The following is a 69,235-nucleotide window of genomic DNA, read 5'->3' on the forward strand; positions in this document are numbered from 1 at the left end:
CATGGCTCTCCCTTGGTGGCCACCTTTATTATGGCTGGCTGTGGTCAGAGGTCTTCAAATGGCCCCAGTATGCAGGGGTTCAAATGCCCAAGTCCTGACATCTACACCAAGGTCTGTTCTCAGCCATAGCCACGTGGATCTTGATTCTCTTATTCCTGATTTTGGTGCCTTCAAGAATCTTACCTGCTTCTGACTCATGTTTCTCCTATGAAACTTAATGTCCCTTCAGAGAAACCTCAGTGTTTTGTTTTTTGCTTTTTGTTTGTTTGCTACTAGGGATTGAACCCAAGGACACTGACCCTCATCCCCAGCCCTTTAATTTTTTTACTTTTTTATTTTGAGACAATGTCTCCCTAAGTTGCTCAGGACCTCACTAAGTTGCCGAAGCTGGCCTTGAACTTGCCTCCTAAATCGCGTGTACCACCGTGCCACTTTTAAACATGTCATGTGACATTTGTGATGCTAAAAAAGCAGGGAACTGAGAGAGTATTAAACTAAGGGTATTTAAGGGTATCAAAAGATAAATGTGAGTGCACTGAATTTTTAAAGACTATTTGAGCAGACAACAATTCATGAATCAGATAGCTTCAACTCCCAGGTGGTTAGGGCCCCCCTGAAGGGGCATGAAGGGAAAACTTTTATTAAGTGTCCCAGAAGCAAGACAAAGAAAATATTTGATTGTTTAGAGTGGACAGTCCCTTGTTAGCAGTTAGTTGGTGGTTTCTGATTGGTCAAATCTCCTGTTAGTAGTTAGGTGATGATTTCTGATTGGTTGAGTTTCCAGTTAGAGGTTAGTTGGTAGTTTCTAGTTGGTCAAGTCTAATTTTAACTGTATACACTGAACTGGGTTTGGTTTTGTGAATATAAGAATATAAGAATCCTAAGAACTGGAACTGTTTGAGCCTAATGTCTTCCCAGTTAATTGTGTTTATCAAGGCATACTGACTCCTCTGCCCTGACCTTGTGGATCCAAATGATCTGAGGGAGAAAAATATCTTTTATGCTAAGTGTAGAAGCGTGAAAAACAAAATATTCATTGTGACCATAATGTTGCCTTGAAAAAGCCAAGTGCATATTTAAGTCTTACATAGTGAGATCTGTGCAGTTTCACCATTACTGCAGAAGTGTCCAATGTCAGGCCTGTTGAGAGCTTAGATGTCAGTTTGTTGAGGAAAAAAAGTAATAGCATTATTATCTGTTTTAAAGTTAAAAATGGTTAAATCTAGGCTGTGATAGTGGTTCAGTGGTAGAACACTTGCCTGGCATGCATGAGGCCAGCACAGCCCCCCCCTCCCCCCAAAAAAGGACTGTCAGAATATGGTGACTAAGATGAGAGGGAGGACGCACTTCCCAGCAGTTCCCAGCACCAGACTTAGAAAGCATGAAGCTTGCTCCTCAGTGAAGTGGGTAACTAAGAGAAGCCACTGAAATTTAATACTGGACAGTAAAGAATCCCTATGGACACAGAAATTTGGAAACATTGGATATAATATAAGAAATAGCCCATTAGAGACGTGCCCACTTAGCTGGGTGGGGGGGGGTGTGCAGGCGGAGGGAGGACAGCAGCATAAAAAAAAAAAAAAAAAAGTGGCCTGTGGAATTCAGAGGGAGCTGATCTTAATGGACCAGAGTTGGTGGGGGAAGTTGTTGAGTGGAATGCAACAAAAATCACTCAGCCCACAGGCGTATAGCTCAGTGGGAGCCAGGGTGCGGTTGCTGTGACTGTAGACTGTACAGTGAACAATGTAGTAGACACCTTGTGTTTAATGCCTGATCTGGCTCCTGGTTTTTATTGTTGGTGCTGATGTCAAATGCTGGCCTCGGCATTCCTACAGAGGTGGCCATAAGTTTTATAGGTGTCAAAGTAGACACTGGACAGATCTTAGGCTGCACATGTGTTGCTGTCATGAGTGCTACCCCTGGCTCGCCCTCCCTCTAAGAAGGGCTGGGAGTGATCAGTACACTTCAGGTTCACAGAGTAAAGATTCTGCTGCTGAGCAGTACTCACAGCTCAGCCAAGCAATAGCAAATCTAACACAAGATCTAGCCCCACCTGAACCTCAAAAATACTTCAACACATAGAACTAGGGAGACAAAAACCTCAAACAGGCCCCAAGTAGGAACAAATAGAAGGGGACCTCCGATCCTACTCCTGAACATCTGCCTGTACATCAGAAATAGAGAAGTCCCAAAAGAAAAAAGATAACCACACATAAAAGGACACATGTATAAAAAAGTAAGGGGAGTCCATCTCAATTGATGCGCAAGTTTGAGCTTTCTGAAAACTTGAGGAAACAGGCAAATCTCCCCCCCAAAATTCACAGTACCCCATTAAAGGATCCCACAGATATGGAAGTGGATGAAATTTCAGAGGAACTCTAAAAAACAGATTATTAAAATATTCAATGAAGTTAAAGAAGAACTAAGGAATGAATTGAGAGAGCAAATATAGGAGATAAAAGACCATTTCGATAAAGTATTAGAGATTATGAAAAGAAACCAAGCAGAATGCCTAGAAATGGAGGACGTAATGAATCAAATTTAAAATTCACTTGAAGGCATCATCAACAGATTAGATTGTGTAAAAAATAGAACTGTAGATCTTCAGCAGAACTTCAGGCCTTGAAGACAGGGTATGTGATCTTGAATACACAGTATGCAATAAAGGAAAATAAAAATAAAAAATCATGATCAGAATATTCAAGAGCTCTGAGACAGCACGAAGAGAAGAAACCTGAGAGTCGCTGAGATAGAAGAGAACTCGGAGATACAGGCTAAAGGCATTAAGAACATTTTCAGTGAGATAGTAACAAAAAGCTTTCCATATATTAGAAATGAGCTAGGGTCCACAGATATATATATAGGACCCCCAGATAGATAATATCATAACAGAACCTTTCAAAGACATCATAATCAAAATGCCTAACATAGAAAATAAGGAAAGAATATTGAAAGCTAAAACAAAATCATCAAGTCACATTTGGAGGTAAACCAAAAGTCTCACCTCTGACTTCTCATCTCAGACCCTAAAATCAAGGAGGGCCTGGAATGAAATATTCCAAGCTCTAAAAGAAAACAATTGTCAGCCAATATTGCTATATCCAGCAAAATTGATGTCTTTCAAAATTGATGGAAAAATAAAAATTTTCTATGATAAGGATAAACTAAAAGAATTTGTGATCACTACAAAGAATACTGAAAGATACACAGCACACAGAGGAACCAAACACCAAATAGATGATCTACCAAACAGATGGAGGTCACTAGAAGAGCAACCAAGTAAATGAAAATTAAGACAGAATTAGATATAGTAAACAAACAAAAACGTCAGGAAACAACAAACACACACTCATAGTAACACTGAATGTCAGTGTTCTCGACTACCGAATTTAAAGACATAGATTAGCAGAATGAATTAAGAAATAAGGTCCAACTATATGCTGTTTACAGGAGACTCATTTCATAGGCAGACACCCATAGACTAAGAGTGAAAGAATGGAAAAAAATATTCCATTCAGATGGGGTTAGAAAACAAGCAGGAGTAGCTACTTTTCTCATATCTGACAAAGCCGATTTCAAGCAAAAATTAATCCAAAGAGACAAGGTAACTACATACTAGTAAAGGGAATGATCCAACAAGAAGATTTGACAACAGTGAATATGTATGCCCCTAACATCAGTGAACCTAATTACATTTAAAAAATGCTTCTTGACATTTAATCCCAGATAAACCCCAATACAATAATACAGGGTGATTTCAACATACCCATATTACCAATATATAGGTCATCCAAATGTAAAATCAATAAAGTTATTTCCAACCTAAATACTGTAAATCAAATGGACCTCATAGACAAGTATAGAACATTTTACTCTAGAACAGCTGAATTTACTTTCCTCTTAGCAGCTCATGGAAGCTTTTCCAAAATAGACCACGTTCACAGTGTTTTATATCACAATGTAAGTCTTAGTTGATATGAATTTTAAAAATCCATAGGATCATGTGCAGCCTATCAAATTCTAATGGAATGAAACTAGAGATCAATGAGAAGAAAAATAATAGAAACAACATAAACACTTGGAGATTGAATGATACACTTTTAAATGAAGAATGGATGATAGAAGAAATGAGAGAGAAATCAAGAAATCCTTAGAAACAAATGAGAACAGATATGCAACATATGGAATTCTCTGGGACAGTATAAAAGCAGTTCCAAGAAGAAAAATAGGATTGAGTGCCTTTAGGGAGCAGCAAATGCATCATGGGTCTTGACCTGCCTAGAGAGAGAGAGAGAGGCAGTCCTTCTCTTGGGAATTTCACAGTATAAAGGTGCCAATGGAAGATTGCTTAATTGCTATGGTAATGCCCCCTTCAAAGGGGACTTCTATGTCAGCCACAGAATTTATCACTTCATGACCTAATGTTCAAATACCAGGCACCCTGGGGTATAGAATTATGGGTGTAAGCTGATAACTGTCATTGAACTGTTCATACCTTTGACCTCAGTTCTGTTTGTTTTAAAGTAACTTTCTCACAGTAAATCCCTTTGATTTTAAAACCTATATAAGAAATGTGCCGAGCTTGCTCGTAGTCAGTCTTCCTCCATTGGAGATTGGCTGAACCACTGGGCCCTGCTTTTTCTCTACTTTTGTGTGGGTCGGTTTGTTCTAAGTCCACTCGCCACCCAGTTTGGTAACCTGAATAAACGGCCTTGAAGGATGTGGCAAAGTGCCTACATTTAAAAAAAAAAAAAATCCAAAATAAATAAGTTTATGCTCTACCTCAAGGACTTAGAAAAGGAAGAACAAACTAATTCCAAAATCAGTAGAAGACAGAAAATAATTAAGACTATAACAAAAATCAATGAAATTGAGAATGAAAAAAATACACAGGATCACTGCAACTGAGAATTGGTTCTTTGAAAAGATAAATAAGATTGATAAACCCTTAGCCAAACTAACCAAAAGAAAGAGTGAGAAGACCCAAATGAACAATATTAGAGATGAAAAACAAAGGGAGATATCACCACAGACACTTCTGAAATCCAGAGAATCTTCAGAAACTTGAAAATTTATACTCCAATAAACTGGAGAATCTAGAAGACATTGACAAATTTCTAGACACATATGACATGCCCAGATTGAACTAGAAATTGAACAGAAAACCTAAACAGACCAATATCAAGTAATGGAATTGAAACAGCAATTAAAAGCCCTTCAACAAAGAGAAGCCCAGAACCAGACAGATTCTCAGCTGAGTTTTACCAGACCTTAAAGGACTAACACCAGCCCTTCTCAAACTGAAAGGAACAGAACACTCACAAACGCATCCTGAGTGTGGGGCTGGGGGTGTAGCTCAGGGTAGAGTGCCTGCCTAGTATGTGTGAGGCACTGGTTTGATCCTCAGCACCACATAAAAATAAATAAATAAAACAAAGATATTGTGTTTATAATTAAGAAAAAAATAAAAACATGCATTCTGTAAAAACAGTATAACCCTGATATCATAACCAGACAAAGACATCAAGAAAGAAAACTATAGATGATGAACATAGATGCAGAAATTCTTAGTAAAATATTAGCAAACCACATTCAGAAACACATCAAGAAGATAATGCACTTGATCAAGTGGGTTTCCTCTCAAGGGTGAAAACTTGTCTCAACCTATGCAGATCATTAACTGGAATCCACCTGCTAAATGCAATTAAGGACAAGAGTCATATGGTCATCCCAATACCAGCAGAAAGGACCTTTGAAAATCCAGCACCCATTTGTGTTAAACCACTGGAGAAACTAGGGATAAAGGGAACTTTCCTCAACACTATAGAGGCAATATGTAACAAAGTGAGTGAGGAAAACCCGACAGCATTTCCTCTCAAATCAGGAACAAGACAATGATGTGCACTCTCACCACAATTATTCAATATAGATTTAGAGAAGGAAATTAAATGGATACAAATAGGAAAAGAAGAAGTCAGACATGTACAATTAAACCTATATTGAATGACTCTCACCAAATCTTTATATTGAATTAATGGGCATCAGAGAAGTTAAATCTATTTAGTTGTGCCATGATCCTGTGATTCTGTATCTAGAAGACCAAAAATTCAATACAAAACTCCACCAAAAGACTTCTAGAGTTGATAAATGAATTCAACAAAGTAGCAGGATACACACTCAACACCCATGAATCAATAGCTTCCAACAGTGATTCTTCTGAGAAAGAAATCAGAAAAACCATCTTGCTTGCAATGACCTGAAAAAATAAGATACTTGGAAATTAATCTACCCAAGGAAGTGAAAGCGCTCTACAAAGAACATTATAGAATACTAAAGACAGACACTGAAGATCTTAGAAGATAGAAGGATCTCCCATGTTCTTGAATAGGCAAAATTCATATTGCCAAAATGGCTGTACTAGCAAAAGCAATATACAGATTCAGTGCACTTCCCATCAAAACACCAATGACATTCTTCACAGAACTAGAAAAAAACCAGCCTTAAATTCACTGGGAAGAATAACAGACCCAGAATAGCCAAAGCAATTCTGAGCAAGAAGAGTGAAACTGGAGGCATCACAATACCTGACTCAAATTATTCTACTGAGCTATAGTTACAAAACCAGCATCTTACAGGCATAAAAACAGATATGACCAATGGAACAGAGTAGAAGACACAGAAACCCCCTTCCCGCCTCCCATACAGCCGTCTGATGCTTGACGAAGGTACAAAAAAATCTAGATTGGAGGAAAGACAGCCTTTTTAACACATGGTGCTGGGGAAACTGGATCCATATGTAGAAAAATAAAACTAGACTCCTACCTCTCAGCCTGCACAAAACTCAAATCAAAATGGACTTAGGAATTAGACCAGAAACTTTACAACTGCTAAAAGAAAACACAGGGTCAACTCTTCATTATAGAGATGCAGGCGATTTCCTCAACAAAACCCCTAAAGCTCAAGAAATAAAACCAAGAATCAATAAGTGAGATGCCATCAAATTCCAAGCTTCTGCACAGCAAAAAAAAAAAAAAAAACCAAAAACAAGAGAATGAAGAGAGAGACTATAAAACAGAAGATAATCTTAGCCAGCTACTCCTCTGACAGGAGATTAATATCCAAAATATACAAAGCACTCAAAAAGCTTAACACCAAAAGTAAATAAACAACCCAACCAATAAATGGGCAAAAGAACTAAACAGACATCTCTCAAAAAAGAAACACAAATAGCCAGTGAATATATTCTAAAATATTAAACAGCTCTAGCAGTCAGGGAAATCCAAATCAAAGTAACACTAAAATTTCATGTTATACTAGTCAGAACAGCAGTTATCAAGGATACAATAATATTAAATGCTGGTGAGGATGCGGGGTGAAAGGTACATTCATACATCGTAGGTGGATTGTAAATTAGTATAAGCACTCTGGAAAGCAGTGTGGAAATTTCTCAAAAACCTAGGAGTGGAGCCACTGTATGACCCAGCTAGCCTATTCCTTGGTATTTATCCAGAAGAACTAAACCTCATACTGTAGCAATATAAGCTGCATCAGGGTTTATAGCAGACAATTCATAACGGTAAAGTTATGGAATCATCCCAGGTGCTTGTCAGTAGAAGAATGGTTTAAGAAAGTGTAGTTTATATAACATAATGAAGTTTGACTCCGTCATAAAGAAGAATGAAATTATGTCACTTACGTAAATGGATGGAACTGGAGAGCATCATGCTAAGTGAAATAAGCCAAGCTCAGAAAATAAAGGGACACATGTTTTCTCTCATATGCTGAAGATATAAGAAAATAAGGGGGAAGGCGGGGATGGATATCATTAAAAATATAGGGGAGATCAGTGCAGTAGGACAAGAGGAAGGGGGAGGACAAGGAAGGGAAGGAAATGGGGAATGAATCTAGCAAAATCATGCTCTGTGCATATATAAATATAGCCCAGAAGATTCCACCTTTGTGTGTATGTAAAAAGCATCAATCAAAAATACATGATGAGAGGAAGAGCAGTGGAGTAGAGCAGGGCGAATCAGGGAGGGAGAAGGGGAGAGAAGTGGGGAATGGGGACCGAAGTGGACTGAATCAGATCACACCCATGCACAAGTGACTCTGCCGAGATGAACCCACCACTGTGTTTAACTATAATGCCCAAATAAATAAATAAAAGTGGTTAAATCTACTCTAGCCTAAATTAATGCCCAATCTCTAGATATTTGATATTCCTAAACTGAAGGTTGCAACGTTTCGAGTAGGGTGTGGTGCCACTGACGTTATTTCCAGAGTCCAAGCATTTGGTAAATGAGTACCTTGTTTGTCCCTGTAAGAGATCTGGGACATTACTATTCCAGTTTGTGGGAAAAATACTTCAAGAGATAATTTCTTAGTTCACAATGTGACTTCACAAGGCATGAAGTTTGCCTCCCAGATTAGAAAACCCCAAAAATCTCACTGTAAGTTTTTAAGGAATAGCTGTTCCCTAGGCATGCTTGCATCTCAGCCCTCAGGAGGAAAGCTTTCCCTTGGCCCCTTCCCCTCTGGAGCAGAGGAGCACAGACATTGCTGACCAGTGGTCGGGTCTGGAGGAGGCAGCCACTCTGCCGTGTAGGAGAAGCTCAGAGCTCCCCATCCTGTGGGGACACCTGTGGTCCTCAAGGAGCACATAGCGAACACGTAGGGTACTCTGATGATTTCCTAATCCACTTTTCTTCCTCAGCATTCATAGGGTACTTTTACTTTCCTGAGATTTGGAAACTTCTCTGATGAACTGAGCCTTTGTTTATTGCTTTTGCCTGATTATCTCAGCTTTGTCAATCAACAGTGGCAGCTCTTCATCTCAGGAGATGTAACTTCCCTGTCTCACTGATGGAGTCTCTTCTGAACTCATTAGTTATCTCAGATAGGTGCCAGTATTGTGTGTGAATGAGCTCCAGTTGAGAGCCACACTCACCGTACAAAATTTTTAAAATTCAGAAGAATCCAAGGAAGAAGAAAAAAATCCCTCATAATTCCATGACTTAGAAAAAACAAGGTATATCTTTTCCCCATCTCTTTTATTGTTCTTCATGAGTTTTTATCACCTTTTTTAAGCAGAAATGGTACCCACAGAAACACTCAAATCATGTAACCTACTTTTGACATTTGGTATAAGTGTGTTTCTAACTTAATAGGAATATTTAATAAAAATGACTTCTGGTGACCACTTAATGTGACAGAGCACTGCCCGCTCTGCTCCATCTTGGTACTTGTGACATGGTAGAAGGGACACCTAGAAGGTGGTGTGCCTCCTAGAAGGTGGTGTGCCTCCCAGCCGTGCTGCTGCCCAGCGTGCAGTCTCCATTGGCACGTTACTGGTGTTTTAGTCAGCGGTCTCGCTGCTGCGACCAAAAGATCTGATGAACAATTTTAGGAGGAAAAGTCCATTTTACAGCTCATGGTTTCAGAGGTCTCAGTTCATTGACAGGTAGCTCCATTCCTTAGGCCTCAAGGTGAGGCAGAACATTGTGGCAGAGGAGTGGCAACAGAGAGCAGGTCAGGACATAAGATCAGGAAGCAAGGAACGAGCTCTGCTCAACCAGGACAAAATACAGAGCACAAAGGCAGGCCCCCCCAGGGACCCACCGCCCCCAGCCACACACCACCTGCCTACAGTTACAACCCAGTTAGTCCCTGTCAGAGGATTAATGCTCTGATTAGGTTAATATTCTCGTAACCCAGTTATTTCACCTCTGAACTTTCTTGCCTTTTTTCATACATGAGCTTATGGGGGACACCAGTATTTAAATAATAACATTCCACCCCTGGCCTCACAAAGCTTATTTCCATTTTCAATGGCAAAATACATTTAGTCCATTTCCAAGAATCCCAGTGATCTTACAGTTTTAGCAGTGCCTAAAAGTTGAAGTCCAAAGTCTCCTCTGAGACTCAAGGCATACTCTCAGCATGAGCCCCTATAAAAATCAAATATGTCCAGTATGTAAAGGCACAGAGTAAACATTTCCATTCCACATGGCAGAAATAGGAACACAGAAAGCAGGGATGGGAGGAGAGCAAGACTGACATGGAACTGGGTGAGCAAGTCCTGTAGCTTTGTGTCCAGCATCTAGGGCACGTGGCATCCTGATGTCCTTTCCAAAGGGCTCATGTAGCTCTGCCCCTGTGGCTTTGCTGGTGGTAGCCCACGTGGCCTTATTTCTGCTCAATTCCTGCAGACGGCCTTGGCAGACATTCCCCAACACTGCCGTGTCTTAATCTTGGTGTCTCCAGTGCCTCCTTGGCTTCCTCCTTACATCTCCATGCGTTGCCCTCTGGGGGCAGCCCGCAGGGCCTCCACTGCTGCGGCACTTTGCCTAGCCTCCCAGGCCTTCCTTTGAAATCTCCACGGCAGCCTCCACAACGCCCTAACTCCAGCATCCTGCATTCCTGCAGAGCCAACACCCCATCATCCACCACCAGGATACCAGGTTGATGCCAGGGTCCACCACCCCCTGGAGCAGTAGCCAGCTTCCAGGGACTGTGGCTGCAGCAGTCTCTGAGTGCCTGGGTGACTGGTGAATCAAGTTCCTCGGCTGCCCTTGGCAAGCAGGGTGTCCTGTCAGTCTAGTCTCAAAAGGCTTTGTCGTTTACACCCTTGCGCCTGAAATGGGTGTGTTCTTGCCAGTTTTTGAGATGCCCTCAGACCATCCTTCTTATTGTCTCTGGGCAGTCTGTAGAGTTTCTTTAGTGGCGTTGATGTCATTAACAACCAGGATTCCTTAGCCCCAGTTTTGCTCCGTTTTCTGGCAGAACTCCAAGTTTTTCAGATCTATCTGCTTTGCTTTCCTCTCCTGATTATCACAGTGAACTTGGCTAAAAGCCATCACTCCCTGACTACTATGCTGCCTAGAAATTTCTTCTGCTGGGGTTGTGGCTCAGCGGTAGAGCGCTTTCCTAGCACGTGCTAGGTGCTGGGTTTGATCCTCAGCACCACATAAAAATAAATAAATAAAGGTGTTGTGTCCAACTATAACTAAAAAATAAAATATTAAAAAAAAAAGTCCATTGCCTAAATTCAGCCTCATAGAAAGTCTTGGATACAGGCAAAATGTAGACGATTTCTTAGCCAGAATGTAACATGGATGGTTTCTAGTCCAATTTCTAAAGTCCTCCTTCTCCTGAAACCTTAGGAGCACCATGATCACTGTCCACAGTCCTGTTGGCATTCTGGTCTTCTGATCACCCCCCAGAATTGCCCATTAATCTCTGCTTACAACAATCTAAAGCTTTTTCAGCTTCCATCTCTAAATGTCTCAAAATTCCTCCCACAAAATCAAATAAGCTCCCAAAACTTCTAAGCCACATGGTCAGGTTAGTTACAGTAATGATCCCACTTCTCAGTACCAGTTTCTGTTTTAGTCTGCTTTTTGCTCCTATGACCAAAATACCTGACAAGAACAACTAGAGGAGGAGAAGTTTATGTGGCAGCTCAAGTTTCAGAGATCTTAATCCATAGATGGCCCACTCTGCTCCTCAGGGCCCCGGGTGAGGCAGAACATTATGGGGTAGAAGAAAGCAGCTCAGACAGTGCACCAGGAGGTAGAGAGAGAGAGAGAGAGCTCTGCTCAACAGGAACAAAATATAACCCCAAAGGCACATCCCCAGGGACCCACCTCCTCCAGGCACCTGCTTGCCTTCTGTTCCACCCAGTTAATCCTAGGGGAGCTTAGTGCACTGATGAGGTTAAGACTCTCATAACCCAGTCAGCTGGAGTGGTGCCTCTGAGCCTTGTATCCTGATCTGTGAAACAGTGATGATGGTAACAGTTTTGAAGTGTGAAAAACAGCACTTAGTGTAAGATCAGAAACCATTAGGAAGATGTATCAGGAACTTAGAAGCACTTTTACGTTGTGCCTATGCTGTCAAACTCAGCCTGCAAGAGACAGATAGCAGGGTGTTCTGGCCACTGAAGCATCAAAGAACTCTAGCTTCTTTCTTAAGGCGCTTGGCTCAGCGCTTTACACCCGTCTACAAACCTGTGGATGCAGAGGTTAGCAGATTCCATGGGGTGAAATTTGAGTCTTGATTCTTTATGTGGAAAGGAGAGAAAATAGAAATGTTAACAGAGAAAAGTGTCACAGTTTATCTTATACGTAATCTGATTACTTGGAAAATAGAATTTCTTTGTAGCTCCCTGGGAACTGATTTTTTTTTTTTTATATCTTTGGCTAGTTATCAGAACAGAAAATAGACTTATGACATATTGCCTGGATAAAGTACGTGTTAGTCCAAGTACTTCATAATTTCCCTTAAAGATAGTTTCCATCTTATGGGATTTCCATCTTCTTGGTCAATCCTTCTTTTCTCAAAGAACAGTAATAGCCATTTCCCACAGTTCCGTGGGCAAGGGTGGCTGAGTGTGAAGACATTTTTAGTGATGAGATTTAAAATGCATGTTAGTACCCAACATGCACAAGGCCCTGGGTTCATTGCCCGTAACTGCAATAGAAATGTACACGTGCAGTTTCTATGTGTTGTGTGTACATGTGTATACATGTGTACATGTAATTTACAGTACTAATGAGAAGGACTGTAAGGAAGAGGAGTGTGAAGATAGAGAGAGGCTTGGGTCTCACCTTCACAAGGTGCAGCCAGCATTTGCCACTTGTTCAGATTTCAGCCTGAATTTGGAGCCATACTGGAAGATATTGACCAAAAGTTTGCGGTTTACAATTCCCATGTCCTGGAGGGACAATCCAAGTGTATTCCTTCTGGGCCAATTTTGTTCATCTTTGCCTTTCAGGGATTTTGACAGTTGCATCAGGTTGTCAGAGTTACTGGCAGAAGTTGCTATCTGCTTTTCAGGACTGTAAGATTTATAGTGACGTGCTCTCTTTGGATATATGACACATTGACATTTAAGAGAAAATGCAAACACAAAATGCCGCAGTCTGGCTGGGCACAAATCACGAGCCACTGAAGCAGGAACAAACTTTATTTTTAAACTGCAGGAAAACACTTCACACAGCTCCCGGGGAATCCTCCCTAACGCCACGAGGCTTGTCCAGGAAACCCCCAGCCGGAAATATCTCCCCCCGAAATCCCTCCTCCTGCACTTCCCCAACCAATGGGAACTCTCGGGGAATCCCCGGAAATCCCCACGAGAACTCCAAAATAGTGCGAGAACTCAAAAGTTGCGGCAGAGGCGGATAGTAATGCCTCGCCTGTCAATCAATACTGTTGGCAAAATGCCAGGGGCCATACAGACTCAGCGGTGGCTCTCAGCAACAAAATACATTTTGCGTCCTCTTTTCTTGGTGGGTTTCTAATTCCTGATCCTTTTGTGCCCCTCCTTAACCCCCTAGTAGGGTGTCTATAGGCCAGCGGGCTGTAACAGTGTAATCAGCCAGATTAGCACTTGAACTCAACCTCTCAGTAGCCTGGTGACCTGGAACAGATTACTTCACACTGAGTTTTCCTTTTATCTGCTCAAACATGGTGACAGGTCCTCCTGCCAGGTAGCTGGGAAGCCTTGCAGCGCTCCATGCTTGGTGGAGGGAGCCCTGGTAGCAGGGATGGATGACATGGCAGTGTGGCCCAGATCCTGTTGCCCAGTAGAACTGCCCATGGTTTTAGGATAGTGGAAAACTTAAGAACCTCCTGAGGCCTCCCTGTCTCTAATTCAGTGTGTCTGTTCCACATGCTGCACGCACGACTAGAGTCCTGAGCTCGTGCACTGTGGTGAACACTGCCAAAGCAGGTCAGTTCTCTCAGTGGACTTCTCAGTTACCATGATGTACTCCATGCCTTTGGCACAGAGTGCATCCATGCAAGTGTGACTAAGGATGATGTTAACCAAGAAAAACCAAGACAAGATGAAAATGCCAAGCCATTTAAACAGAATTGCAGAAGGTGTTTTTTATTTCTTTTTAAATTTGTTTTTGTTTCCTTAGCACCTTGATTTTCCCATATCTGATTCGAGGAGGAAAGCCCACACTGCTGTATTCATGGGCGATGGCGTTTGTTTTCTGTACCTATAATGGCTACTTGCAAAGCAGATACTTGAGCCAATATGCAGTGTATGCGGACGACTGGGTCACCCAGCCCCGTTTTCTAACAGGTGAGCATCCAGGAGATCAGCTCTACCTCCCTTTTCACCAGTGAACCCCCAAGGGAGAGGGTAGCAGGGAGTCCAAAGCAGCCAGAGGGCAAGTCAGGCTACCCCAGAGCCACTCGAGGGTAGGAAGGGACGCGTACGCAGGACACCTGTCCCCACAGGCACTGAAGCACAGGTGTTCCACAGAATGAGGACCCATAGGGAGCAGGAAGCTGGTGGTGAGTAACAGACAGACTGGGAGACCTGGGGGCTGGCTGACTGTGTAACCTAACCCAGCCCTCGACTGTTTCTCCTGTCACATGAGATGCAATCAGACTGGGTTACCTTCCAACAGTGCAGGTAGACTTTTATGAGTATTCTAGCTTAAGCCAACTTTTGGGTTGGGAAGTTTTGAATTTTTAAAATGTATACCAACTAATATGAATTAATATGCATTTTAGAATTTTTCAATTTCTAATTTTAGCTTTATAAATTCTGAGCAAAAGTGAAAAAGAAAGCATTAGCAATCAAAAATCTTTGCAAGCGCAGAGGCAATGCTTAGTCTCAGGGTCTTGTATGGAAGGGAGCTTTTCCAGCGCTTATTTAGCATGTCCTGGAGCATTTAGAAGTGGTAACAGGCCAGGTGCCATCACCCCATGGCGGCTGCCACAAGCCTTCACTCAGCCCATCAGATTTTCAAACTTCACCTGATTACATTTTGATTTCTCTCTGTGTATGAATTTATAATAATATAAAAACTAATGCTCACATAATTCCTTGTTGCCGACAAAGCACCTTCACATTTCTCAGTCTTATTTTTTCAAAGAATTAAAATTTATTCCAAGGGCAGTGCCCTCATTGTCCTGAGAATTGCACAAGGAGAAGGCCATGTCCTCCTCCGGAAGGTGAAGTTTGGATGAGAAGCTACAGGATCCTCTACCCCCAGGGATAGGGGCCTCCATGGTAGGCTGGACTTCACCACATGGGTCCTATGGCACTATGAACTTCTGATCTACCTGCTTCGCGATTACCCGATTTTCTCCTGCACCAACAGTCAGAAGAAAAGAACAGGCTTTTGGGATCTGTGGGGAATACACTCGGTGCCTCCCCACCTTCCTCCAAGGCAGACACGGCCAGAGGTTAGCAGCTGGTCCAGGCCTCTGTCTAGTAAATGGCCGAGCAGTGACTTCAACCACCCACCCTGCAGTGGCCTGAGAATGGGCAGGAAAGAATGAAAGGAAGGGGAATTTCTTTTCTTAACAGAAAAACAGGTTTTTAAATACTTAGTTAAGATTCTTGTAGGAATCGTTTTTATGATGAATTGTTTGGGTACTTTTGACCAACAACAAAAGCAAAACAATCCTCCTGACCCGTGAATTTAAGGATCATTTAAAGTAGCTCTGCACACAGATCAGGTCACCTGAAGGCACCTTTGAGGCTGGTCTACAAACTGAGACACTGATCAGTCGTAGACAAACCCTTCGATTTCTCTACCACTAAACAGAAGAATTTGAAAATGAAAACAAAATGTGTCAGTGGGGGACAAACTAGGTTATCTTCTTTTGTATATGTATATTTTCACAAAATTATTTTTTGTAAGGAGCCTCATGAAATTACATGGATAATTAGTTATACTTGATAGTTACAATTAAGGGCTAATAAGTAATAATCAAATTCTAACAAGTTTTCTAGAACAATAGAAGTGGTTAACCTGAAGAATTTGTCACCTAAGTGCAATCATAGATTCTCAGAAGAACAGTGTCATATACTTACAGATGGGATAGCACTGCACTGGGATGTGTGTGCCATTGTAGACCACGTGTACATTCAGGGAGGTTAAGGCAGGGGGAAGACTTCAGGGCAAAATGAGGAGGATTGAGAAGATATTTTGAAACAGTGTCTTTGAGGACAGGGATCAATAACAAGGGTGGCATCAGTCCACACTTAAGCAGATGTTTGGGGCCGGCGACCTTGCTGAAGTACTTTCTGTGTAAGGTGGGTGGCCACGGTGTGAGGCTGTGGTTGAGTCTTGTAGTTCTTGTTATCAGGCACACATGCGTGAGACTCCCTCCTCCACGACCTCCTGACTACTGACTACTTACTTTTGTTAGGATTTGACAAAAGTGACTCCATCCTGACTCTACAACTTTCTCAGATTTCATACAAAGATTTTGCGATCCCTACAAATGGAATTAAATGTTGGATGCACATAAGCAGTAGTCATCTTTCAGTTTAAGCAACAGAGAAATAAAGTAATCGTGGAATTGAGACAACAGGATTCTTCTAGACCCTTGTTATCAGTGTTGGAGAGCAGATCCCTCACAGCACAGCGGGCGGCAGCACTGCGGAGCTCACTGCCAGCACCTCAGTGTCTCATGCTGACAGTGGCCCTCGGAAGGGCTGCTGAGCTCTGCCAAGTCGGCCTGGGGTTCTTAAGTCTTGCAGTTCATTCGTGGTAAGGATCTTGTGGGTTTTCTCTGTAGGTTTTGCCTTGTGGTTATTGGGCATGCTGATCAACATCCACTCAGATCACATCCTGAGGAACCTCAGAAAACCCGGGGAGATTGGATACCGGATTCCCAGGGGTGAGTGCTGAGGGGAGATGGTGTTTGGAAGTCACACTACATGATGCTCGGCCGTTTGGTTTCTCTGCTCTGGTAAATAGGGCACAGCGTGTGTTAGCTGCAAGTGTCCCAGTGCATGTCACTGTTCTGACTGTTTCATTAGAATAGTGGAAGAGGTGTCTCTGGCCAAGGGTATGGTTACTAAGTACAAAGAAACATCTGTGTTTGGAGACAGGGTGAGGAAGAACTTAGAGCTCACAGGACCATCTGATGCTTCTGTGTCCAGCAATATGAAGAAATAGATTCCTTGTCAGACACTCTCCCTGAAAAAGACTTAGAATTTTGTGTGTCCTTTTTTTAAAAAAATCTTTTAAAATGCATCAATGTAATATTAGAAAAAAAGAAAGTAATCAAGAGAGGACAAAGCCTAAGTGGATGCCAGAATCTACATAGCAGCCCACAGAATGTGTGAGAGCAGCCAGTCACGGTGAGGCACACCTATAATTCCAATGAGTCAGGAGGCTGAGATGGGAGGATCACAAGTTCAAAGCCAGCCTCAGCAACTTAGCCAGGCCCTAAGCACTTAGTGACATTCTATATAAAAGTAAAAAACAGAAAGGGCTGGGGAATGTAGCTCAGAGATAAAGTGCCCCTGGGTTGGGTCTTCAGTACCAAAAATGAAAAAAACAACGTGTAGGAACCCTGAGAACGCGTGGCCAACAGGCAGCCTTCCTGCTAGCCCAGGTCCCCAGCCCTACAGTGGTCTGAGAGCCTTAAGCCTTTAATTAAGGTCCATTTTGTCCTAGGGAAGTGGTGCACTCACACATGTGGCCATCAAAAGCCTATGACCCCCAGGGGACCTGCTTTCAACTCAGGCTCCAAAAGCAAACGCACCACCTTCCCCAGATCCAGGGGCAGACGCACTCAGAAGCTGCAGCACCACGAGGAGATTCAGCACTGTGAGGAAGAGCCTGGAAGGCCTACAGGACTCACACCTTAGAATTAATATGTGCAGATTATAAATCGAGGGCTTGAGATGTTTTAGGAAGGCGGGGGAAGCACTAATGAGTAAGGAGTAAACCACTGTAAAAAAGGCTGAGCAGATGCAAAGAAACCAGGAGAGCTTCTAAAAGGAAAAGGGAAAAACATAGGTAAATATGCCTTAAACTGTGACCCAGACAGCCTGGAGTCGGCAGGACCAACCTCCAGAAACTGCAGTCCTGTTACAGAGGAAGCAGAGAAGAGAAGATCTCTCGGGTCCTTGACTAGCTGCTGACGACCTGTGCAGCCTGGCAGAGAGAAGACTTCCTGTCTGAGTGCTGGGCTTGGGAGCAGAGAGCACCCGCATGTGGCTCTCTGAGGAGCCCTTCCCTGGAGGCGGCAGAGCCCGCTGGCCAGTGCCTTCCCTCCTCCCCTTGCACCCTACGTGCTGAACCCTTGATCCCAAATTCAGAAGTGGTGCACATACTCAGGAGGAGGTGCTCTGCGTCAGACTGAGATTGGACATGCCACAAGCCCCTGAGTCAGAATGAAAAGATGCTGGAAATGCCAGAAGCCATGCAGGTGGCCGACTTGAGAAACCTGGTGTCAGAGAGCGGTCATCCCCAGAGAAGGCAGAATCCCAGGGGAGGGTCCTGACCAGCCAGGCTGGTTGTAGAGAGGTCCAGAGGTGCCCTGGTTGCAGAGAAGCCCCGAACTTGCCCATGTACAGCTGCAGAGGTGCCACAAAAACTTCTCTGGCCCCTCCCTCTGTCTCCTGCTCCAGTGGCCAATTCATGTTCTAATCAGACATATTCAGACCTGGAGAACAGGAAAGCTAAAATCACGCCACCTTTGCAAACATTCTATAGTGAAAATACAGTTTCCGACATGATTACAAAATGTGAATGAAACAATTGCAGGGGTGATGCCCGTTGATCAGAGAGCACCAGCAGAACCTGCTGTCCCCAGGCAAAGCTCATGACCTCTGCGCCTCAGTCCCCGCAGCCCAGCCTCCCTCCCGCATTGAGGAATAAGCCCTCCTCCTTGGGCTGCCTCTGGTCCCTGGCCAGCACTTTCTGGGCATCCACCGCAGCTCTGAGCACAGATGAGGCAGAGATGCAGAGACTGGGCTGCTTCTGACAGCAGGAGGTGCTGCAAGTCAGTAGGGGAGAGCAAGTGGTAACCCGTAAAACCTACAGAAGATATCACTTTAAGATTCTTTATTTCTAATCCTGAAATTAAGAGGCACCCGAAGAAAAGCAGAACAGCAAAAAAATAACAAAAACAAAACCCAGAGACCACAGAAAGGACTTAGAAGATAGAAGTGAAGAAACAGGATGAAAAGTGAGCTGTGTTCCGCGATGGCTGCAGAAGGTGGGAAGAGGGACCTGTCTGTCCTGTGCGTACTAGAGGATGGACAAGCTGAAGCATTGGGAGGAACACGTATGTTTAAAACTAACCGAAGAAAACTGTATAAAGGAAACAAGCACACCTCTGAAGGAGCCCACAGTGTGGCAGGGAAGTCTTGTGCCAGGGGAAAGCCAGGGAGCAGGGGACAGAACCCCTGGGCTCTGGGAGCTCCTAGAATGAGGGCTTTGTAACTGATCACCTCCTTGCTCACGGAAATTCAGGAGGCTTCTCCATGTGACACAGTGGCAGTCTCTGACAGGCTGGTGTGCCACCTACAACTGCTCTCAGAAACACTCTCCAGACCTATTAATGGTAGTGTCATTGGCCAAGGCTAAAGGAGGGAGGGTACAGGGTGAACAGGTGAGTGGTTAAGAGCAAGTGCAGAGCACAGGTAGGATGCCCAAGTGTCCCATCATCAGAACATACAGGTTACACTAGGGCGGAGGACAAGTGCTGTGGGGTAGGCATGACAGCTGCGGTGTGCTGTCTTTAAGCCGTCTGTGTGTGAAGGGCACACTTTTAGCAGATTGGCATCCATGGGTTTTTGGTTTTTGTTTTTTTGGTTTTTGGGTTTTTGTTTTTTGGTACCAGGGATTGAACCCAAGGGGACATTCAACCACTGAGCCACATCTCCAGCCATTTTTATATTTTATATAGAGACAACTCTTGCTGAGTTGCTTTGGGCCTCACTAAATTGCTGAGGCTGGCTTTGAACTCACCATCCTCCTGCCTCAGACTCCCAAACTGCTGGGATTACATGTGCTACTATGCCCAGCTATGGGGCTTTTAAAAATATATATTCTTTAGTTGTCAGTGGACCTTGATTTTATTATTTATTTATTTGTAGGTGGTACTGAGAATTGAATCCAGTGCCTCACACAGGCTAGGCAAGTGCTCTATCACTGAGCTACACCCCCCCAGCCCCATATATGGGGTTTTGTTTTGTTTTGTTTTAGCTAATTGTATATATTGTTATCTATAGGGAAAGGTCACTGATGAAAATGTGGACAGAGATGTCTGGTCCCATTCTCCCCTCTAGCCCTGGCCTGGGCTGGCTGCCTTAGGTGAGGTAGCTTTTACAGAGGGGGTGCCAAGGCCCAACCACCTCTGGGATTTAGCTGCCGATTAGAGACATACAATTATGACAAAACTATGTAGAAAATGGAGGCAGTTACAGAAATAGGTAAATAAGAAAGTGTGATGGCCCTGATCTCCAGAGCTCAGAGGGAAAACACCTTTAGAAAACAGCTACGCCTCTGCAGACACTCATGCCACCCTGGTTTTAGACAAGCGTGTTACATTTTCATGTATTGTATTTGATAAGTTTACATTTTAATTATCACAAGAGACTAGTGAATAGACATTGGCATTATTTTAAAATTACGTATTCAAGCTTACCAAAAAGTAAAGAGCACAGTGTTACCAACTTACGCCCTCACTGCCTTCCTCGAGTAAGAATTGTCAAAGCATTTTTCTGTCTCAGCTCAGCAAGACCCATTCCTCTTTCGAAGGAATGGACTGTCCCTGGCCAGGCCCTCTACATTCAGTCGTTGCGAGCCCAGAGATGACGGCTCCACACAGCACTGGAGTTTCTGTTGACTTTCAGTGTGATCAAATTTTTCAGTTTTTTTTTTTACACATATTTATTGGTGCTTATAGTTGTACCTATCATAGGCTTTGTTGTTACATATTTGTACATGCACACAATAGAACCATATAATTTGGGCAATATCACTCCCTAGCACCTCTCCCTCTCTTCCTGCCTCCTACCCCTTAGCCCCTTTCCTCTACTGATTTTCCCTTGATTTTCATGACATCTACACCCATCTTTCTTTTCCTTTTCCTTCTCTAGCTTCCACATATGAGAGAAAGCATACGACCCTTGACCTTCTGAGTTTGACTTATTTTGCTTAACATGATGGTCTCTATTTTCCTGCAAATGCCATAATTTCAGTTTTCTTTACAGCTGAATAAAGCTCCATTGGTGATCCCATTTTTTAAAGGAAATTCTACCCATGGCTGCTTCACAGCCTGGGAGACAGTGGTGAGCAAGAGTCGGGAGCAGGTCAGCCAGGCCTCTGTGAAATCTTTGAGCAGTTTTGTGCACTTGAAATTGTCACCAGCCACAGCCACACCCACCTCCTCCCACCCTAGCAGCCCCCACTGGACCTGCTGCCTCCTCCCTCATATCCTGGAGTGGAGAACAGCTATTGCTCTGCAGCCTCGGGGCCTTTGCTATGGCCCCTTTCCATACCTCAATTGCTCCTGTCCCCAGTGAATTCTGGCCCAGCCCTCACAGCAGCCTGGAGTGGACCTTCACCTTCTGTGAGCCTGTTCCCTGCCAGTCTCTGTGACTGCCCTCCCATCTGCACCCCAGGGCCCCCTGGCCCTGTCTGTGCTGCAGGTTCTCCTGTTGGTCACACTGGGGTTTGTGGTCGTGAAGGGGGAGGGGCTGCTGAGCACCCACAGCAGGACCACTGTGATGGAGACCATGTGTTTGTGAAGATTGGATAAGTGAAGGAGCAAAACTCCCCGAAGGTGACCATTTCGTCACTGTTGGTCAAGGGTTCTAGAGACATCTTCCTTGATACGCTGGGTCGTTGTGTCCCCGTGCTGCCCGGGTATGGTCAGCCTGACGCTGAGCTGGTCAGTTGGTGTGTGGCCGTGTAACCGTGGATCTGTAGCCGGGCGTTGAGGCAGGTGTGCAGTGCACCGTGGAAGCTGCGGTGTGAAACACTGGAGTGTAACGTGGAGTGTGTTTTGTTGCTTCATGTTCTTTAAAAATTGTATTTTTCCACAGTTGAACTTGTATTCTCTGAGTCAGTATTCACTAGTGTCTCTGAAGTCAGCGTTTGAGTGGTATTATGTTGTGATAAATGCACTATTTTGGTCTGTTTTGTCTAGGAGGCTTATTTGAATATGTAAGTGGAGCCAACTACTTTGGGGAAACCGTGGAGTGGTGTGGCTTCGCGCTGGCCAGCTGGTCCCTCCAAGGTGGGGCGTTTGCTCTCTTCACCTTCTGTATTTTATTGGCCAGAGCAAATAATCATCACCAGTAAGTCTGAAAACACTTTTACCATCTTTCATTTGTTCTTTGATCTTAGTGTAACAATTTCAGGTTGGATTTTTGAAGTGTTATGCTCACTTGCATTGCGAGTCCCAGTGTGTGCCTTACTTTAGCTAACCACGGATAAAACCACGCACCACCACAGGAACCACGCCTGCTGTGTGGCTCAGCATGAGGAATCATCGGATCTACATCAGCGCAGCCTCTTTGAGCTTGTGGTGCTGGAATCCATGGTCAAGTTCAATGCCAAGCAGGTGATTCAGAGATCTGAGGTGGAAACACAGAATAAAATCAAGAATGTGGGCAGACAACAACATATTTACAAAAGGCTCACCTAGTCCCACAGCCTGCATTCATCAGTGGAAGGCTTGGTCCAATGTTACTAAATACACCTAGCAAAGTCTTAGAAAATGAGCAAAAGAAAGCCAGGTTTCAGGTCACATCAGTGACAGGGAGGCAGCTAGCCTGGTACCCATTCTGCGGCTCTAGGGTGCCCAGGGCCAGGGACCTCCCAGGGCCCCGCTTGTGGCTGTCATCACCTCCAGGGGAACAGGCTGTTCTTTACATTTGCAATATTTGGTATGAAAAAGCAAATAAAGGTTTGTTTCTTGTAATAAAAACTAATGTAATAACACTGACACTTTTTAAGATTGGATCAGGGGAAGATTGAACAAGAGCTTGCCATGTCTGTCATAAGGAAGTTTTTTCAGAGGAAGATGGAGCAGGAGAATCTTTCTCCATATTTGAATATGAAGCCAATAGAAATGGAAAATAAATAATCCCACTCCCCAGATGAAAACCTCTTTTAATGAAAACCCAAATGTGTTCTTTTTAGAGTCCTGTGTTGCAAAAGGTCTCTTTGTCATTCATTTGCTGTTTAAATTCCTATCAGTGTGAAATCATTTTTAAAATCCTAAAAATTTAATCAGTTTTTTATGTTCAGAAATGTTGGGCTCATTAGCTAAGGACAAAATAAAAGCTAACCTTTTAAAAACAATCCAGTAAGCTCAACTAATTAAACCATCAAGTTGATTTCAGAAGAAAGCACTCCATGGAGCTATTTCTTGTACTATATTTATTGTAATGTTCTAGAAACAATGTTGGATAACAATGAAATTTTAACTAAGACAACTGGTATTTAAATTCATAAATATTGTGTTGACAGTCAATTTGTAGGTCAGGAACACTGGATCAGCTGTGGTGGGTTGCTGACAAATACTCTCACTTTAGGGTGAAACTTAAGGGAATTCTAAGGAAGTGGTTATCTCTTTCCCCAGCCTGGAGCAGCTATGCTTAGCAGAGGACTGTGCAGATGGTCACCATCTGCAGCTTTCTGTGACATGGTGGGCTTGGTACAGGCATGTCATTTTGCTTGAACTTGAGGCCAGCCAGGAATAACCCTACTGAAGTTAAAAAAAAAAAAAATGCTAATCTATGTGTTATATTTAATGTCACTTTAAAAAACTAATTTCACTTTAAAAAACTAATTCAGTACATCTTTGAGACACTATGGATGATGGGGTAATGCTTTAGAAAAAACAAGGGCAGACAACCACATATTTACAAAAGGCTCACCTAATCCCACAGCCTCCGTTCATCAGACTCAAATGCAGGAAGCATGGTTTGTGAAGCCTGAAAAACATTTGCTAATCACTCAGTGACCTCAGAGCTAAGCCCACCCAGGAAGACATGGGAGAGTAATTGGGAGCACTGAACTGGGAGTCATGAAAACAAGAACTGCTCTCAAGAATAATTTGAAGAATGATCTCAGGTTTAGCATAATCCAAAAGTAATGAGCAGTCCCCAGCCCCACAAAAAATAAATAATGTAGCGGGTGGGCATCCCTTGGTTAGGTGGCCTATTTGGGTTTCAACGCAAAGGCCATGGAACATTAGTTCAGACTGAAAAGTAATGAATTCAAGGCAGATGTCAAAGTCAGCCCTGTTCAGGGTCCTATAAGTCACCAGCTAATGCTAGGCAAAGAAAAAGAAGTCATGCTGTTTGCCACTTTTAAAAAATCTCTACATGGTCACATTTTATAAGCCTTAACATGTGACCTCACCTAACAAAGCCTGTCTTACTCCTGTTTGGTGGTTTCTGTGAAGTGCATCCCAGCTGTCTGGCAGCAAAGCCGCTGTGACCTCTCAGGGCCCCTTTGGCCTCTGGAGGAGCCTGGCCTGCGGCAGCACGGGGGAAGGAGTCTTCACAGCTTCAGCTGGGGGCAGGGATGCTGGCATTGGTGACTTGGTGACGTGCTGCTAACGCATGCTGTCCTGTTTGCCCTGCCTTTGCCCTTTGAGGGCCACTGTGTCACCTTCCGCACTCAACCCCTAGGAGAGAGGAGCTCACGGTCTTTTCTGGGAGTGCCCTGTGCAGGCATCTCATGGGGCGGCTCTTAGGAACATGGTGAATGGCCGGACCCCTGCAGACCTGTGGGGGCCTTCAGTCAATGACAGGTGCATTGTCCAGGATGTGCTTCCTCATATTTGCCACTTTGTTATTCACGGCCTCATTGAAAAGCGGACACCTCGTCATCCAGGATCATCATCAAGGTCATCCCTGACCTATACAGCTGGAAAGGCTGTTGTCACTGGGCCTCCTGCCAAGGAGGTGACACTTGTTCTATTGGGGACTGAACAACGTCTCAGAATTGTTCTTATCTTGTACCTTTTGGATACATGGACCAGCATGGGAAAGTAAATGTGGCAGTCGGACATGTTGAGGTCTATCTTCGTGGGTTACAGAGTTCAATTTGTGTAAACTGGCAGGATTCTGCTGGGTCACTTTCAGGCCATTGTCTTCATGTGTTTCTGCCACATTAACAAAAAGCTAAATGCTTCCCATTAATAGGTGGCAGAGAGACCTGTGTGGGGGAATGTGAGGTTGGGGGTGGTTCTTTGGCCCAGGCCTACTGAGCTGACCCCACTTGCTGATTTTGAGGGGAACTTGCTTGAGACCCCTCTGGCCCTGCCTGGCTCCAGTGGGATAAGCCACATTCCTCAGCAAATAGCCTGCTATGCGGGAGACACAAGGGCCCTAGAGACTCCTCGCTGATGATGAGAAGAGCGCAGTTACCCTGGAGGGGGACTTTTGTGACCTTTACACAGACCAGATTCCAGGACTCAAGCACAGCCCCTCAGCCACAAAAATCTATGAAGCAAGTTCCAGTTAGAACCCATCAGCAGGGCCAAGGTGCCCCAGAGTAGTCTTGGATCTTTAGCCTGCCATTGTGACACTAAAATCTGCCCATTGTGAGTGAAACTGCAGTGGGGACTGGGGACACCAGGGGCAGTCCAGCTGTCAGAAGTCAAGAGGTGGGCTTGGGCGGAGCCGTCTGGAAACTTCCCCAGACCCCCATGAACTGGAGGTCAGGAGAGGTGCCTCACCCGTCCTCCAGAGGACCCACCCTCCTTTCTCCCTTGAGTGTTCCTGTTTTCCTTTTCCTTTCCCTGCTGACGAACACCTCCCTGCAACTCTGCAACCTAGCGACACCATCATGATTTTGGCTGCATATGGGAACTCCTTTCTCTGATAATGTCTCTATTTTGACGGGGGGAAAAAAACAAACATATTTTTAGATGAGGGTCTTGCTGTTGCTGGGCTGGGCTCAGACTCCTGTGCTCAGGGATCCTCTTCTTCCAACTCCGAGTCCTGGGACTATGAGCACACATCACCACATCCAGCCTTACATCTGTTTATTTGCTAGCCTTCCCAACTGGCTTTTACCTCCAAATGAATGAGTATGCCTGTGTTGATAAAATTTATATCAAAACTGGAAATATTGTTTGTTTTGAGCACAGGGTTAGTTACAGACCACACCAATTCCCTTTTCCCAGTTTATCCTGAGTCCTTCCTAAGAGCTGCCCAAGGACCTGGCACTGGCTGGCTGCCCTCTCTTCAGACCTGGTGTCAAGGTCACCTGAAGGGACAACCGAGCATCTGCCCCACTGCCCCAAGTCCGTGCAGTACCGGTATGCTGGTCAGTTCCTTCCCAGTGGAAAGATTATTGCACAAGTCACCTCTGGACCACACTTCAGATATGTCTGACTTCATGATACTGATGAAACTAATCTGTATTTGAAATGCCAAGGTCCTTATTATGATTTTTTAAGTCTCAGTATTTCTTAATAATGAAAGATATCGCTTTTACTAGTTGTGAAACGTTTAAGGGACCAAATGATGTTCTTTTTCTTTTTTCTTAGGTGGTATCTCGAGAAGTTTGAAGATTATCCAAAGTTCAGAAAAATTATAATCCCATTTTTGCTTTGAATATGTTATCAATGAAATCATCTTCAACTGGAAGTTCTCAGTGGTGTTTTTCTGGGGACCTTATAAATGTGCATCTCCTTAATTCCCCTGCTTTTTTGTTGTTTTTATGATACGCTGGATTTTTCCTCATACCCTTGTGATCTGCCTAATTATAAGCTAATCAAACTGAAATCCAAGTTGAAGGATCGGGCTGCGCTCCAGCTCAGGACTTCTGAACTAATGCTGATAACTGCTCAGTCACCGCTTTCCCTCTTTGGGCTTAATGTGTGTAAGACCAGAACGTGCAGCTGTCTTCGATGGCTTCTCAGGGGCAGCGGGTTTCACTGTCCCTTCTGCACCTCCCTGTGTTGATGGGTTCAAGGTCAGGGGCAGTGTGGACCGACCCTCCCCAGCCCCCTCCAAGGGGAAATGCTGTCTGCACACTTAGACCTGAGAGGCCCGGGTTCCAGCTGCACAGTCACTGCCCGTGGGGACAGCGGGGAGCGAGGTCACTAAGGCTGCGCCCTGGCATCTGGCGCTTGTTCCAGCCCAGCTTCAGCAGCGCAGGGCGGTGCAGGGGCTGCTCCACAAGAGCAAATGGAGGCGAAGGTGTGCCGGGGGCAGCCACTCAGCCTCGGGCAGCCTTGCACACTGCCCAGGTGCCTCCAGCGTGCTCCATGGCTCTTTTTTTCCTTTAGTCTGGAAAGAACTGGAATTTTCTAAGGCCCTTTTTTTCTTTATCTCTTAATATAACACAACAGAATCTTGAAACAGTTTAATTCTGATGCGCCCAAGGATACATGGAGACAAATGACAGGAGTTAGAGGTGTCAACTGCCTAAGTACAGATTTTGAAGCAAAAGCTCCATCTCGGAGTACCCTGAATCCCTCCGCGACTTTGTGAGAATCCATGAACACAGCCGCAAGGTCCCTCCCGCTGGATGCTTCAGCCTCACTGATGCAGAGGCCAGCGGCAGCTGGAGGATGTGGTGCTGAAGAGGCTGTTTTGCCCCGTGGCTGGTCCTGGTCGGCTCAGCTGGCCTTCAGCGCCGGGCGCGCCCTTCTCGGCATCCCCACAGACAGCGCTTCCTCTGCGCGGTGGGTGGTAGTCTCTCGTGGTTCTAGAGTCGACAGAAAACTTCATGGTGTGGCTGTTTCACTTTAACAAAAAGCAGTGTTTTTGCAGGGGAATTTTGTTGTTAGATAAACTTCTGCCCTTTTTCTGTCCAAATAATTGCGTGAAACCCTAAAGCAATAAATATTCTGGATATCCTCAGGAACACTGGAATGTGAGCTAGTCTTCATTGATCCGAGCGGGTGTGTTCCGGGAGGTGTACCTGATGGGCGAAGGTGCTTGACTCAGACCCAGAGGTGCTCACTGTTAGGTTTACTCAGTTGGTGCTTCCCCGCCCCCTGGGTACCGGGGATGGAACCCAGAGGTGATCTACCGCTGAGCTACGTGCCCAGCCCTTTCTGCTTTTTACTTGGAGAAGGGAGCTTGCGAAGGCACCCAGCCTGGCCTGGAACTTGCAGTCCTCCTTTCTTGGCCTTCTGAGTGGTTGGGTTGACAGGTAGGCACCAGGGATGTCTCCTTTTTATTGAATGACTTGTGGGTACAAAAGTCTAGGTTAGCCACGGGTTGGATGCTGCCGCCCCCTTCCCAGACCCAGTAGGTGAATGATTAACTCAAGAAGAAATCCTGTCCTTCTTACATGTCACTGCCCGCTTTTTCCTGAAATTGTAGCTTGCATCATTAAGGAGATGAGTAAAGTGACAGCTAAAAGTCCAGTTGTGTGTGTTAGACTTGGTTGTTAGTCTGAAGGATCGAGTTAGTTTCAGCCCTGAAATCTGCCGGCTCTGTTTCCTAGTGCCAGGTGGGCCTTCCCCCTCAGTAAACTGTGGAACGGCATCATTCAACAAAAGCACGTCCTGGTGCATTTTTGTTAAGGTTTTATTTTTACACATTTGATTTTGTTTCCTGTGAATGAGAATTGATCAGTGGTATATTTTTTAGGATGAACTAAAACTAATATATTTGTTAGCTATGCTACTGAAATTATATAGTCCATTTTTCCTTTCATTTTTCTATTTCTCAGGATTTCCAGTGTTGCCATCATAATCGTTCACAGATATATTAATCATGTTTTGCAACATATGAAACTGTTAGTTTCACTGTCATTTGCTTCTGCTAATGAAAACTTGGAGAACAATATTGAATATTAGATGGATTGTCAAGATTCTTATGTGATTTCACCAGGAGTGGCTTTTTTGAGATTACTGTTTTGAGCACTCTTATTTTAGGATGATTATAAAGTCTTGTTTCTACTTTAACCATTGGTGTCTTTGCCCTTTGTGTGTGTGTGTGTGTGTGTGTGTGTGTGTGGTGCTGGGGACCCAACCCAGGGCCTTGTGCATGCAAGGCAAGCTCTTTACCAACTGAGCTATATCCTCAGCCCTCTTTGCCTCTTCTTTTTTTTTTTTTTTTTTTAATAAAAAAATGCTTATTTCTTTCAAGATTTTCAGACGCCCTCCATGCAGACCAGAAATGTGGATGAGGGCTTCACAGCAGTTCCAAAGGCAATGGAAAACTGGAACATGTCCATTTTGTTGTCTAATCTAGTGGATTATTTTCTCATTCGATTTTCAGAGTTGCCCTCTTCTTTTAGTCTAAGCTAACCATATTATGGCAATTGCCTCTGCGTGTCTTTATTTTTTTCAGTTTCTGCTTTCTCTTCATCACGGTCCTAATTTGGGATGGGTGCTTCTGTTCCACCCAGAACTGCTCTGAAGAGGTACTGCATTTGTTCTGGTTTTGAGGTTTGTGTTTGTTTTTCTTAGGAATCACATTTTTTTTTTTTTGTTTTAAGACTGTGTATTTCTTATAAGCAATACTGTATTTCCTAAAGTTCAATAATGTGCTTATAGTTCTTACCCTAAGTAATGTCCAGTTTTACTTGTTAAATTTTCTTTGAGCCACAAGTTTTCTCAGGATAATAACTTTAGAATGATTTTTTTTTTTTAACCTTTTACCCATCTGGGGGATTTTATTTAGGTTTTTTTTGTTCTTCGTTTTCTCATGTGCAAATGGAGTAGAGATTATTTTCTGTAAGTATTCTTCTTTGTGGGTTTTGAGTTTTCCTTTATTCCTTAAAGAATAGTCACATTTTATTGAACCTATTTTCAAATGTGGGCTCAACTAACTACTAAATTGGTGATCTAGGAGAATTCACTTCTCCGATGTCAATTTTTTTATGTAATGAAAAAATTAAAACCTCTGAACAGTTTTAATGTTTAATGTCTTTAGACTAATGCCTAACATACCATAAGATCCTAATAAATGCTAATTTTATTTGTATTAAGACTGTTCATATTAATTATACTCTTTTGCCAAATTAGGAATTAGCCCTGACTGTGACTTATCTATGCCATGGCATAATTTAGGTGAGAGGGTGAGGATAGTAAAAATAAAGCATTTACTATTAAAAAAACAAAACAAAACAGTAGTCACATTTTATAACAATGACACAACCCACTTAAGTGTGTACTGTTTGTTCTTGTTTATTAATACAGACATATTTTTTAAAATTCTCTACAGTCTTATTTTTCCTCCACATCTGATTTTCCTTGCATTTCTAATGCTTTCTGTTTTATGATTTGAAGCTGTTGCTTTGCAGAACTTCCTACCTGATACACTATAACTGTTATCAACTCAAAATCATCTTCCTGTTCAATGTATCGTGGCTTGAATTCTACATTGATAAGAATATTGCCATATTTCTTTTTTTGATAGACAAATTCAGCTGGTATTCATCTGATATTTCCTTGCTTGTCTTGGAAGTTTTTAAATGTCATTTGTTTTCGTTGTCTCTAATAAAATAATAGATGGGCTTTGCAATTTAATAAGTTAGCTCAAATTCTTCGGCTAATCACTATTCTTTTATCTTGTTTTCTGTTTTTTTTTTTTTTAATTATTGTTTGGAACTCCTTTTGTTTACCATCTAATAATTATTTGGAAAGGAGACTTCCTTTAAAAAAAACAAACCTCATAGTACTGGCTCTTATATTTTTAGAGGTACCCTTGAGAGCTTCCAGTTCAATATGATGAACTCAGTATATGCTCTTACTCCCCTCTCCTCATCTGACCCCTGTTAAAATCACTACAAAAGAATTAAAGAGGGGTTGTGGCTTAGTGGTAGAGCACTTGCCTGGCATGTGTGAGGCACGGGGTTCAATTCTCGGCACCACATATAAATAAATGGATAAATAAAATAAAGGTCTATCAACAACTAGAAAAATACATATTAAAAATGCCAATGATATGTTCCTGATTTAATCATTTAAAAAAATAAGAATTAAAGAGCAGGGAGACAGTCCTTAAGGAGAAAGAGAGTGCCCCCTGCCATGGAGCCTCAGCACACGTGGGCTGGGGACTGACAGAGCTGGGCAGAGGACCAGGGAGGCTGTGGGCCTGCTAGCATGGGAGGTCCTACCTGGGCTGACAGGGACGAAAGGGAAATGGCATCTCAGAACGAAGGCCAGTCGGGTGTCAGTTCCTGCTTCCCACAAAGAACACACCGTTGGGGTGAACACTAGCCGGTGCCTGGGAAAGCTGCTTGGTCCAGACCCCTAAAGAATGCAGGAAGAAAGGAAGTGGAGAGGGGAGCTGGCCACTCCCTTTGTCTCCAGCCTTCAGGTGAGGATTATTAAGGTGACTCAATAACAGCAGAGTGGACTTGGTGGTAAAGGAATGTACTCATCAAACATCTGGAAAACTCCACCTGCGTAGTGGGCAGGTACCCCAGCCCATATATCCTCCCTGCGTGGAGGCTCAGGGTGGCCCTCCATTGATTCCGCCTGCTGCCCGCCAGGAGCAGATGAGTAAGGGAACATCCAAACCCTCTCCACTGAGTGCTCTCACTTCTTTCCTAGGGGTTGGAAAACAGTATGCTGGGGCCTTTGCATCTCTGGGGTTGAACACATATGAAGCCCAGAAATTAGCTATAACCTCATTCCCAGGAGAGAGCAAGGAGGGCAGAGGCCAGCAGGTCTTTCCAGCAAGAACTAGAGGTTGGCATCCCAGGGAGAAATAGTCTCTACGCTGGTCTTCAAGGATCATGCTCCATAATGTCTGGTTACCTTCTGCCTCACACTTCAGGGAAGCTTGGGGTCACGTGGTCCCCTGCTCACCTTTTCTGGTGAATTGTGACCAAGAATCACTGGATACTTCCAAAGTTGACCTCAAGAAAGAAAAATGAATGCCTCTAGGTAAAAACATCACCTCAAGAACAAAAGGGATGTTTTTTTAAAAAACGTTATAAATTCAGAGAGATTGAGCATCAATGGATGAGTGGCAAATTGTCACAAACCATGGGACATCATGCACTGGAGTACTACTCAGCATTGGAATTTATGTTTATAAATTATCTGATGAGAGCTAGAAGAGGTACATTTCTGTCACTGGTCTTTGCATCCTCACTGAGGTGTCACCTTAAGATACATGTTATTTCCTCTGTCTTAATACATACTGTACAGACACTAAATTTAACTGCTTCCGTCTAAGAGATTTAAAACAAGTTGGTTCTCTCAATGAGATATTGATTCCCTTGCTTTCTTAAAATTTAGCTGATCTGGCCTAAAGTACATTTGAGAGGCAGGACTGAAAATATCTCCAGTTAATTAGTGTCTAGCTCACTGCAAAGTATTCAACAGCTGGGGCTGACTATTTTCCCCATTTCAAAACTGTAAAATCTGTCCTCAAAGACTGCATGTAGCTGGGAAAACACCATTCCCAACTCAGATCCTCTGGGAGGGCATCAATTACTCCTCTTATTCTATCATTCATTGTGCTGCCTCATTGAAAGCATCTAAAAAAGGAAATGATGCTTGCCATTGGTCTCTTTCCCTGTCAATTGTGAAAGATGTGTTAAGGGAATATTTGGCCCAATCAGTCTAGAACTATTTCTCCCATAACAATAAGCCAGTTCTTTTTACTTGGAATAAGAAACATCTCCAGTAAACCCATGGTAGGGGGGTGGGGAAAAACGGAACTGAGAGGCAAGCATATGAAAGATGCTCAATGTCACAGATCACTAGGAGGTGCAAACTGAAGCAACAAGGAGATTCCACAATACACCTGTAAAAATGGCCAAAATCAAACACAGCGAGTGCAAAGACTGCTGGTGAGGATGTGGAGCAGTGGAAATTTGATTTACAGCTGTCAGAATGCACAATGGTAAAGCCATGTGAGAAGACATTCTGGCAATTCTTTAATTACAAAACTAAACGTAGTCTTATCAGTTGATCCAACAGTGAGCTTTTAGGTTTACACAAAGGAGTTGAAAACATATTCACATAAAAACCTGCAAACTCTCAAAATTGGCAACAAGGGGAAGCAAGGGGAACGTGCTCCAATACAACAGAGTTGGGCGAAGAGACTGTGATACCTCCATACAACAGAGATACTAAGCTAGGAAAAGGTAAGCCAGAACTAAGTGCAAACTGCTAAGTGAAAGAAACCAATCTGAAAAGGCTGCCTACTGTACATATGGTCAGCACTGTGCGATGTTCTTTTTTATTTTTATTTTTTATGTTTTTGGTACCAGGGATTGAACTCAGGGGTACTTGACCCCTGAGCTACATCCCAGCCCTATTTTGTATTTTATTTAGAGACAGGGTCTCATTGAGTAGCTTAGTGCCTTGTTTTTGCTGAAGCTGGCTTTGAACTTTCGATCTTCCTACCTCAGCCTCCCGAGCCACTGGGATTACAGGCATATGCTACCACACCCAGTCTCTGTTCTTGGGGAGTCACTAGCAAATCAGGGATATAGAATTTGTATATAATAAAATAAGGAAGAAATCTCCAGAGTCACAGCAGCTGCCAACGCCAGGCCAGAAGCACCAGCCAGTGAGGTCCCTCTCTGAGCAAAGTGGAGGGATAAAGGAATTAAAGGAACCCATTTTTTAAGAATCCTGAGGCACTTTGGAGGGGAGCATTTAGAGATCAAAGACATTGCACAATTAAACTGAAAGGTGTGCAGCACAATATCCTTGTGCAGGACAGAAACCACCATGTCCCCAGGCAGCATGCAGAGGACAAAGGACGGAAGCATTGTGCAGCTGCAGCACAGGGGCCAGCCGCTGAGGGAGCCCACTCCTGCATGACATAGAGTGTGCTTAAGTGACCAAGGGGAAATTAAACTTGGAGAGAGTTTTACACAGGAGACAACTAGTCATGGAAACCCACGCAACTCTCCCCCTCCCCCTCCAATCCATCTGCTTGCAGGACCAGCTGGGAGAGACACATCTGGCTGTGAATTCCGAAGGGCAGGGGAGGGAGGGAGTTTGGAGACTGAACCCCAGACCAGGAAATGTGGGGGCCACAGGTGACGTCAGGGACTATTCTAGAATTGGCTCTTCCACCACGTGAGTGGAACCCAAGGGAGATCCTGGGGTACAGTTTTCCAGCATGAACTGGCAATAACTGAGCCCTGGACGTGTGCTGATTTAAAATCTCCAGACCAGTTGGCATTCAGCGAAGATCCTGTAGCCCACCTAAGCCTGAACCCTTCTTCAAGGAATTCCCCCTACCAGATTACCTCTCTCCCTCCAGCAATCCAGAGGGTGGAGGATCATATTCCAGATAACCCCACCTAAAACTGCTGAAAATTTTCTGAACTCCAAATGAAAGAATTCTTTAGCTTTTTATTGAGATTCTTTTTCCTCTTTTTTCTTTTTCTCTATTTAATTGTGACCTTAAGAGTACATGGACATTTATACATACTCATATTTGTCTTTTGTCTCATTTCTAGCATTTTTGAAGCCAGTTATTTTTCATGGGTAAGTTTTTTGAGGAATAGGATGTTTGAGATGTTTTATTAGTATATTTTAGTTTTAATGTATATACATATATATATTTTTTTCTTTTACCTGTTCCCCTAATTCTCCTTCTCTCATTTCTTCCACTAACAGCCAATCTATATTGTTCTCTCTTGCACTCCTCCTTTAATTTTTGCCTCTATCTTCTCTCCTTCTCCCTCATAATCATCTCATCCTATGTCACTTCTGTTCTTTCCCTGTATACAATCTGAAATTATAAACCCTTTTGCACACTTGCTGTTTTAATTGTGGACAATAACTGATCATATCATTTCTGTTGATTGTGATAATTAATATTGTAGGCATCATAGTAGGAACTATCTGGTTTAATGTTTTATATTTTTGCACTGGATGTCGTTATTATTTGTCTCCTGTGAAGAGTAAGGTATTGGAAAATTTAGAGACAATATAAATCCACAGGGCAGAAACTCTATTCCTTCAGATCCATACTGTTAAATGGGTAGACACAAAAACAACATGAAAAAGCAAGAGAACAAATAGCCCAAAACAAACCAAAATACTCCAAAAACAGAATCCATCAGCATGACAGTGGAAGAAATATAAGAGAAGTAGTTTAGAATGTACAGTTAAACTGATCTGTGAGGTAAAGGAAGGAGTGAAATCAGAGAGAAAATGCATGGTGTGAAATGTCACTTTAATAAAGAGAGAGTCTGAAAAAAATCATAAATCCTCAAAATGAAGAAATCAATAAATGATTAAAATAATTGAAAGCATCACCAGCAGACTAATCACTTAGAAGACAGTTTCAGACAATGATGACAAAATATATAATCTTGAAAACAAAGTTGACCATGGAGAAAAGATGTTAAGAAATCACAAACAGAACTTCCAAGAATTATGGGATAACCTGAAAAGACCAAATTTAAGATTTATCGGGATAGATGAAGGCTCAGAGATACAAACAAAATTTCTCAATGAAATAATGTCAAAAAATCCTAATCCTGAAGAATGAAATGGAAAATCAAATACAGAAGGCTTACAGGACCCCAAATATCAAAATTACAACAAATCCACACCAAGGCACAGTATTATGAAAATGCCTAACATACAAAATAAGGATAGAATTTTTTTAAAGGCTTCCAGAGAAAAATGACAGGTAACATTTAGAGGAAAACCCATCTGGATCTCAGCTGATCTCTCATTCCAGATCCTCAAAGCTAGGAGGCCTTAGAATAATATATCCCAAGCTCTGAAAGAAAATGGGTGCTAGACAAGAATTCTATACCCATAAAAATAAAGCTTCAGAATTAATAATGCAATAAAAACCTTCCATGATAAACAAAATTTAGAAGCATTCACAACTAGCAAAGCTGCACTATAGAACATACTTGATAAGATATTTCTTGAAGAAGAAATGAAAAATAAAATTGAAAACCAGCAAAGGGAGTAACTACACTAAAATATCAGTGAATCGATGGAGAAACAAATTCAAATTTAAAAAACAGAAATAAATCAAAATTGTAAGGAACAAAAATCATATCTCAATAATAACATTGAATGTAAAAGGCCTAAACTCATCAATCAAAAGAAATAACCTGGTAAAATTGGATTAAAAAACAAGACCCAACAATATGCTGTCTCCAAGAGACTCACCTCATAGGCAAAGACATCAACAGACTAAAAGTAAAAGGATGTGAAAAAAACATAACATGAACATGAATCTCATAAACAAGCAAGGGTTTCTATCCTCTTATCAGATAAAGTGGACTTCAAGCCAAAGTTAATCAGAAGGGACAAAGAAGGATGTTTCATACTGTATAAGGGAATTATATATCAATGAGACACAACAATCGTAAATATGTATGCCCCAATAATGGAGCATTTATGTACATCAAACAAACATTTCTCAATTTCAAGACGCAAATAGACCACAACACAATAATACTGGGTGACTTTAACCACTTCTATCACCACTGGATAGATCCTCCAAATAAAAACTAGATAAAGAAGCTATAAAACTAAAAAATACAATAATAATAATCTAGACTCAACAGACATATTTAGAATATTTCATCCATCAATGATTGAACACACTTTCTCCTCAGCAGCACATGGATCCTTCTCTAAAATAGACCATATCTTAGGCCATAAGGCAACTCTTAGCAAATACAAAAAAATAGAGACAATACTTTACATCCTATCAGATCATAATGGAATTAAGTTAGAAATCAACAATAAAATAAAAGCTAGAAGCTACTCTGACAACTGAAGGCTAAATAATATGCTATTGACTAATGGATGAAGAGCAGAAGAAATCAGGGATGAAATTTTAAAAAATAGTGGTAAATGAGAATAGCAATGCAACATATCAAAATCTCTGGGACACTATAGAGGCAGTTGTTTTAGTCAGTTTTCTTACTGCTGTGACTAAAAGACCCAACTAGTACAATTGTAGAGGAGGAAAAGTTTATTTGGGGGCTGATGATTTCAATGGTCTCAATCCATAGAAGGCTAGCTCCATTTTTCAGGACTCAAGGTGAGGCAGAACATCATGGCAGAAGAGTGTGGCAGAGGAACATGGCTCACATGATGATCAGGAAGCAGAGAGAGAGAGAGAGAGAGAGAGAGAGAGAGACTCTACTCTCCATGTACAAAATATAAACCCCATAGCCACACCCTCAATAAGCCATTTCCTTCAGCCACACCCCACCTGCCTGCAGCAACGACTCAATTACTACCATCAGGGATTAACTCACTAATTAGGTTAAGGCTATAACCCAATCATTTCTCCTCTGAACTTCTTGCATGTTGTCTCATGTGAGCTTTTGGGGGACACTTCATATCCAAGTCATAACAGCAGTGCTGAGAGGAAAGTTCTGTTGCATTGAGTTCATTCCTTAAAAGAATGGAGGGCTGGGGATATAGCTCAGTTGGGAGAGTGCTTGCCCTGCATGCATAAGGCCCCAGGTTCAATCCCCAGCACCACACACACACAAAGAATGGAAAGTCAACAAAAAACCTAACATTACATCTCAAAGTCTGAGGGCAGGGGGGATCAATACCAAAAGCAGTGTAATACAGGAGACAATTAAAATTAGAGCTGAAATCAAAGAAATTGAAACAAACGAAACACTCCAAATTATTGCCAAAATGGCCATACTACCAAAAGCACTCTACAGATTTAATGCAATTCCCATTACTATTCTGATTATGTTCTTCATAGTAATAGAAAAAGCAGTCATAAACTTCATTTGGAAAAATAAGAGGCCCAAAATAGCCAAAGAAATCTTCAGTATGAAAAGTGAATCAGAAGGCATCACAATACCAGACCTCAACTTACACTACACAGCTATAGTAACAAAATGGCATGGAAAGGGCACCAAGGTCCGTGAAGGCCAATGGTACAGAACAGAAACACAGAGACAAACCCACATAAGTACAGTTATCTCATACTAGACAAATGTGTCATAAACATACATTGGAAAAAAGATAGCCTCTTCAACAAATGTTGCTGGGAAAACTGGAAATACATCGATAGCAAAATGAAATTAAACCCCTATCTCTCACTCTCTCACAAAACTCAACTCAAGTGGATCAAGGACCTAGACATTAGACCAGAGAGCCTGCACCTACTAGAATAAAAAGAAGGACCAAATCTCCATCATGTCAGCTTAGAAACCCAATTCCTCAACAAGACTCAAAGTGCAAGAAGTAAAATCAAGAACCAATAAATGGTATTGAATCAAACTAAAAAGCTTCTTCACAGCAAAAAAAAAAAAAAAACAATAAAGAATGTGAAGAGAGAATCTACAAAATGGGAGAAAATCTTTGTCACCTGCATCTCAGGTAGGGCATTAATCTCCAAGATATACAAAAACTTAACACCAAAAAAACAAATAACACAATCAATAAATGGGCAAAGGAACTGAACAGACCCTTCTCAGAAGAATAAATATGAATGTTCAACAAATACATGAAAAAAATGTTCAACATCACTAGCAATTAGAGAAATGCAAATTAAAATTACACTGAGATTCCATCTCACTCTAGTCAGAATAGCAATTATCAAAAATCCAAGTCAAGGGCTAGGGTTGTGGCTCAATGGTAGAGCTCTTGCCTCACATGCGTGAGAAGCTGGGTTTGATTCTCAGCACCACATATAAATAAATGAATAAAATAAAGGTTCATCAATAACTAAAAAAAAAATACAAGCCACAATAAATGTTGGCAAGGATATGGGGGAAAAGGCATACTTACACATTCCTGGTGGGACTGCAAATTGGTGCAACCACTCTGGAAAGCAGTATGGAGATTCCTCAAAAAACTAGAAATGAGACCATCATTTGACCCACTTATCCCATTCCTCACCATATACCCAAAGGACTTAAAATCAGCATACTATAGTGACACAACCATATTAATGTTCATAGCAGCTCAATTCACAATAGCTAAGCTATGGAACCAATCTAGATGCCCTTCACTAGATGAATGGATTAAAAAAATGGTACATATACACAATGGAATATTACTCAGCGATAAAGCAGAATAAAATTATGGCATTTGCCAGTAAATGGATGGAACTGGAGACTATCATGTTAAGTAAAATAAGCCAGTCCCAAAAGACCAAAGGTTGAATGTTCTTTCTGATATGCAGATGCTGACTCATAATAGTGGGGGGGGGGGATGGAGTTTCACCAGATTGGACAGGGGATTGGGGGGAAACGGAGGGGAGATGGGAATGAGAAAGACAGTAAAATGAATTGGACATAACTTTCCTATGTTTATATCTGACTACACGATCAGTGTAACTCCACATCAGGTACAACCACAAGAATGGGAAGTTATACTTCATGTATGTGTGATACATAAAATACTTTCTACTGTCATGTATGACTAAAAAGAACAAATTTTTGAAAAGAAGAATTATACTGCATCTGCTGCTGCATCCTTGTTCTTCCAAATTCATTCCATCCCAGCCTCTAACCTATTGGATGGTGCTGCCCACGCTTAGGGAGGGTCTCCACTCTAGTTCACTATCCCACATGCCAATCATTCCTACACACCCTCATTGACACACCCAGAAGCCTCTTCATCTTAGGCATCTCAATCCAATCCCGTTGACGATTCAAATTAACCATTATGGCAAGTGAACCTTACTGATCACATTTAAATGTCACTTAGTTTTTACTGTATTTTAACGGTTACTATATTAATCAATTGTATCAAAGGTACTACAGGATGCGTGGTACTGAGCGTAGGGAGAACTTTCGGGGAAAGAGCGCTATATGAGAACTCTGTAGTTTTTGTCCAATTTTCTATAAAATCAAAACTCAAAAGCACAAAATGTATTCATTAAAGGAATAATATTTCAATAGTGAAGAGAGAGCTTTTGCTCATTCGGCAGGCTTTGTACCACCACACGATGAGTCAGCTGGGTGGGAGGAAGGGGAAGCCAGCCAGCCTGGTCCTAGAGACTTCTTGTCTCCCATGCCCTGGTCCCTGGGGCTGAGCTTCCCTGCCTCCTGTCCAGGGAGCTGCCTTGCAGTGGCTCTGGCTGGACAATCTCTCTAAGGCAGGTGCATCGGCGATAACCAGAGGTCATTTTCCAGGGGTCAAGTTTCCATCCACAAGGACCACCCCCTGCACAGCTCAATGCCCTCCCCAAGCCGGCCCCCCGGAGGGGAGGGCTGGTGGGCGGCTCGCCCCTGCAGATGCAGAGAGCTCAGCCGGGGCTGTGGGGCAGGTTCTGAAAGGTGCCCTTGTTCAAGACACTCTACGTCTATCTGACAGAAAATTGTCACAACACTCCACTCCGAGTGTTTTAGACAAAACACTTCCATGTAGATGAACACAAAAGTGCAAAGTCCGTGCCCGAAGGCGTCTCCCAGATGTGGGGTGCCTCCCCATAGACACTGACAGGTCAGGTCAGGTCATCAGAAGCCTCAGCGTCCATGCCCACACACCCCGTCCTTGAGAGCCAGAGACATCTCAGGGGATGTTCCAAATCCCTTCAGGCAGACTCATCTCCAGCCCTCTGTTTCTTAGAGTAATAGGGAACTAATGGGCTTTTCCCCTCATTCGGTACCTTTCTGTTAGTTAATTGGAAATGGTTCTGCCTGAATGGGAAGGTTTTCTATCCTGGGGTCCTTGAACAGAGAAGTCTCAGAGCACAAACCTGAGCCGTCAGGGTACAGAGAACCTCCCACCACCTTCCCAGGATTAACTGGCCACTTGGGTCCTGAGAATTTCCAGTGCCCCATACTTAGGGGGCTTTTGTTGTATTAAAAGTGACAACTGCATTCAAGATGAGAGGTGCTATTCAAAGAAAAGATAAAGTAGTCTCTACTGAGAACTTTCGTTGTGTTGAGAATAATGCACCTCAAAATGCTAAGCCACCAAGTGTGTGCCAAGTATGGGGGCTGGGAAGGGAGTACTCTTCCCACTTGAATAGCTGAAAAAGATCATAAAGAGGCTTTCGTTTTTAGTAGAAAATATGTCATATACAGACCCCCCAATTTTCGATTAGTGATAAACCCATCCTTCCTGCCAAGGATAGACTCTGAGGGCCACTTTGCTTGGCCTCCCATCTGTCTCGTCCCATGACAGGCACAGAGGAAGGAGCCTGCATCGCTGAGTCACTGCCTGGAGGAGGATGACCTAGCTCCACAACCTCACTGGACGTGAAATGGGTAAGAAATAACCTTTGATTTTGTTGAGTTACTGAAATCTAGGGGTTGTTTACAACAACTGGAATGAATTATTTTGTACCATGGATATTGATATTCTGACACAGGTTTCTGCTGTTACAAAAACGTGTGGCCATTTTCTTAGCAGTTGGGCAAGAGGTGGGGAGGACAGCATGCTGGGTCATCTATGATATGGTGTTGAAACAGTTAGCAGATGGTCACCTGCAGAGACTTGGGGAGCACACATCATTGCTACAGGATCATGAGGGCATCATTGGAAAATGGATTTTTAGGAGTGTGTTTTAACTGGAATTGATAATGTTCAGAATTGTGAGAGACAAATGAAAGAAATAAGCTCAGGAAATGATCAGCCCTGGGCTTGAGCAACATGCTGTGACTCGACAGGGGCCTGTGTTCTCTTCCTTGGAGAAAAGGTGAGCAGTTTCAGGATATCTGAAGAAAAATAAAGCAACATGGTGGCCAAAAGGGTGGCCAGCAGCTGAAATAATTTTATGCCTACATGAATGGTTTCATTTTTCTCCTGGGATCCAGGAGATTCCATTTCCCAGCGCTGTGGCATGTGGGTAAGCCAGGTGATTGGTTTTGACCAACATTCTAGGGTTAGAAGTCACAGGATCTTGTAATGGCTTGTGGCATAAAATACTCCCACAAGTTTCCTCCTCGTGCTTCCTTAGTGAACTTAGAAGACATGGTTAAGGATGGCAGTGTCCAGAGATGGAAAGACCTGGACCTCTGAATCAGCACTTGGAGGAGAGCTTCCCAGGAGAACCACCCAACCACCGCATCCAGGGAGACTGGTGCGTGAAAAATGAACTACTACCGGGTTAAGTCACCGCGATGTGGACGATTAGGAGTTCACAAGGTCAACACGGGGAAGGAAGCAAAGTATATCCGGTTTGGTAAGGACAAAAATACGTCAGCATGCTTATGAGAGGGAGTTCATGGTGGGTGTGGAACTTAGTGATTCCACGGGCCAGGTAGAAAAGAGGATGAGAGGACAGCAGGGACAGATGTCAAGGAGTCCTCAGGTCCCAGTGGAAAGTCCAGAATGTCATTACCCTTCAAGTGATTTGGAAACACAGATTGTAGGCCAGAATCCATGACAAAATATCGCCTTTTAAAATACTTCACAAGACCAAATTGATGATACATTCTGGAGTACCTATCTGATATTCTTCAAACATGTCGAAGCCTGGCTACTGTCCACAGTGGAGGAATCAGCCTCTCTAACCCACAAGATGAACAGCCCCAAAGTATGTACCTGGTGGGCACTAGACAAGGCCCCAAAGCCAAACTGAAGGGCTCGTTCAAATCCCTGTTTGGAGCCAGGCATCTCCAGTGAGTGTGGCTCAGAACGGTGCACTGGACTCGGAAGGCCGGCAGACAGATGCAAAGACCCTCAGCAGGCAGTGCCACGTCCAGGCCTTTCTGCTTCCCAGACCAGACTTGGTGTGTTGCTGGTGGCAGGTTTCACGGTCAGGCCTGAGAGAGAAGGAGCCGAGTAGCATCTCAGCTCGATCTCCTGGGTTGGAACACATGGGCCTCCAGGACGAGGGGGGAGGACGCCAAGGTGGGTTGGGTGGGTGTCTGGCCAGGGACTGGAGGGGAGTGTGACACATGTGACCTTTGCCCCCTCTGACTTCAGTCTGCCGTGCCATTACCAGCTTTCTCAATGGATTTCATACTATATCCAGTAAGATTTGTGACAGTGCAGATTTAGTTTTATAATTTAAATGGTGTTCCACTTATTACTAGTCATAAAGAGAAACATTTTTAGGCAAAGAGGTAAATGATTAATGAAGTGTTTTGTTGGAATTTTTTGAGAAGAAAGAGTGTCTACTTACACTTGTACAAAGAAGTGAGAAGCAACTTTCCCACCCAACTTGGGATGAGTTAAGAAAAAAAAGCAAAGGTTTATGCAGTTCACGTTTCTGTTCCCAGTGAGAAAACTTATCAAATCTTGTAGGAATGAAGTGCAGATTCCTGCAAGATTGCCTGTTCAAGAAATACAAGAACATCATTGACAAGAATGGGTAAAACGATGTTTCCTGAGAATAATTAACAAGTACTGGAAAAAGCAGGTTCTTTTCCCTTCATGGTGACAGCTATACAGCATATATATTTGTGTCTGTGCCCAGCTCTTTTTTAAAAAAATTTTTTTAATATATATATGCTTTTAGTTGTAGATGGACACAATACCTTTATTTTGTTCATTTATTTTTAGGTGGTGCTAAGGATCGAACCCAGTGACTCACAGGTGCAAGGCCAGTGCTCTACTGCTCAGCCACAGACCCCGCCCCGTCCAGCTCTTTCTTGAATGCTGTTCTGCTTGAGGCAAAGGGAGGTGCACATTTCATACTTGCTATTGGCAACTATTTTTATTTCAGGAAATTAGCACAGCACCTTCCTTTCTTTCCTTCTGCCTCCTTGGACACAGGGTCAATGTTACAATAGCTTCTGGCTTGGACTGTGGCTAGCTCCGGGCTGCCCACCTCAAGGGAAGTCTTGTACCACAGTCCTCAGTGTAGCCCACTCGGCAAACGAATGCCCTTCTCTGGGCACCTGTGGCCAGAGGATAGGAAGGCACTCTGAACTCTGGAGAGTGGAGTCCTGGCTGGGCTCTACCCCAATGTAGACTCCAGCCTGGAGGCTGGTTCTGAGCCTCACCATTGCTTCCCCTAAGTAACTGGGATGTGTCTTCCTGACCAGGAGACTTGGTGGCTCCATCCTAGGGTGGGTGACTGCTCTCATCACAGGGCCACGCCTCCTGACATAAAGGTGTCTGTGGACAGGAGCCCCATAGACTGCCAGGTGGGCCAGCCCTGTGTGCCCTCATGGATAGGGTTGGGTGTGATATTTCAAAGTCACAGGTCTGCACCTCCATGGAAGACCATGCCTTGATATATGTACTGATGGGCCAAGTGCTGTGGCACATACGTGTAATCCCAGCAGGTTGGGAGGCTGAGGCAGGAGGATCTCAAGTTCAAAGCCAGCCTTAGCTACTTAGTGAGGCCCTAAGCAACTTAGTGAGACTGTGCCAAAATAAAAAAAAAATGAAGAAGGTCTGGGGGTATGGTTCAGTGGTTAAGCACTCCTGGGTTCAATCCCTGACACCAAAAAAAAAAAAAAATTAAGTACCAAAGGACTTTCAATGTGGGTCCATCTGCCTCATAGCCAGAATGCAAGCTACCCTCCTGGTACCTGGGTGGCTTCACTGTGGATAGAATGTCCCACGTTTGAGCAGGAATTAGGAGGAGATATGCTCCAAGAACACATCTCTTGGCTCTGGAACAGCTGAGCCACCCAGGTGGCTTCCTTTTGTGTCCACCTACACGGGCTTCCTCCTGGACCCCCTTTCTGACCCCTCCTGGACCTGCCCAGCCAAAGCTTTCCTGCTCAGACTCCAGTTGTAGGAAGAGCCAGGAGCTGCCCGACTGGCCTTTGAAGAACCCAAGTCCCCCAGCCCCTCCCCAGAAGCCAGGAGCTGCATTCACGCTTCATGATTCTCACTCAACACGTATTAATGTGGACCCACACAGGCGGGCTCCAGGGATTTCCAGACTCTGAGAAACATCTGTGGACGAAGCTTAGATGCCAGTGGGAGAAGACAGAAATCAACAGCTACATACACAGGTGAATCCAGCAGCCGGTGCCACAGGAAAGGCTGGAGAGTCACACGGAAGCAGGACTCAGGGACAGAGAGCCCGGGAGAAGAGGAGAGCGTCAACAGGCCTTCAAGGTAGGCTTGGCTGGGGAGGTTTGTGAGTGGGTTAACGGAGGTGAGGGGATCAGTGTGGGGCAGCTGGGGAAGGAGTACCACAGAGGGGAGAGCCCTGCAAAGACGGGGGGGGGGGCAGGGGAGGGACGTGCTGGCGGCTGGAAGGGTGGCAGGGAAGTCAGCTGTGTGGAGCTGTGTGAGCCAGGCAGAGGACAGACAGCAGGCGAGCTGCGGGGGTCCTTGAAGGCTGCGGGTGTGCGTCGGTGACTCTCCTCCTGACCAGGGAGGAAGCACTGGTGACTTGGAGCCAAGGAGGGCTTGAGTCTGGTGCAGGGTTCACAGGATCTCTGGCACCTGCATGGAGAGTAGGCAGGGAAGGAGTGGGGTTAGGAGCAGGAGACTGGCTGGAGGGCTTTTAGTGATAGGGGACAGATGATGACAGCTGGGGGGGGGGAGGCCAGTGCTGAGAGGTGGCCCCTGGCCTAGATGCGCAGTGAAGGTGGAAAGTAGAAGGAGTCACAGGACGGCTCCAGGGTGTTTGGTCTGAAAAACTGGAAGGTTGGAGGTGTCAGTGCAAACAGCCTGGAAGCCTGTGGGCGGGGGCCTGGCTCTGGGACCAGCTGCTCAGGTCAGCTGGGTTGAGGCACCTGCAGCAGGTCTGGCCTGTGCCCAGATTCACTCTCAGAGGAAAACCTCATCCCGAAATCTGTAAACCCTTCTCCAATAACAATAGCATGATATTAATTTCCCCATAGAATTTGCATCATTACAGAAATAAAAAGTAGTAACCAGATTTTTATACATAAAATATGTTAAAATTATCTAATACTGTGACATGCCAATGGCTTTTTATCAATAGTCAAATTACATTAATAACATTCAGCTAAGGAACAGTATTTACACAATAGTGGATACTTATTTCAACCAGGTTTCTGAAGTATAAGAAAAGCAGAAAGGAAAGTAATTTTCCAATGGATTTTATTCAATTGATTCAGAGAGTGAACCAGGTGCTCCTATTAAAAAATCTATTCCCCATGGCAAGTGCATTAATATATTCCTAATTTCAGTGTTTATATATCTGAATTGTGTTGTACGTGTATCAGTCAGTGTTTTCCAGAGTCATGGAATCAATAAGATGGATGGATGGATGGATGGACACACAGACGGATGGACAGATGGATGAGATTTATTTTAATCAGTTAGCTCGCTCAATTGTGAGAGTCAAGGGCCAGTGAGCAGGCTGGAAGCTCAGGCAGGATTTCTGTGTGCCAGGCTTGAGGCAAAATGCTCTCTTCTCAGGGAAAAATTTTGCTCTGAAGGCCTTCAACTGTTTGGACAAGGCCCACCCATATTATCAAGGATAATCAGTTTTACTTTAAGTCAACTGGTTATAAATGTTAATGACCTGACAACTCCTTCCCAGCAGCACCTAGCTTAGTGTTTCACAAACAACTGGGCACTGAAGGCTCGCCAAAGTGAAACATAGAATCATCCCGGGAACCCTTACAAGTATGTCCCACCCTTTCAAAAATTCAGAACTTGAAAACATCATGATGTACACAAAATAATTTACTAAATTTTTGATCAGAGGGACTCATCATAAGAGTTAGTGGCACTCTGCACAAGTGGGTGCATTGGAGAAGTGCAGAGACCCAGCCTAGGACCCCAGGAAGGCTGGCATGCTTCCCCTGCAGAAGGGACCCTGCAGGGTGCACAGCCCATGGTGGCTCCACTGTGTCCAGGGCACAGCCGGGGGCCTGGGGGAGGTGCCAGAGGCCCCCTGGGTTTGGAGGAGGCTTTCTGCCCAGGAGAAACAAGGGTAAGGAGGCCAAGGTTCTACCCTGCAGCACCCCAGTCAGAGGGGGAAGCTGCCAGAAATCCCCCCGGCCCCTGGGGGGTGGGTTCTGGGAGGGGGAGGTTCTGGAGGCTGAGCTTCCATGCTGAGGCTGAGGCTGAGGCTGGGAAGGAGCAGGGAGAGGTCTTCCTGCTGCTCTGGGAAGTTGAGGGGGCTTGGGAGGAGGTGCCCCCAGGAAATCTTGAGCATTCTTTAGCACCTTCACAGAGATCAAACCAAACATCCTGAGGCTGTTGGTCACAGACCGAAATGATGGCAGGGGTGTGTGGTCTGAAAACAGACGCCAGTTCCTCCCCGCGGGGTAAATAACGGAAGAGTCCAAGCTGAGCGGCTCGGAGCCCTAGCCCCAGCTGCCTCCCTCTCACCCTTTCCTAGGTTTCTGATTTAAGGCCATCCGAATTATCTCCAAGAGTGTTATATAACCTCTTTAAAGCAATTAAGCACCAGTGCAAGGGCACACGCCTGTAATCCCAATGACTCTAGAGGCTGATACAGGAGGATTGCCAAGTTCAAGAAGAGCCTGGGCAAGCTAGTGAGGCCCGATCTCAAAATTTAAAAAAATTTGAGAATTTAGCTCAGTGGTAAAAGCACCTTGGCTTTAATCCCCAGCGCCCAATCCAACCCCCCTCAAAAGAAAAACAAAGGCAAAAAACCAATTAAGCACATTTAATATTTAGTATGATAAGGCAGCTTAAGGTCGAGCTCGTCAGAGGAATGTAATGAAAAATCAAACAAGCAACCATGGCATTCACCATTTCCAAACAGGACGAGAGTCCTCCGCGCAGCGTGAAGCGGGAGGGATGCCAGATGAGTGAGCTCAGCGCCTTGAAGAGCCAACCAAGGCTCGTTCCAGACACTGGCAAGGCCAGGAGAGAGGTCTGAGCGCACAGTGAGTGCTTGGTCCTTCGTCCGTGAGGAGAATTAATGACCTCATTATCACACTGTGGTGATTTATCAAGTGTCATCTTTGCTGAGCAAGCCCTGGGGACCTTGGAAAGCCACGAGCCAGTGCATGTGGAGACAAATATGTGACTAGGAGTCTGGCTAGTCCACAGATGGGACTCTAGGCCACAGCGGTGGGATAATAGGGAGGACTGACTTGGAAGGCCTTTCCAATATGGCAACATGGCAGGCGAGACAGGAGGGCAGGTACAGCGGGTATCCAGAAAGGAAATGAGGCTCCAAACTGGAGCAGGAGCTGGCTAGACCTGCAGAAAAACAAAGGTTTGGGGCCTGAGGGTGTCCAAAATATAGTGCCCTGGAAGGCCCATTATTAAAGACATTTGGGGATCAGCAGATGCTGAAAGAGGCCTCCCCAAGTTCCTTCACCTTCTAAGGCCAGGTCCACAAAAGAGGAGTTCAATCACGTTGGATCTTCTGTCTGGAATGTCATTCACCAAGGAAGGCTAGACGCATGTCACAGAGGAAGAGACACTAGAGCCAGGACCTTGTTTCCCAGGCAGGAGGGTGTATGGCTCCCGAGTCCCACCGGGTACTGAGTGCTCAGCTTCCTGCAAGCCCTGGGGTGTTAATAAATCTGGGTGCTTCTCCCCCTGCTGACCTGTTATCAGATTGTCTCAGTGAAACTTCAGAAGGTCCAGGGGAGGGTCCTTCACTCCTTAGGTCAAGCTGATGGAAATAAAGGGAAGACCCATGGACTTCTCACCCAGAACTTGTTCTACTTTCCTGGTGAATATCTGCAGTCTGTTTGGCAGGGCTGGACACCTGCAATGCTTTCTCAGCCAAATGGTTTCAAGAGCTTGCCTGGAGGTCCCAGGGGGGACCTGTATACCCTCCCCTTTGAGCATGCAGCTTTGGGAGACTATACAGGGAGCTCTGAGGGAGGAAGGGGACACCAGCTGGGGTCCCTGAGGCAACCCTGGTGATCAAGGAGGCGACCGATGCCACAGTCAGACCACCCTCACACCCACAGGGAATTTTGATGTGGATTCCTTCAAAGTCAGCCTCCCTTTTCTACTCACAACCAAGGCCAGTTCACCGGGCAGTTTGGCTCAACCTGCTGGGTCTGACTCTTCTCACTACACTAAATCTCTAGTCTGTGAAGCTGACGTCTTCCCTGGTGCTTCGATTTCTTGCTCTCGGCCAGAGGTGTAGCCAGACCTGCTGTTGGAGGGAAGGGAAGCTGGGTCCTAGGGTCAGTGGTCCTGGAGACCAGCTCTGCCGCAGAACAGCTGTAGGCACCCAAACATCTCTACAGGATTGAGGCCCAACCCAAACCCCACTTTCTGGACTGTCCTAGCTCCAGCTGCCCTGCTCAGGTCCTCAGATGTCCAGGGAGGAGAGCCAGGACCAACCGGTGTTCATGCCAGCAAATGGCCGGGTTTCCAAGGACAGTAGACGGTTCTTTCCTTTCCTCCTTTCTTCTCTCTCTCCTCCCTCCCTCCCTCCCTCCCTCCCTTCCTTCCTTCCTTCCTTCCTTCCTTCCTTCCTTCCCTGAGCTCCAAGTTCTAAGCCAGAAGGTGCCTGTGAGGTGGCACAGAGCCCTTGTGGAAAGCAGTGCTCTCTTGGGTGTGAAGGTGTCCTACCACCACGGACAGCGCCCCTGGGTCTTCCACCAGGCCATGCACCTGGCCCAGTGAAGCAGCACTACACAAGACAGCTTCCAAAAATCAAGTTCAAGTTCGCATTGTATGTGACTAGGTCTAAAAGTAGACCACTCAGCCGCGCATGACTGGAATGTGACGAGGAGACGTGAGGCCTGTGTCGAAGTTCACACGCCCATCTCTGTGGCCAGCATTCACCTTGTGCACTTGGCCAGCTCACCAGCACCTCGAGGATGGCACCTAGGATGGAGGAGTGAGGTGGGCTCAGGGTTCAGGAGCAGACAGCCAGCGGGGGCCCCAGGCTGCAGGGTGGCAGGAGGCTGGCTTTGGGCTCAGGTTGGGCTGAAATCTCAAGAAGAGTCCCAGGTTTGATTCCCACTGTTGCTGCTTGTGATGAGAGAGTCACTGAGGACCAGAAGCACTGGGCTCAGGGGCCACGGCAGAACACCGCGTGCTGTCCCAGAACCACTTGACTTGGTACTCCATTCCTTTACTTTTATTTTAGCTTTTTGAAAAATAAGATGCTTCTTGCTGGGCGCAGTGGCACCCGCCTGTAATCCCAGTGGCTCAGGAGGCCAGTACAGCAGGATCACGAGTTCAAAGCCAGACTCAGCAAAAGTGAGGCGTTAAGCAACTCAGTGAGACCCTGTCTCTAAATAAAATACAAAATAGGGCTGGGTGTGGCTCAGTGGCTGAGTGACCCCGAGTTCAATCCCTGGTAACCCCCCCCCCAACGAAATAATAATAAAATAAAAAATAAGATGCTTCTTAAATGGAGTTATTTCCTCCCCCTCTGCACACACAGCCTCTACCCCCATACACTCACACCCACGTTCAAGCACTCACACACACACTCACACACTCATCATGGGAAGGGAGATACCCCTGAGTTATCCAGTGCAGCCCAGCGTGGTCTTACGGTCCCGGTAAGAGGGCAGAGGTGGTAAGGTGATGGCAGCAGGGAACAGAGCGCTGCCTTCGAAGGGGAAGGAAGGGACCACCAGCCGAGGCCCTTAATGACATTTTTCAGCCACCAGAACCTGAAAAGGAAAAGGAAAGGGACTCTCCTCAGAACCTCCAGAAGAAAGCAGCTGAACTGATGCCCTGACTTTAGCTAGAAAAACTGAGTCTGGATTCCTGACCTCCAGAGATCTAACCTCTGCATTTATGTGGTTTTAAATTACTAAGTCTGTGGAGATTTATTACAGCAGCAATAGGAAATTAAAATGCCATTTTATGCCACGTGTGTATGTCTACTTATTTTTCTAGACAAATGGAATATACAAAGCAGATTGTTTTCTTGATATTGTTGTAGTCAATTCCTATAGCACTACCCTTTTACAAAGGGCTTTCTGGCATTCATTTGCATGGACAAATATTTTGTATTTAATGTATTCTCAATCCATGCATAATCAATTCTGTTTGCATGTCCACTATCAGAAATGATGTTACCGAACAGTGGGATAGCTGGGACAAATGGTGGTTCCATTCCTAGTTTTCTGAGGAATCTCCTTACTGCTGTCCAGAGTGGTTGCACCAATTTGCAGTCCCACCAGCAGTGTATGAGTGTGGCTTTTCCCCACATCCGTGCCAACACTTATTGTGGCTTGTATTTTTGAAGATTGCCATTCTGACTGGAGTGAGAGGGAATCTCAGTGTAGTTTTAATTTGCATTTCTCTAACTGCTAAAGATGTTGCCCATTTTTTTCATGTATCTTTTGAGCATTCATATTTCTTCTTTTGAGAAGGGTCTGTTCAGTTCCTTTGTCCATTTATTGATTGGATTATTATTATTATGTGTGTGTGTGTGTGTGTGTGTTGACCTTTTTAAATTCTTTGTATATTATGGAAATTAACGCCCTATCTCAGGTGCAGGTGGCAAAGATTTTTTCTCATTCTGTAGGTTCTCTCTTCATGCTCTTGATTGTTTCTTTTGTTATGAAGAGCTTAGATTTAACATCAGCATATACAGTGACACAGCCACATCAATGTTTATAGCAGTTCAATTCACAATAGCTAAACTGTGGAACCAAACTAGATGCCCATCAACAGAAGAATGGATAAAGAAAATGTAGTATATATACACAGTGGATTATTATTGAGCCATAAAGAAGAATGAATTTATGACATTTGCCAGTAAGTGGATGGTTTGGAGAATGCCTTGCTAAATGAAATAAGCCAATCCTCCAAAACTAAACTCAAATATTTTCAATGTTTTTGCTGACTCTTATTGAGCCATAAAGAAGAATGTATTTATGACATTTGAAAGTAAATGGATGGATTTGGAGAATACCGTGCTAAATGAAATAAGCCAATCCCCCAAAACCAAAACTCGAATGTTTTCAATGTTTTTGCTGAACCATAATAAAGGGTGGGGGGGGGTGGTAAGAGAAGTTCAGTAGATTAGACAAAGGGGAATAAAAGGAAGGGAGGAAATAGGAACGACAGTAGAATAAATCTAACATTTTTCCTATGTATATATATGAAATTACCTAAGTGAATCCCACTACCATGTCCACCCTCAAGAATGAGGTCTTAATTAGCCTAAGATTCATCCTAAACTTGTATAATTTCATCAAAATGGGATATACTTTCATGTACAACTAAGAAGAACCAATAAAACAACATTAAAAAAAGAGAAATGCTGTTGCAGGGAACATCCAGCTTCATCTCACTTTGGCCTCCAGCTGGGTTTCTGCAGGATGGGCCCTGAGTGGTGGAAGGGTGCTCAGGTTTGACAGACAGCACCAATGCCTTCTCCACTCAATTATAGCACACACCTTACCAACAAGAGCTAACCATCCTGAGTATTGTATGTATGTATGTGTGTATGTATGTGTTTTGAGGTTATTGTAAATGGGGTAGTTTTCTTTGTTTCCCTTTCAGAGGATTTGTCACTGATGTACAGAAGTGCTTTTCACTTATGGGTGTTGATTTTATATCCTGCTACTTTGCCGAATTCATGTACTAGTTCTAAAAGTTTTCTAGTGGAATTTTTGGGGGCTTCTAGGTATAGAATCAAATAGTGCTAATTTGAGTTCTTTTTCTATTTGTATCCCTTTAATTTCTTTTGTCTGATTGCTCTGTCTATAGTTTCAAGAACTATGTTAAATAGAGGTGGCAAAAGAGGGCATTCCTGTCTTGTTCCAGGTTTTAGAGGTAATGCGTTCAATTTTTTTTTTCCATTTAGAATGATGTTGGCCTGGGGCTTAGCATAGATAGCCTTTATGATGTTGAGGTAAGTTCCTGTTATCCCTAGTTTTTCTAGTGTTTTGAACATAAAGGGGTGCTGTATTTTGTCAAATGATTTTTCTGCATCTATTGAGATGATCATATGGTTTTATCATTAAGCCTATTGATGTGATGAATTACATTTATTGATTTCCATATGTTGAGCCAACCTTGCATCCCTGGGATGAATCCCACTTGATTGTGGTACACGATCTTATTGATATGTTTTTGTATTTGATTTACCAGAATTTTATTGAGAATTTTTGCATCTCTGTTCATTAGAGATATTGGTCTTAATAGGAAAGACAGCTGGGTTTCTGCAGGATGGGCCCTGAGTGGTAGAAGGGTGCACAGGTTTGACAGACAGCATCAATGCCTTCTACACTCAATTATAGCACACACCTTACCAACAAGAGCTAACCATCCTGAGTATTTATTTATTTATTTATTTTGAGGCTATTGTAAACGGGGTAGTATTTTTTGTTTTCCTTTTAGAGGATTTGTCACTGATATACAAAAGTATCTTTGCCTGGTTTTGGAATCAGGGTGATATTGGCCTCATAGAGTGAGTTTCGAAGTGCTCCCTCTTTTTCTATTTCCTGAAATAAATTAAAGAGTATTGGTATTAGTTCTTCTTTAAAGAACCCAGCTGGAGGTCTTGTAGAACTTGGCTGTGTTTGGAAACCTGATCCTGGGCTTTTCTAGGTAGGTAGACTTCTGCTGGCGTCTTCTATTTCATCACTTGAAATTGATCTGTTTAAATTTTGTATATCATCCTGATTTAATGTGGGCAAATCATTTGACCTTAGAAATGTGTCAATGCTTTTGATATTTTCTATTTTATTGGAGTACAAGTTTTCAAAATAATTTTTAATCATCTTCTGTATTTCTGCAGTGTCTATTGTAATATTTCCTTTTTCATCATATATGTTGGTGATTTGAGTTTTCTCTCTCCTTCTCTTTGTTAGCATGGCTAAGGGTTTGTCAATTTTATTTATTTTTTTCAAAGAACTAACTTTTTGTTTTGTCAATTTTTTCATTTGTTTCTTTTGTTTCAATTTCATTGATTTCAGCTCTGATTTTAATTATTTCCTGTCTTCTACTGCTTGTGGTGTTGATTTGTTCTTCTTTTCCTAGGGCTTTGAGATGTAATGTCAAGTCGTTTATTTGTTGACTTTTTCTTCTTTTAAGGAATGAACTCCATGCAATGAACTTTCCTCTTAGTACTGCCTTCATAGTGTCCCAGAGATTTTGATATGTTGTATCTGTGTTCTCATTTACCTCTAAGAATCGTTTAATCTCCTCCTTGATGTCTTTTGCAACCCATTGTTCACTCAGTAGCATATATTTAGTCTCCAGGTGTTGGAGTAGCTTTCATTTTTTATTTTATCATTGATTTCTAATTTTATTCCATTATGATCTGATAGAATGCAGGGTAATATCTCTACTTTTTTATATTTGCTAAGAGTTGCTTTGTGGCATAATATATGGTCTACTTTAGAGAAGGATCCATGTACTACTGAAAAGACAGTGTATTCGTTCATTGAATGATGAAATATTCTATATATGTCAGTTAAGTCTAAGTTATTGATTGCATTATTGAGTTCTACAGTTTCTTTGTTCAGCTTTTGTTTGGAAGATCTATCCAGTGACGAAAGGGGTGTGTTAAAGTCACCCAGAATTATTGTGTTGTATTTGACTCTTGAATCTAAGAAGAGTTTGTTTGATGAACATAGATGCTCCATTGTTTGGGGCATATAAATTTATTATTGTTATGTCTTTTTGATGAATTGTTCCCTTAAGCAGTGTGAAATATCCTTCTTTATCCCTTTTATTAACTTTGGCTTGAAGTCTGCTTTATTTGATATGAGGATGGAAACCCCGGCTTCCTTCCGCAGTCCATGTGTATGGTATGCTTTTTCCCAACCTTTCACCTTCAGTCTGTGGATGTCCTTTCCTGTGAAATGAGTCTCCTGGAGGCAGAATATTGTTGGATCTTTTTTTTTAAATCCAATCTGCCAGTCTATGTCTTGATTGGTGAGTTTAGGCCATTAACATTCAGGGTTATTATTGAGACAGGATTTGTATTCCCAGCCATTTTTTGTTTGTTTTTGGTATTAAACTTGACTTGGTTTCTCCTTTGATTAGTTTTTCCTTTAGTGTTATACCTCCCTTTGCTGATTTTCATTGTTGTTTTTCAATTCCTCTTCATGGAATATTTTGCTGAGGAAGTTCTGTAGTGCAGGCTTTTGAGTTGTAAAATCTTTTAACTTTTGTTTATTATGGAAGGTTTTTATTTCATCATCCAATCTAAAGCTTAATTTTGCTGGATATAAGATTCTTGGTCGGCACCCATTATCTTTCAGAGCTTGATATATATGTTGTTCAAGGATCTTCTAGCTTTCAGGGTATGGGTTGAAAAATCTGCACATATTCTAATTGGTTCCCCTATATGTAATATGATTCCTTTCTCTCATGACTTTTAATATTCTCTCCTTATTCTGTATGTTAGGCATTTTCATTATAATGTGCCTTGGTGTGGATCTGTTGTGATTTTTGTACATTTGGTATTCTGTAAGCCTCTTGAATTTGATTTTCCAATTTATTCTTCATGTTTGGAATATTTTCTGACATTATTTCATTGAATAGATTGCTCATTCCTTTGGTTTGGAACTCTATTCCTTGCCTCTATCCCAATAACTCTTAAATTTGACTTTTTATACTATCCCATATTTCTTGAATGTTCTGCCATGGTTTCTTACCATTTTCACTATGTGGTCTATATTCTTTTCAAGATTATATGTTTTGTCTTCATTGTCTGAGGTCCTGTCTTCCACGAGGTCTAATCTGTTGGTGATGCTTTCGATTGAACTTTTAATTTGGTTTATTGTTTCTTTCATTTCAAGGATTTCTGTTTGTTTGTTTTTTAAAAAACCTCTATCTCCTTATTGAAGTAATCTTTTGCTTCCTGTATTTGCTTGTGTAGCTCTTTGTCAAAATAATCTTTTGCTTCCTGTATTTGCTCTCTTATGTCATCCTTTAATTCACAGAACATTTTAATTACATACCTCCTGAACTCCTTCTCTGTCATTTCTTCTGCTGTGCTGGCCATGATTCTAATAATGTGGTATCCTGATTTGTTTGGGGCACTTTTTTCCCATGTCTTCTCCTGTTGCTTATGTGTCTTCCCTTCTAGCTCTGTGGATCCTAGGCATATGAGTGGGGGGAGTCAAGTGATGGTGTTGGACAATGAGTTCTGAGACAAGCTCTGTGGCTTGCAGTGTTTCTGGCTGACTTCAGAGCCTGTGTGAAGTCAGTTTTTACCTTATAGGCTTATAGTGCCCCTGTAGGGTTCCAATACCTCTCCTTTGAGGAGAAGGACAATGTTATCGGATCCCAATATAAACAATATACACCCTAAAAACAAATGTTTGCTGATAAGATGTCTACAGTTTGGTCGCAATGTACAGAATGGTGAATTCAATTATTATCTACAATATATTCAGTAGGTTTAAAGGGTTTACAGTTTCTGATGATGGACAAAGAACCAGGGGTGAGGAGTAGGATGATATGCTGAGGATTAAGAGGTGAGGATATAGTGTTGTTATATCTTAGGGAATGTGAAAGAGAAATCTAGAGAGGAAGATTAGTAGCAGGAGAAGGGTAAGAAAGTAATTTTGGGTAGTCAAGTAAGTGGAAGACAGTAGAGTACACAAAACAAACACACATATATATCAAGAAAATTCAAAAATGTTAAAATATCAGAAATTGGTGGGAAAAAGACAAAAAAAAATAAAAAGAATATACAACACAGTTATAATATACTATTCAGACATCCCAGTCTTCAAAATCCTTATTCATGCAAAGTTCTTGGTTTCACATATGCTGGGGATGTGAGGGCAGGAGAAAGGAGAGGGAGAGGGGAAAAAAATCTTGAAGGAAGACACAGGGCTTGTTTTGGTTGGAGGTCAGTATCTTTCCTTCTCATCCAGTAGGTGGGGTCATCTGTCATTAGCTGGTATCTCCACCCTCAGGATGCTGAAGATAACTGGGGTGTGTCACTGTGCTGGGTTAGCAGCTTCCAGGGCAGGGGGAGTTAGAAACTGGGTACCTGGAAGATGGTGACGAAGGTGACCCAACATGGAGGCTCCTGCTTTCAGTGGTGGGGTGTCGGGTCGAGTGGGGGTGTCAAGTGATGGCGTTGGACGATGAGTTCTGAGACAAGCTCTGTGGCTTGCAGTGTTGTTGGCTGACTTCAGAGCCTGTGTGAAGTTCCTGGGTGCAGGCAGGCTACTGTGCATAGGAGACTGTGTCCGCTGCTGCAGAGTCCCAAGATGGCCGCAACTGGGGGAGCCCCATGTTGGTAGATGGGGGTCCACACAGGAGTGGTGGCCAAAATTCCTATGTGTGGGATGCTGCCAGATATCCTGTGTAGGTGCGGCGTGGTGATTTCTGCTCAAGTGGGTGGCCGAAAGTTCTGCGTGGGTGTTGATGGTCCTGCTTGGGTACCCAGTAGTCCTGTGTGGGTGAGTAGTCGGGAGACCTACTCTGATGCTGAGGCCTACAGCCCCGGACAGGCATAGTGGCCATGATTCCCGTGTGGGAGCAGGAATATTGCTTGCAGAGAAGCAGTATTCTCACTACTTGAGTCCCAGGTCACAGAGTGACACAGAATGCTGCCACCCTCTGGCCTACCATCTTGGATCTCTAGAGCTAACCATCTTTTATTCATTTTCTCTACTAGAAATATTCATTCATTTTCATTTTCATTCATTCATATTTATCCATTTTCTTAATGATTAACATATCTTTATATATTAAGTACATCAAATTAGTTGCAAAGATTTTCCCCTCTTTGTCTTTTAGTTTTTCATAGTGTCTTCTAAGGAAATGTGTTCAGTTTTTGTTTTAGATGACTTGTCTACTTTGTATGTAATACTGAAATATTTTATTCCCTGCTATATCTGATATTTGTGCATGTTGCAAAATAGGAATGTAACTGATTTTTCCTAAAGAAAGGCCAATACTTGGGGCTGGGGATGTGGCTCAAGCGGTAGCGTGCTCGCCTGGCATGCGTGCGGCCCGGGTTCGATCCTCAGCACCACATACCAACAAAGATGTTGTGTCCACTGAAAAAAACTAAAAAATAAATATTAAAACAATTCTCTCTCTCTCTCTCTAAAAAAAAGGCCAATACTTCATCTTCTCCTCAGATATTTGAAATACTGCCTTTATATGAGATCCCACATCTAGCTGGGCTGGTTTCAGTGTTTATCATTTTGTATATTTATTTGCTGAATATAAGATACTTGAAACAATCTTATTTTATATTTCTTTGTTTCCCTTGTTCATGTTGCATTCTTCCTTTTGTTTTTAAAATTTGCTCTCCTTTTTCTAATTTCTTGAGAATATGATGAAAATTTAGATTGCTGACTTTTGATCTTTTTTTCTTTGTGGTATATGAATTTTAGGCCAGGAGTTTTTTCTTTTAAACATGGCTTAAAATCTTTCCCATAGATTTGGATATGTCACTCCATCATTATCACTTAGTTCTATATAGTCCTTGAAGTCCTCCCCCATTTCATCTTTGCCCTTGGTTTATTCAGAATTATATAACTCAATTTTCAAACAGCTGGGGATTTGACTGTTTCTTTTTCCCTAGCTGACTTCCACGGTTGTCAAAGAACATTATCTTTTTATTTTAATTTTTTTGAAGAATTGGAGGCTTGTTTTATTGCCCAGCCATGACCAATTTTGGAAACTGTTTCATGTGCACTTAAAAATAAAGTGTATGCAAGAGTTTAGAATGTAGCATTCTATGTATGCTAATTATGCCAAGTTTGCTATCTGTTTTGTTATAATTGTCGGCTGTTTCTATCTGCTTGAAGATAAAGTGTAGGAATTGCCCATTATGATCAGAACTGGTCTACTTAGCCTCTGTATTTTGTCAATTTTGCTTTGTGTGTATTTTGAAGTTGTTTTTAGATGTATACGGAATAAGATTTATAATGTCGTCTTAGTGGACTGACTGTTTTATCATTTTCAAGTGTCTGTCTCTAGTAAGGTCTCCGTCTGAACGCTGNTGTATAAGAGACAGATATATATATATATATATTGCTATCTGAAAGAGGCCTCCACTAATTATGTTTCCACTAATTATGTTTAAAAACTTCTTGAATGCTCACATGTTTTTTTTTTCTATTATTCTATGTCATTTTAAAATATATTCCACTTTGATTTTCAGGCAGTGAGAGTGTCCAAAGCAGTGCTCATACGCTTGCCAATGTGAGGCACGTTCGCAGGTTGTCCTGGTCCAGTGCAGTGGTGTGGGTGATGTGCAGAGAGTGCCACTGGCTGAGACATACTGCAAAAGGTCACGCCTGCTGCAAAAGGCCGTTCCTGGAGGTGACAGGGCTGTAGATGACCGGCAGTGGATACAGAACTGCTAAAACATTAAGAATGAATTTACTCTCCACGGAGAAGATCTGGAATGGAAAAAACAGCAGTGAGATACAACCTGTGCCTGTGAGGGGTCAGATTGCCTTCAACATACAGAGAAGTGGAGGAAGGATTCACATCTGTGGGGTGTGCCTGTGTGTGCCTGTGTGTGTGTGGTATGGGCCACTAGTGGTAGATCAAAAGCTGACATTTAATTCTTAACTTTGAAAATTAGAGAAGGCTATCCTATAAGCTTATATTTAAAATCACCAACATAACCATTTCTATAATTAAAAGTCCAAAGACATAGATTCAAAAGAGCAGAGTATATATAATGCCTCCTCCAGACCAGCATGAGGAAAAAGATTTAAGGAGGGAAGAAACAACAGAGAAGTGGAAAATAAATCCAAAGAGCAAGATAATAGAAGTACACACTTATCAATTAGAATTTAAAAGTACAAACAGTGTGATATCTCATGATGAGCAAGAAAAATTTTCAGAACATTCTTTAAAACAAAACAGAAGTGGGGTATTTATGTCCATTTTTTTTTTTAAAAAAAAAAGCTGATTTGGATTGGTTAAAAGAAAATACTGGGAACAGAAGGCTCTCCAACCTTGTTCTTCTGATTCAAGATTCTCTTGGCTAATTTTGGATTTTATATGTCCGCATATGCTTTGGAATCAGCTTTCAATTCCCACAATAATGAACATGCCAGAATTATACCTGGAATTGAGTCTCACCCATGAATCAGCTTGAGAGAAAAGTCAGCCTAACAATGGAGGTCTTTCCAATCTGTAGGAATGACACCCTTCGCCTCCTTTGTAGTTTTCAAAGTAAAGGTCTTGCACAACTTTTCAAATATCAGTTTCTAGGCATTTTCTTTGTATGTTATTATAAATGATATATGTTTAATATTTCATGTTTTGCTTATTTATTGGGATATGGAAATAAAATTGTTTTGTATACTGACAGCATTCAACATTCTTGCCAAATTTGATTATCAATTTGTATACTACATGGAGTTCTTTCAGTGATTTATATACACATTTGTGTCATCAGCAAACAATGACTTCTATTTATTCCTTTGATTCTTTGGCCTAGTTTATTTATTGTTCTTGGATTATCACACTGGAAAGGATCTCTAATATTAGTGTGAACCCCACTGTGATATGGGCAGCCTTTCTTCCCTCCTGGGGGCAAGAGTTCAACTTCTTATTGTTAAGTTTACTTTAGTATTTTTGTTGATGTTTTTATTGGATTAAGGATGTACTATTCTAGTTCTGGCTTTCCAAGAGTGTTCTTAAAGTTGTGAATAGATGTTAAATCTTATATACGGTTTTCTTGCCACCATCTAGATGATCACATGATTTTTCTTTTTTTTTTGGTACTGGTGATTGAACTCAGGGGCACTTGACCACTGAGCCACATCCTCAGCCCTAATTTGTATTTTATTTAGAGACAGAATCTCACTAAATTACTTAGCACCTCACTGTTCCTGAGGCTGGCTTTGAACTCATGATCCTCCCAGCCTCAGCCCCCTGAGCCACTGGGATTACAGGAGTGTGCCACCATGCCTAGCTGATTTTTCTTTTTTATGTTATGGGAAAATGACATTGAGACTGACTTTCAAATTTTGAACCAATGTCACATTGTAATAAATCCAAATTAAACCTGCATTATCATTTTTATACATTGCTAGATTTAGCTTATATTTTATCTGGGATTATTCCATCTGTATTCATATGAGAGATTGGACCATTGCTCTCCTTTTTTATTACATCCTTGACAGATTCTGATACCAAGGCAATGATGACCTCAAAGTGACTTTAGAGCTATACCCCTCTTCAGTTCCTGAAAGAATTTAGTGGAGGTAAACTCTTTGAGGCTGTAAGGTGTACAGTGTCCCCGTTGCCATTTCTGATAGTGGTTACATATTCTTTCTTTTTCTTGATCAATTCTATTAATGTTTTCAAAGAATGAATTTTTTATTGATTGATTATTCTCTATTATATGCTTATTTTATATTTCTTTGTTTCCCTTGTTCATGTTGCATTCTTCCTTTTGTTTTTAAAATTTGCTCTCCTTTTTCTAATTTCTTGAGAATATGATGAAAATTTAGATTGCTGACTTTTGATCTTTTTTTCTTTGTGGTATATGAATTTTAGGCCAGGAGTTTTTTCTTTTAAACATGGCTTAAAATCTTTCCCATAGATTTGGATATGTCACTCCATCATTATCACTTAGTTCTATATAGTCCTTGAAGTCCTCCCCCATTTCATCTTTGCCCTTGGTTTATTCAGAATTATATAACTCAATTTTCAAACAGCTGGGGATTTGACTGTTTCTTTTTCCCTAGCTGACTTCCACGGTTGTCAAAGAACATTATCTTTTTATTTTAATTTTTTTGAAGAATTGGAGGCTTGTTTTATTGCCCAGCCATGACCAATTTTGGAAACTGTTTCATGTGCACTTAAAAATAAAGTGTATGCAAGAGTTTAGAATGTAGCATTCTATGTATGCTAATTATGCCAAGTTTGCTATCTGTTTTGTTATAATTGTCGGCTGTTTCTATCTGCTTGAAGATAAAGTGTAGGAATTGCCCATTATGATCAGAACTGGTCTACTTAGCCTCTGTATTTTGTCAATTTTGCTTTGTGTGTATTTTGAAGTTGTTTTTAGATGTATACGGAATAAGATTTATAATGTCGTCTTAGTGGACTGACTGTTTTATCATTTTCAAGTGTCTGTCTCTAGTAAGGTCTCCGTCTGAACGCTGCCTTGGTGTGACTTTTGCAGGAGTCTGCTAGTTCCCTTTGTTTTGCTGTCCCTGGAGTACCTTTCCCTATTCTTTTACATTTAACCTTCCTGTGTCCTAGTATTTAAAGTCTGCCTCCTCTAAAGAGAATATAATTGTTTTTTTTTAAATATATACATTGCAGAAAATTTATAAAAGGCCAAAGAATGTGGGAAAAATCAACAGCTTGTTTAGTATTCAAGAAAGGCATTTTGAAACAAGCACACACCATTGGATAGGCCTATCACACAGACTGACCACATCTACAGGTGGTCAGGGTAGGGAAAGCAAGCCTTCTAAAACGGTACAATCCTCATAGTGGGATTTCAAACCATCGTTTTTCTTGTATGTTTCAATATTTCATTTACAATAAAGAACTTCTAACTTTACCAAAAGTGGTGATGCTGTTGTCATTGGGATCACACATCAATGGGTACACGTCTGAATCTGTCTTCACATCTACACAGACACAGACAGACTCATAACTCAATGCTGCTGTGCCTGCCCTAGTTCAGGGCTATGTCTTTTTTTAAATTATATTTTAGTTATAGGTGGAGACAATATCTTTATTTTACTTTATGTGGTCCTGAGGATGGAACCCCTCTGAGCCACAACCTCAGCCATGTCTTTTCGCTGCCATCATTCCTCCATATTGAACAACAAATCAGATCCTCCTAAAACTATAGTTGACATCATTTCCTTGCTTGCAATCTTTCAGTGGTTCCCAGTGTCACGAAGATAAAGTGCAAGCTCCCCCGCATACAGCCAAGCCTCCGAGGTCTGAGCCCATGCATCCTCTGCCCAATGCCTGCCTACACTTTAGTTTCAACTACAAAGTGCTTGTGGTATTTTTACTTATGTGCTTTGCTTCCTCAACAATTAATTTGCCAGGAATATAATTGGATTTTAAAATCCTCAACTGACAGAACTCTATTTTTTCCCTTGGCATATTCAAACCATTCATATTTACTGTTATACTGAGAGAGTTGTGTGTTTATCTGCCATGTTACTGTTTGCTTTCTATTTAATCCAAATACCTTATATTTTTTTCCTCTCTTCATGATTTCTTATGACTTATCCAAATATTCAGATCATTTCATTTCCCTATATTTCGTTTCCCTTCTGGCTATATTTTTTTGGTGGTGGGGGGTGATTCTTGTAAAGGTTATCTAAGCATTTCTCACTTTATTAAATATTGCTAACCTTACATTTAAAAAAATATATTTAAACAGGTATCAAAATATTCTCCAAGACATATTAGGAAAACATATAAAAATGAAAATAGCAGTTATGAATTAATGCCAGAATTAATTGAGTCCATGTGTTTTGGCACGTGCTATATGCTTGTTGAAGGCTGAGGACTACATTCTCCAGAACACTTTTCTCTCTGGATCTGGTTGGAGTTGACCTAAGTAGAAGGGCACACAGCTTGGAAGGTGAGATCATTAACTGTTGAACAAAAAGTCACTACTCCAAAGGGTCATCGTGGTCAAGTGCAATGACAGACAACTGCAGAGACAACTGGTAGACCAGCCTGTCTTTCCCTCCCTGGTTGGCATCAGATTCATCTGGCTTACTGGCCCTGCTGAGTATCCCTGTCCCTGGGCCACCACCAGGCATGTGGCTGTGGACCTGCACAGGTGACAGTTCTTAGAGGCAACATCTCCTGGAGGCAGGTCTCTTGCCCTTTGTGGTCCCACCTCTGTAACTGGAAAGGAAAACTCCTGTTCATTCTGCTCCAGGTAAGCAGGTGGCCACTGCGTCTCTGAGTGTCCACTCTCTTTAGACCTTCAATTCCAGCTCCTCCCACATCTCTGAGCTCTGACTTCTAGAACAAGCCCTGTTCCCGCACAACACCAACATCTATGTTTCAGACAGAATACAGACTGAGAATTGAATAAAACAGATGACATTTTACATTATTAAACTGTAAGGTTCAGAATTAATGCATAATTTTAATGAGTCTTCAGTGATCAGAAGGAGTGCTTTGAAACAAAAGGTGAAAATGATTTTAAAATACAAAGAAAATTGACAGAAACACAACTTTATGCTGCCTAAATTTGAAAACACTGATGAAATAGATGTTTTGTTAGAAAGATACAAAAAACTCAGATGGATTTGATAATAAATAGAACACCAGGAGAGAACTCTTAAAAATTTAAAATGTATCAGAAATCTGTCTTCAATGTTACTGTGAGCAGATGATTTTACAAATCATTATCCTAAAATATTTAAGGAAAGCATACCACTACTTAAGCTATATAAGAGAGCTGCAGATGTGAAAACTTTAATAAGATATTTGTGTATATCATCTACTAGTGCATTTCAGTAATACTACACCATGCCTAAATAGATTTTTTATTGCTGGAGAGGAGGATCATGGAATAAAATGAATCTGTTCTCTAATTCTTCAATGAATAAATAGGTCAAGGGAGAAAGGTTCTGGGATATTTTTATAAATATAAAGAATGCGTTTAATAATATTCATTTCTGAATTAAAAAAAACTTTTAGAACTAAGAATAAAATGTCATTCCTATTGCAAACCAGCTTAAAATTAGGTTAGCAATGAAAAATATGGTTATTCCCGTTAAAATCAAAAAGAGACCATTCCTATATTGCTGATTTGAAAATTTTAGACACTAGAGTAAAATGAGAAAAACATGAAATTGCATACTTAAAGAAGGAGGTGACAGTATCTGTTTTTATAGGTGATTTGATCATCTACCTGAAAGACACAAAGAAGTCAACTGAGTAAAGCTATTTGAATAACAAACTCTAGTTGGTGATTGGTTACTGATCCAATGCATAGAAATTGATAACTTTCCAACATAGCAGCAATAACTAATAAGAAAAATCTACATATATTCAATAAAAAGTATAAAGGTACTAGCAACACACCTAAGGAGACAGAATGTGCAGAATTACTCTGATATAATGAACATTTTTAGCTCATGTAAAAATTTTTAAATAAGTACAGGGAGCATTCTTTTGGATAGGAGACTTGGGCTAATTCTTACATATATTTACTTAATACAATTTGATAAAATCAATTTATAGAATCTAAATCAGTAACATAACTTATTATATTTAAGTTCTGCATCTTAATCAGGATTTTGTTTTGAATGTAACATTTATTTTAAGATTTACCTGGAATTGCCGCAGTCTGGCTGGGCACACAATCACGAGCCACCACACAGCTTGTAGATTCAAACAGCAACTCTTTATTCCCGAACTCACACCAGCCGTCTACAATCACGTTCTGGGGAAATCCACGTTCTCTGCCCAAATCCACCCCCACTGGGCTTCTGTCTCCCAAAAAATACTGTCTGAATCCCATGAGAACTCAAGGGGAACTCAGGCAGCAGGATACGCCCTATTCCCAGCAGGAATAATCTTAAACCTGGAACCACCCTAAACCCGGATAGTCCTAAACCGGGAACGCCCTAAACTCGGATCATCCTAAACCGGGAACACCCTAAACCCGGATCCGCCTTGGTCTTTGAGCAAGGTCACCTACATGCAATGTCACTGCAAAATGTCCTATTTCCACGAGTCCTTCCACTAAGCAACATGGGGTATGCTGGCAAGGAAATTGTCATACCTACTTGGCTAATGGCTCCCAGCATGGAATAATACATTTGCTGGAATATATAATTTTAAAAAATATGTCTCAGTGGAAGGATATCTATCAGATATTATATATACCAACTTATAACCTAAAAATTAAAAAGATTTTTCTTTTTGTCAAGTAGTGGATAAGCAAATGTTTGGAACAAAATAGAAACTTTAGAAACATACTAAGAGTTTGCAAGACTTTATTATGTTATACTCTCAATCATTGGAGAAAAAATTATACATGGAATGAAGGACTAATTATTTAGGAAAAAGGATTTTCTATCTATTTATTTATTTAATCAGTTATACATGACAGCAGAATGCTCTTTGATTCATTGTACACAAATGGAGCACAATTTTTTACTTCTCTGGTTGTACCCAAAGTAGGGTCACACCATTCATACAATTACACATGTACTAGGATAATAATGTCCATCTCATTCCACCATCTTTCTTACCCCCATACCCCATTTCCCACTCCCCTTTGCCCCATCCAAAGTTCCTCCACTCATCCCATGACCCCCCCCCCCTTTATGGATTATCATCCACTTATCAGAGAAAACATTCAGCCTTTGGTTTTTTGGGATTGGCTTACCTCACTTAGCATGATATTTGCCAACTCCATCCATTTACCTGTAAATGCCATAATTTTATTCTCTTTTTGCTGAGTAATATTCCATTGTGTGTGTTTGTGTGTGTGTGTGTGTGTGTGTGTGAACTGCTATGAACATTGATGTGGCTTCATCACTATAGTATGCTGTTTTTAAGTCCTTTAGGTACAGACCAAGGAGTGGGATAGATGGGTCAAATGGTGGTTTCATTTCAAGTTTTCTAAGGAATCTCCGTACTGCTTTTCAGATCAGTTTCACCAATTTGCAGTCCCACCAGCAATGTATGAGTGTGCCAGGAAAAAAGAAAAAAAAAAGATTTTCTATCTCATATTTTACACACAAAAAAATACATTTAAAAGGCTTTAACATTTTCAATGTAAAAATACAAAAAAATAGATGTTGGAAATGAATATAGATATTCAGGTGAGGAAATAGTAAGCATGACTTAAGTTAGAAAAACTAACCAATGAATAGTTCTTCCTTTCAACTTGGTTGATCATTTTCTTAAAGTATCATACTATAAAAGCTTCCAGAATCAAAATGTCCCTTGTGTCAACTTTAACAGAAAATAAACAAAGTTAAGAGGTTATGAAGGAAAGTTCTTCACAGTTGCCCACAGCGACTGTCACAAAAGGTTCTACCAGAGCCACGGAAATGCACAAAGTCCTTGTAGCCCTGCACAGAGCCCACCTGCCAGGATGCCTGTCCAGCCACTGTCCAGCCACTGCCATCGACTGGCATCCCCCTTGGGCTTGATCCTTGAGGTCAAGGAGACTTGCATTGGAATGTCTTGTGCTGTCGTCCTTGATTTTCCTTGACAGCTTCCCCTTGCCTCGACCTCTTTGAACGTGCCGCTCACCATGGCACCCGTGTTCTGGCTGCATTGGACCCTGGATGAACTTGATTCTCTTTGGAGAGTCTCTCTGCCTGTTACTTAGTTTGACAATACTAACCCGTGATCCACCAGTCGGAAACAGTATAAATTGTGCCCCTAAATCATTCTTTTGTAAGAAAAACTTTCAAAATTAGAAGATTTTTCCTTATAATTTGTATATATTAACATATAATGTATATTATATTTACATATAATTTATTTACCATAAATTTCATTTTTTTCTCCTATAAAATATGTCAAATTTTAGACATTGGGAGACAAGATTGGAACTTGAATTTAAACTTGTCTGTTTTTTAAAAACTGTATTAGAATATAAGTGAGCGTCAGTGTTGGCATTATTGTTCACAGTTATTTTGAAAGTCTGAATTCTGGAAATGCCTTTCCTGAAGCAGCATCTTTTGTTTCCTTTGGGCATTTTGCAAATATGTGCCTTTGGAGCAGAGCGTCCCATTACCCCCTGAAATACTATGAGAACATCCCATGGTTGGTCATCTCATTGTTTAGACTGGAAATGCATGTATCTGTCTGTCACTCATCGAGTCTTCATTAACTAACAATGCCGTCACAGCATCTGTGCATACATTTCCTCTGACACTCAGAACTTCCCAAACTCCTTGGAAATCCCTGGCCAAAGAAAGAGGCGAGAATTCCTCCTTTCTCCCTTCCACTGCCTGCGCCTCTGGCAAACGCATGCTCTGTGACCCATGTCTCAGAAACACGCTCAGAGCATTGTCCTGAAGAGCCACCTTCTCGAAAGAAACTCAGCCAAGATCACTTTTTTTTTTTTAGTTGTTGTTAGACATTTATTTTACTTATTTATTTTTATGTGGTGCTGAGGATCGAACACAGTGCCTCACATGTGCTAGGCAAGCCCCCTGCTACTGAGCCACAACCCCAACCCTCAAGATCACTCTTTGTAACTGGATGATAGCAAATAGTGTTTCAGTGAAACTCCAGTGTTCCACTGCAAGAGGAACTGGAGTGGACCTTGGAATGAGTATGTGATGGTGCTGGAGATGAAGACAAAATAAAACGAGAGTATCTGTTTTTACTCTAAGTGAAAGCTTCCTTGAAAGTTTTTTGGGTATGGGGATTTAACCCAGGAGCACTTTATCACTGAACCACATCCCCAACCCTTTTTTATTTTATTTTGAGACAGGATCGAACTAAATTGCTGAGGCTGGCCTTGAATTTGTGATCCTCCTGTCTCAGCCTCCCAAATCACTAGAATTACTGGTGTGTACCCCTGGCCCCGGCCCTTGAAAGTTTGAAGCTCATGAACACTACTTTCCCAAATAAGCAACCCATTTCAATCTTTTGATTTTTACTTAATAACCACAAATGGGTACAGACACCTATGCCTCTCATCCCCTCATTCTTCCTGGCAGTGGGCTGGCTCAGGACTGGCACCCAGCTTTGAGTGGTTACTCCTTAAATATTTACAGACTCGAATGCTTTTCTGGTCCTCAGCCTCAACTTTCTGTTATTTGGAGCATTTGCAAAGGAATAAGGTCTCTTCCATTCTAGCTTAGGACTTGCCTAGTTTTTTCAAAGGCCTAATTGCTGTTAGGAAATGTCCTCCTCTGGGAAAGCTGGGATGCCTGCTGCAGTCCCAGGAGGCGTCCGCCCACCCCTGAATCCCAACGGAGCCAAGAAGCACAGGGGCAAATCCAAGCCACACTAACCTTCACTAATTGAGTACAGGCCACAAAACTGGGGACAGCAAGGGCTTAGACTCCCAGAGGCAAGGCTCCTGCTGTGACAACTCCTGAAGTCTACTTGGGATAGTGAACAAAGAAGTGAAATATTAACTAGAGTCATGATTTAATCGCACTGTTAATTAAACCATTTGTTTGCAATGAGAGAACAAGTTAATGTAATTCAAGGCAATAAGAGAAGCCCTATCATTCATTTCCCAAGTCACCACAGACATTGTGACACTCACTGTAAATCTCTACCTCCTGATGTCATCTCTTTGGGTGGATGTGGCCAGGAAAGATTTGCAAAGGTCTTGGTTGACCGGGGTCTGGAAGGCTTGAGCTGTATCAAGAGAGGCAAAGACAATATTAGAGAGGCTTCCAGAAAATGGGGCACCTGAACCACAAGTCAGAGAGAGGAAAGCCTGTGGCTTCAAGGCAGGAGTGGCCAGAGTGGCAGGAGTAACCAACCAAATGCCCACAGAGTTCAGGCTGCAGCAAGAATGCCAGTGGCTGGAGTCAGCCTGGTCTAGCTTGAGGTCCAACTGGGGAGGATCTCAAATGCCAGGTTTTTTACTCCACGGACAATCATGTATTGGGCATAGCTCTCCACCAGGGCCTCTGCACAGCTGGGGCACAGAAGAGTGGACAAGGTGGTCACTGTCCATCTCCTCAGGTGCAGGAAGCCAGTGCAGAAATGCGAGTGAGTAGCCCACGACAAACTGACCATTTACCAAAGGAGCAGGGACCAAGAAGAGGGCTTGAGGATGGCTGAGCCATGGGTGAGTGAGAAGGGGGAGCTGAGTGGCTTATGGATGGCTTGGCCAGGCAGGGGGGACAAGGCTCAGGGCCTGCATAGTAGAAGCTGAAGGAGTTCAGGGGGACCACAGCTGCGTGCCAAAGATGGTGGCAAATCCAGAAGCAAGGAGGGAGGT

The 69,235-nt window shown here is 42.5% G+C and overlaps 1 protein-coding gene and 1 long non-coding RNA gene across 3 annotated transcripts; both read left to right on the forward strand.

The window, feature by feature from the left end:
• Nucleotides 1–12,775: 12,775 nt before the first annotated feature.
• Nucleotides 12,776–28,668, forward strand: Srd5a1 (steroid 5 alpha-reductase 1). Its single transcript, XM_048813974.1, has 6 exons — nt 12,776–12,913; nt 13,265–13,289; nt 13,926–14,092; nt 16,552–16,653; nt 21,928–22,078; nt 26,293–28,668. Exons 1-6 carry the CDS (start codon nt 12,901–12,903, stop codon nt 26,357–26,359), a joined length of 525 nt encoding a protein of 174 aa, XP_048669931.1. The 5' UTR covers nt 12,776–12,900; the 3' UTR covers nt 26,360–28,668.
• A 2,064-nt stretch (nt 28,669–30,732) lies between these two features.
• Nucleotides 30,733–59,232, forward strand: LOC107146367. 2 transcript variants are annotated; one of them, XR_001504028.2, is made up of 3 exons: nt 30,733–31,030; nt 43,105–44,619; nt 58,493–59,232. It is a non-coding gene; the product is annotated as an uncharacterized LOC107146367 (long non-coding RNA). The 2 variants fall into 2 exon arrangements; XR_007351534.1 differs by lacking the exon at nt 30,733–31,030 and having other exon boundaries at nt 40,870–44,619.
• The last annotated feature ends 10,003 nt before the right edge of the window (nt 59,233–69,235 follow it).

The sequence above is a fragment of the Marmota marmota genome, unplaced genomic scaffold, assembly GCF_001458135.2.
Source record: "Marmota marmota marmota unplaced genomic scaffold, marMar, whole genome shotgun sequence".
NCBI classification, from domain to species: Eukaryota; Metazoa; Chordata; class Mammalia; order Rodentia; family Sciuridae; genus Marmota; species Marmota marmota.

Bases quoted from the DNA above. Each gene is read 5' to 3' on its own strand.
- Srd5a1 (XM_048813974.1), top strand. The intron at 14,093-16,551 runs GTGAGCATCCAG...TTTTCTCTGTAG, and splicing joins CCAGCCCCGTTTTCTAACAG to GTTTTGCCTTGTGGTTATTG. The intron at 16,654-21,927 runs GTGAGTGCTGAG...TGTTTTGTCTAG, and splicing joins TGGATACCGGATTCCCAGGG to GAGGCTTATTTGAATATGTA.